Raw genomic sequence first — 72,089 nt, forward strand, 5'->3', positions numbered from 1 at the left:
TGAACTGACTGCAACCCCCATTCCCTCTTCCCCCCTGTGCCGCTTGGGGGGGGGGGAGGTAGTAGAGATAATGTTAAGCTTGGGAAGAGGGAGGGGTGGGGGGAGGTTATCTTGTTCTCTGTCTCATTATCCTGCTGTTTGTAGTAATAAATGAATACTTTTCCCCAAGTCGAGTCTGTTTTGCCCGTGACGGTAACTTTAAGGATTTCTCCCTGTCCTTATCTCAAACCTTGAGCCGTTTCTCCTTATATTTTCTCTCCCTGTTCTCTCGGAAGGTGGGGGGAGTGAGAGAGAGACTGCGTAGTCTGGTCCGATCGGGGCTGAACTACGACACATAGTGATCGAAAAGACTTGCTCACCCTTTAACAATCCCATAAGGTCAGTGAGAAAATCTAGTGGAGAATGGAGACAGTGGACTGCCGTGGCCTGAATGAAGTTACGCCACCACTGAGTGCTTACGTGCCAGACATGCTAGAACTTCAGTATAAACTGGAGTCAAAAGCAGCCAAGTGGTATGCCACCACTGATATCACCAATGCGTTCTTCTCCATCCCTTTGGCAGAAGAATGCAGGCCACAGTTTGCTTTCACTTGGAGAGGTGTCCAGTACACCTGGAATCAACTGCCCCAGAGTGGAAACACAGCCCTACCATTTGCCATGGACTGATCCAGACTGAACTGGAAAAGGGTGAAGCTCCAGAGCACTTGCAGTACATTGATGACATCATCGTATGGGACAACACAGCAGAAGAAGTTTTTGAGAAAGGGGAGAAAATAATCCAAATCCTTCTGAAAGCCTGTTTTGCCATAAAACAAAGCAAAGTCAAAGGGCCTGCACAAGAGATCCAGTTTTTAGGAGTAAAATGGCAAGCTGGACGTCATCACATTCCAATGGATGTGGTCAACAAAATAACAGCTATGGCTCCACCGACTAACAAAAAGGAAACACAAGCCTTCTTAGGCGTTGTGGGTTTCTGGAGAATGCATAACCCAAATTACAGTGTGGTTGTAAGCCCTCTCTATGAAGCAACCGGAAAAAAGAACCATTTTAAATGGGGCCCTGAGCAACGACAAGCCTTCGAACAAATTAAACAGGAGATGGTTCATGCAGTAGCTCTTGGGCCAGTCCGGACAGGACAAGATGCGAAAAACATCCTCTACACTGCAGCCGGGGAGAATGGCCCTACCTGGAGTCTCTGGCAGAGAACATCAGGAGAGACTCAAGGTGGACCCCTAGGATTTTGGAGCCAGGGATACAGAGGATCTGAGGCTTGCTATACTCCAACCAAAGAAGAAATGCTGGCAGCGTACGAAGGAGTTTGAGCTGCCTCAGAAGTGATTGGTACTGAAGCACAGCTCCTCCTGGCACCCCGATTGCCAGTGCTGGGCTGGATGTTCAAAGGGAAGGTCCCCTCTACACATCATTCTTCCCAATTTCTCTCCCCCATCCCACTGGGTAGGGGGAGGGTGAGTGAGAAACTGTGTTGTGACTCGGGCTAAACCACCACAGCAGCAAAGGCGACTAATGCTATCCTGGGCTGCATTAGGATGAGTGTTGCCATCAGGTCAAGGGAGGTGATCCTTCCCCTCTGCGCAGCACTGGTGAGGCCGTACGTGGAGTCCTGTGTCCACTTCTGGGCTACCCAGTACAAGAGAAACATGGACATACTGGAGGGAGTCCAATGAAGGTCCACAAAGATTATGAAAGGACTGGAGCATCTCTTACATGAGGAAAGGCTGAGAGAGCTTGGACTGTTTAGTCTGGAGAAGAGAAGGCTCAGGGGAGATCTCATCGGTGTATATAAATACCTGAAGGGAGAGGGCAAAGAAGACGGATCCAGGCTTTTTTCAGTGGTGCCCAGCGACAGGACCAGAAGCAAAGGGCACAAACTAAAATACAGAAGGTTCTTGTCTGATCATAAGGAAAGGCTTTTTTACTGTGAGGGTGACTGAGCACTGGAACAGGTTACCCAGGAAGGTTGTGGAGTCTCCCTCCTTGGAGATGATCAAAAGCTGTCTGGACATGGTCCTGGGCAACTGGCTTTAGGTAGCCCTGCTTGAGTCTCCAGAGGTCTCTTCCAAACTCAACCATTCTGTGACTCTGTGATAACTTCATCCCAGTCAGACCCAGTACAATTCTTATTAAAGACTAATCTTTCATTAATGATTGGAAGTTCATATAAGCCAGTATCTCATGTATGGCAACATTGCACAATTGAATGAATAAACCATTGGCGTATGATGAGGGAAGGGAAAGAGGGAATTATCTCTTCTGAAATATCAATGATGCAAAATTGTGAGGGCCTTGAATGCCAGGGGGAGTTGTTCTATAATAACAATAGCAAATGCATTTATTTGTCCCCGTTGTCATTTGTTGCACTCACCGAGCAGTAATCATGTTGAAAGATGAAATGGGAGCAATAGTTTAATGTTTGGTAGGTGTCACAAAAGTTGCTGGGAGCTTAAAGCTTAAAATTAGATTATATTGAAAATCTGATCAATCATTTACATTGCATTTGCCAAACTACTGAGCAAAGGTGTTACAAAATTGTGGCTTCTATCAGATACTTCTAGATATTTGTAATATAAAAAGTACTATTTCACTAAAACACTTTTATTGATAAATTGTCTAGCACGTCTTGTTAGCCTTCAGGCCGTGGTAGCAAATCTACATTAGGAAGAAAGAGACACAAAACTGAACTTGGTGTGCATTATAATACTAATTTTCATTTCCAGTCAAGTGCTTTAAATGTTAGAAGTGATTGTTTCAAATACATTTCATAAACATTTTTTAATTAACTTGTTTTGTTTCTAGGACAGGATTTCCCTGGCTTTGTGCACTGCATGATATATTGAAGAGATAAGAGAACTTCTATCTTTAATAAAAAAAAACTTAAGTATTTTCACCATTGCATTCCAAATCTGAAATGCATGCAGTAGTATAATATTCTGCAGCTAGTAAAGCCATTATGTTTTCACTAATCTAAGTTATAATAATTGCTAAGGGTAATCTAATCCCTGAATAATAGTATAAGGAAAAATGCTGCAAATGATAGTTGTTTTTCTACTATCTATAAAAAGATTATTTCAAGGATACCATTCAGTAATAAACCTAACATTAGCTATTTCCAGACAGCATAACCACAGAATATATTGATAATGACTACAATATAATGTTTTCTAAAATATTAGTTTCAGTAAGGTACAGTCCAAAATGATTAGGCATTTGGTAATCATGATTTAATCTCTTTAGAAATGTTGATATTTTTAAATTTAAATCAGCTGACCAATTAGTCATTCAACCTTGAATTTTATTTATTACATATTTCCTAAGTTCAGATAGTCCTACTTCAACTGTTCATACACAAGCAAAGATAATTCAAAGGAAGTTTTTTTGAAACCTGAAAGTAATAGCAAAATATGTAGCTTTAAACTTTAGTATATTATTTTTCACTCTGCTTTAATTTAGTATGTTGTACTAAACACCTAACAAGTCTTCTCTGTAAATAGGAATCAGAAGCAAGTTCCAAAGAGCTCTGGCATGCTCAAAATGCTGAATTTGTGCTATCCATCCTTGGCCACGTCTTTTTAGATTATCTCCAATATTATCTTTCCTCTTGATATTTCAGTAGGGTGGGAGACAGAAGAATAGATTTTATGAGTTTCATGTGTCAGGAATATGCTGAACTGCTGGGACTCAGCCCTTGGGGAAATTTGATTCCTATTCCGAAGTGTCTAGGATTTGAAAGTCAGATAGAGAAAGGGGAAGACTGACTGGCAAGATACCTACTGAAAGCCATGGAAATTGGCACTTGATACAGCTAGCTAGAGCTATGACTCATCCATGTTTCTCTCGTCACAACTACATTTCTGTGATGCTTCATTTCAGCGATGCTTCATTTCAGCTGTTTGTACCTTTAACGCAAATAGAAAGAGAAGTATTACAGCCAGACACTTTCCTTTTAGCCTGCTACACTTGGATCCTGGGATCCATTTTTTGGGGGTAGATGGAAGGGGAAGAAAACCACCTATCCTACATACCATCAGCCACTTATCTCCCACAGTGTATAGGGCTACCTTGCTTACATAAATAATCCTAGAAGTTATTCTACCAAAACTTCATGTCTAGCCCAGTGTGGTGGGTTGATCTTGGCTAGCAGCCAGGTGCCCACCAAGCTGCTCTATCATTCCCCCTCTTCAACAGGACAGGAGGTGAAAATAACATGAAAAAAAGAAAAAAAAAAACAAAAAAACCCCCAAACAAACAAACAAAAAACTTGTGGCTCCATATAAAGACAGGGAGATCACTCACCAATTGCTGTCACGGTTAAAACAGACTTGACTTGAGGAAAATTAATTAAAATTATTGCCAATTAGAAATAGAGTAGGACAGTGAGAAGCAAAAACAAAACTAAAACATCTTCCTCCCACTCCCCTTCTCCCCAGGCTCATTCATTCCCACCTCTTCTATCTCCCCCTCCCCAAGTAGTGCAGGAGGATGGGGAATGGGGGTTGCTGTCAGTTCGTAACACTTCATCTCTGCTGCTCCTTTCTCACACTTTTTCTCCTGCTCCAGTGTGGGGTCCCTCCCATAGCAGACAGTTCGTCACAATTTGCTCCAGCATGGCTTTTTTCCACAGAGTGCAGTCCTTCAAGAACAGACTGCTCCAGCATGGGCTCTCCACGCCATCACAGGTCCTGACAGAAAATCTGCTCTAGCATGGGCTCTCCATGAGGATCACAGCTTCCTTCAAGGCACATCCACCTGCTCTAGCACAAGCTCTCTACAGGCTGCAGTATGGATATTTGCTCCAACATGGTCCACCACAGGCTGCAGGGGGACAACCTGCTTCAGCATTGACTGCAGGGGAATCTCTGCCTTGGCACCTGGAGCACCGCCTCCCTCTCCTTCTCTGACCTTGGTGTCTGCAGGGTGGTTTCTCTTTTTTTCTTTTTTTTTTTTTTTTCTCATTCCTTGTTCTCACAGCTGCTGCACAATTTTTTTTTTCTTTTTTAACCCTTTCTTAAATGTTATCACAGAGGCACCACCAAATTCACTGATGGGTTCATCTTTGGCCAGCAGCAGGTCCATCTTAGAGTCAGCTGAAACTGGTTCTGTCGAACATGTTCTCTTCTCACAGATGCCACCCCTGCAGCTACTACCAAAACCTTGCCCTGTAAACCAAATAGGCCCAGTTTTCTCTGTGTCTCTTGCTCCCACAAAGCTCTCCTTAGTCTGGCTTCACACATGTGCACCAGGTGATCATACCTTGGTGAAGGGTGGGTTAATTTACTGAACAATTTAGCTTGTTTAATTGGAACATGATTGTCGTAGTTCAGCCCCGATCAGGACCAGACTACGCAGTCTCTCTCTCACTCCCCCCACCCTCCGAGAGAATAGGGGGAGATGATATAGGAAAAACGGCTCAAGGTTTGAGATAAGGTCGGGGAGAAATCCTTAAAGTTACCGTCACGGGCAAAACAGACTCGACTTGGGGAAAACTATTCATTTATTTCTAAAATTAGCAGGAGAATGAGACAGAGAACAAGATAACCTCCCCCCACCCCTCCCTCTTCCCGGGCTTAACATTATCTATACTACCTCCCCTCCCGAGCGGCATGGGGGGGGGGAAGGGAATGGGGGTCGCGGTCAGTTCATCACGCATTGTTTTACGCTGCTACTTCATTGTCGGGGGAAGAACTCCTCGCATTCCTCCTCTGCTCCAGCGTGGGGTCCCTCCCACGGGCCACAATCCTTCGTGAAACTGCTCCGGCGTGGGTCATCTCTTCCACGGGGTGCAGTCCCTCTAGAACAGCTGTCCCAGCAGGCCCTCCACGGGCCACAGCCTCCTTCAGGCCTCCACCTGCTCTGGCGTGGGGTCATCCACGGGCTGCAGGTGGATCTCTGCCCCTCCATGGACCTCCATGGGCTGCAGGGGGACAACCCGCTCCACCATGGTCTTCACCACGAGTTGCAGAGGAATCTTGGCCAGGAGCTGCGTTACTCCTCCCCCTCCTTCTTCACTGACCTTGGCATCTGCAGCCGTTCCTCACAACAGGCTGGCAGATGCCTCTCAGGATCCTTTTTACATCTCGTTCACTTCTCATCTCCTCTCCACTTCTTGCAGCCAGGCCAGGCCGAGTTGGGCCCAGTCGGCTGCCCGGCGGGAGGCCAGAGGGTGAGGCCTGCAAGGCCCATGAGGCTCGCGCCTCCCCCTCTCTGCCCCCGGTTCAGCTGCTTCACATCTTCTCTCTTTTTTTTTTCCTGTTTTCCCATTCTTAAATACGTTATCGCAGAGGCGTTATCATGGGACATTCTGCTACCAATTGGCTTGGCCTTGGCCAGCAGCGGGTCCGCCCTAGGCCCGGCCGAGTCCACTAAACAAAGGGGAGCAACTTCTAGCAGTTTCCTACAGAAGCTACCACCTTAGGCCCCCCCTCACTAACAAAACCAGAACACACGGGCAATATCACTGTTACCAATTGGGTCACCCTGGCCAGCAATGGGTCTGCCCCGGAGCTGGCTGGGTCCACTGAACAAAGGAGAAACTTCTAGCAGCTTCTCACAGAAGCTGCAACTGTAGCTCCCCCTGCTACACAAACCCAATACGCTAATATAGAAACTCTCTAAGAGAGAGATTTTAGCAGGAGATGGGCAAGCTTGACTTCACTTTCAAATCACATCCTTACCTGCATTATAAGTTTGATTTAAAGTCTGTCAAAAAAAAAAAAAAAAGATATTTCCCCCCCCTGCTGTCAGTCTAGAAAAATGTCTTAATGAAATAATGCTTATTTTCTTAAGTTAATCAAAACAACTTATTTTTCCACAATATTTAAATGGATTACAATATTAAGAGCTGGTTTATTACTCTTAATCATAGAATGGTTAGAGTTGGAAGGGACCTTCAAAGGTCATCTAGTCCAACCCCCCTGCAAGGAGCAGGGACATCCCTTAATTAATATTTCTATCATGACTGTAAAGGTCACGTAAGATGAAATTTTCAAAAACTATCACCATTGTTTAAACACTTCTCCCTATGAGGTTAAAAGTGCCATTAGTATGAGTCAAAGGGAAGCTATCTGAGCCCAGCCTGCTTTTGAAAATCCCATCAATGTTCACACAGGAATTTAAATTCTCAGTCTTAATTTTCATTCTGTCAAACATGGAGAGAGGCACAGTGATTAAATATTTTACAGGTTTGTAAGAAGCAGTGTATTTCTTTTTCTACAAGTATAAAAGGCAGGAACATGAATTATGAAGTTCTGTTCCTGACACTATGGCTGACTCACTGACAGATCTTGAACAAGTTGTAGCTTCTGTATTTGTGTCCTTGCCAAACTCACCAGGGTACTAAGACTTCATGAACTTTTGTTATATGCACTGAACATCAAGCTGGAAAAAGGAGGAAAAAAAGTGGTGGTGGGGAGACAATATACAAAATACAACTCTCTGGAAAGCTTGGAGATAAAGTGTAAGTGGCATCATATTGGCTTTGAATTAGCATCTTTCACGTGTAAAATGTACCCATCAATGGAATGCAATGGACAGCAAATCAGCCAGTACGAGACTGATGGATATTTCCTATAAAGCATACTATAAGGTCAAGTCAAATTATTTACTTTGAAGATCCTAAGAGTAATTGTAAAAGTAATTATGAAAAAGTAGTGATTATTCTACAGAAACTGCTTGCTATCACTTCCATATCACAGCCTCGTACTCAGTGTAGTGAAAGCTACCTACTCAAACAGAAGGTACTATGAAGGTCTAGTCCCTTGCAGGTTTACTCATTGGCTAAGAATCAAAAGTAATAATAATTTCCTACCCAAATTTTAAGTATTTTAAAAGGCTTTGATCATATAAAACTCAAATCATCAGGAGATTCTATTTTAACTGATTTGTTTGTTTAATACTCTATGTTGCTGTATCTACGAGACTTTGATTCAGAGGCAGAGAGGCCTGCCAACAAAGAGATTTTCTTGAACTTTACCCAGTACAGTGCATCAGCAGTATTTGATCTATTTACTTACTGCTGAAGAGACAAGATTGTTGGATACCTGGAGTACCAGGGGCACTTAGTGAACAATCCAGACCAAATGGAATTGTTATGTTTGTGAGCAGCAGGCCTCAAGGACATCACTGAAGCCACTTGTGAGAAAGTACTGAAGCTGCCTGTAAGAAAGTACTGAAGCCACCTGTGAGAAAATAATGAGGCCGCCTGTGAGAAAGTAATGAAGCTTCCTGTGAGAAAGTAAACAAAGCAACCTTGAGAAGAAGGAAAACAGCTGGCATACGTGACTGGGGGCTGAACGTGTGTCGTAGTTCAGCCCTGATCAGGACCAGACTACGCAGTCTCTCTCTCACTCCCCCCACCTTCCGAGAGAACAGGGAGAGAAAATATAAGGAAAAACGGCTCGAGGTTTGAGATAAGGACAGGGAGAAACCCTTAAAGTTACCGTCACGGGCAAAACAGACTCGACTTGGGGAAAACTATTCATTTATTACTACAAACAGCAGGAGAATGAGACAGAAAACAAGATAACCTCCCCCCACCCCTCCCTCTTCCCAAGCTTAACATTATCTCTACTACCTTCCCCTCCCGAGCGGCACAGGGGGGAAGAGGGAATGGGGGTTGCGGTCAGTTCATCATACGTTGTTTCACGCCGCTTCTTCATGGTCGGGGGAAGAACTCCTCACATTCCTCCCCTGCTCCAGCGTGGGGTCCCTCCCACGGGCCACAGTCCTTCGTGGAACTGCTCCGGCGTGGGTCATCTCTTCCACGGGTGCAGTCCCTCTAGAACAGCTGTCCCAGCGGGCCCTCCACAGGCCACAGCTGCCTTCAGGCATCCACCTCCCCCGGTACGGGGTCCTTCACAGGCTCCAAGTGGATCTCTGCTCCTCCGTGGACCTCCATGTGCTGCAGGGGGACAACCTGCTCCACCATGGTCATCACCACAGGCTGCAGGGGAATCTTGGCCAGGAGCCACATTACTCCTCCCCCTCCTTCTGAACTGTCCTTGGCGTCTGCAGCCGTTCCTCACAACAGGCTGGTAGATGTCTCTCAGGATCTTTTTTTTTACATCTTATTCACTTCTCATCTCCTTTCCACTTCTTGCAGCAGGGCTGGACCGAGTCGGGCCCAGTCAGCTGCCTGGCGAGAGGCCAGAGGGTGAGGCCTGCAAGGCCCATGAGGCCTGCGCTTCCCCCTCTGCGCCTCTGCACCCGGTCAGCTTCTTCACATCTTCTCTTCTCTCTCTTTTTTTTTTCTGTTTTCCCATTCTTAAATATGTTATCGCAGAGGCGTTATCACGAGACATTCTGCTACCAATCGGCTCGGCCTTGGCCAGCAGTGGGTCCGCCCTAGGCCTGGCCAAGTCCCCTGAACAAAGGGGAGCGACTTCTAGCAGTTTCCTACAGAAGCTACCACCTTAGGCCCACCCTCACTAACAAAACCACGACAACGTGAAGCAGGGTGCAGGTGGAGAGAGCCGTGCGCGTGAACATAGAGACTTAACGAATCATATTTTAGCTAGGAGCACGTGCATGATATAGTTAACCAATTAGTAGAGAGCTTGCGCATGATATGGAATTAGAAGGGCTATATTAACCGGGATGTATCAACAATAAATTGGCATTTGCTTGATCATATTGGTCGTCAGCAGTGTCTGTTACTTCCGCGTCAACACAAGATTACCGGACAGCAAAAACTTCTGAGAGGAGAATATAACACAGTTACTCCCTGTAAAATCTGCATGCTTGGCTTTGCCAAGAGTTTTATTAATTTCATTGTATGTAAAAGAAAGCGTGCTCAACACCCTCCTTTATATTCCATTACAAATTTGTTTCATTTCACTTATTAACAATTTTGAGTCAAGGCCAGTAAGTTTAAACCATTTGCAAGCAATGTTTTTTAGAGTAAACTGGCTTTATATTTGTATCAAAAGAAAAGACTGTTCAGATGAAGTGTTGAATGCAACACAGGAATTAAATCAGAATGTTCACAATTACACTGACACCAAAGACCAATAAAAAGCAAACGCTATTCAGTAACACACAGAGGAATGCTTTATTTCACTACTGTCACTTTATCTAAATAGTCTTCAGTATCATATGACCCTTCCTCTCTGTCCTCTGCTTTATACTCCAAGTATTGTTTGCTAATCTTAGCCCAAAGTCCGTAAATAGTTCCAGAGCTAACACTGAAAGGTCAGTAATCTTGAATGCTGGATAATCACCAACTGCAAACACACTGAAATAAGATGCTTAAATACTTTTTAATTCATTTATTACCTGTGCACAAGAGGTAACTACCAATAAAAACTCATAAGATATACAGGGGTTTTTTTATATGAGCTGTCTCCATTGTATATGTTGTGTTTATACTTCATACAAATAAAAGCAAAAATTGTAGATTACTCAAGTAGTATAAATCTTATAGCATTTTGCTAGCAAAAAAATACATGCCAAAATCACCATAAGCAGCACTGGCACCCGCAAATTATAGCCTTCAATTTTTTCCTTTTTAATTTGTATCCTACATAAGGTACTACTGAAGGCTAATGGTTTACTAGTAAATAAATTGGACTGTTGTAAGTCAGACAAAGCCTGCTCAATCAACTGTGAAAGCTGATATTGTTTCAAAAAAAAAAGGAAGAATGAAGAACAAAAGTGATGCATGCAACAACAGAGTGAAAATGCATAAATTCCCCATTTGAAGAAAACTACTGCACTTGACCTTAAAATGCATGACTGATTTTAGTTATAACAAGACAATCCCAAGAATCAGAATGAAATAAAGCAACTATTTTAAAGATTTAAGAGCTGTTATAAAAAAATAAATTACATTTCTTTGAGTTAAAGAAACACTGCTATGAAGGTTGAGAGGCAAGTAGCCTTTCAATAGCTGCACTGATATCTCCTCCTGTTGCTATTAGAGCTTGTAAGTTTGCTTCATGGTTCAAAAAGCCCATTGCACTCAGCTGCTCCAGTTGTTGCCGAAATCTAACTTCTGGATTTTGTACCTGCTAAGAAGAAAAACCTCAAGCTATAAAAGCATAATACACATTTGACAAAAGTACAAGATTTAAACATAATGGGTTCTGAACCACTTCTTGTCTTTACTAAGTTCTGAATGTATCTTTTTTCAAGTTCCCCAAACTAGACTATGACAAATTTCATTCACAATTGATCAAACTTGTCAAATTAGCCTCAAATTTTAAGAGTATCTTCACTTATGTGACATTTTTGAACTACAAGAAGAGCTGCTTGTTTGATTAAAAAGGAACAATTAAATCTGATAAATGTGTCCCAAGAACAGTTTCTTAAAGATATGCATGTAGATTTTTTTTTTTTTTTATGAAAGAGCCTAATCTAGTAATGTGAGACAGCAAGATTTTGAGAATTTCACTGTTGGCAACAGTGAATATGGTAGGTTTTTTTTTCCTTGACATAAAAGTTACCTCTTTAACGCTCCGAGTATTTGTTGACTAAATTTACCAAAATTCTAGTTAGAAAATCTTCAGCCTAAGGCAAAGTGACAGCTGTGCTTTATGAGTAGACCTTGCTCAAATAAACTGCTCATAAATTAATGGCAAAATTCTCAATAATTTCAGTCGTATGATCTTCAACTGAGAGGCAATTTTGAAACAGAACAATTATATGAAAATAATATGCTTTAAGTATACAGGGTCAGAGTAATACTGAGAAGCCACTTTTCAAAATGAGTGAGACAGTTTACATATCAACACAAGATTTTTGCAGGTACTGCTAATTTTCCTTTTATTCTACTTAGTTTCATCCATTGAGAAATTACTACCAGTATTTTAAAACTGCATATACTTCCAAACCAATAAAATCCAAATATACTATCTGAAATTCAAACATTCCTCTCCCTCCTCACATTTGCTTCCCTCAAGCAAAACCAAACAGAATACTGAATTGGTAGCGTAAGATCTGGCCAGATAAAAATATCTACGGGAACATGGTTTCCTACAGCTACGCCTACCACCATGGTTACATAAAATAACATTTTTCTATGAGATCAGCAAGCTGAATTGCTTTATTCTGTGGCAACAGAGAAGATAAGAGCAAGACTGTCCCTTTTACCAGCAGTTTGCCATTACACTGGATACGTACCACAATGTAATGGTGCTGTTTCACATAGCACTCTTGAGATACCTCTCCACTGTTACGGGTGTGCCCCCTTTAAAGCCAGTCTTGCTCACCACCCTACATTTACCTGCAAAGCTGCCACCTTTGTTTGACTTCTGGAGCTCTCCAGGAAGCCTGAATCCCACTTGGTATGTTAACACAATGTACACTCTGCAGTCTGGACCTGCAGGATGTCAGGGAAGCATGCTACAAATGCAGGCCCCCAAATAACCTGAGCGTGGCTATTGTGAAGCATTGAACAGAGGCTGTCACAGCTACAGAGTAACAACCAGCAACACTGATACAAAGTACAGAGATAATGATGTTCAGTACACTTAAGTTCTTTTCTTGTCTGAGCCCACATTTCATTTGCCAGGGAATCAGTCTTCCCTTTAACACTTTAATCTGCTTATTTCCAGGCATTTCAGAAACTCAGGGGTATGAAGATAGTGTACAACAATCAACCACTCAGAGGACACTTTTACTCAAATGTGATGTTTTTACAGCATTTATTTGCACAGCTAGAACATCACTTTTAAGCTTCCTCTGCTCTCCTTTGTCCAGAAGTATTATGTTGGTTTATGCTGGGGATGAAGCCTGGATATTTAAAAATAAACAAACAAAAAAAACCACCAACCACCCAAAACCAACAAATGCTCCCACCCCCCCCACACACTAGAATACAGCGGTCTACTTATCTATTTTACCTGAGCATTTGCACCAGCAAGTGCCTGCAACATTTGTTGGAAAAACTGCTGGTGACCAGGTAGAACAGCCCCTGATGTTGGACTTGTATTTTCACTGGGGACAGAACTAGGTACAGTGGACCCTGTAGGAGCTCCAGTGCTTCCCAATCCACCTAAACTAGGACTGAATCTGCACAAATGACAAAGAGAAATACATCTCTAACATAGAAAATGGTTTAGTTGTAATGTCTCTTCCCATTATATGTAATTACTAAGTAAAAATTCTGTCAAATTGATGACAACTTAAGTAAAGCACCAAAACAAAGACCATAGCCATCGTTGCTTAAAAGTGCGTTGCAGACAAAAGCGTGACAGATTCTAAAACAAGTTTAGTGAAACTAAAAAATACAAGAGAAACAGTCTGTAAAAAATGGATAAACCTCTACGTGTTAAAAAGAAAGACAAAGCTGAAAAAAACTCAAACACAAGAGAAAAGTTCTTGTATAAATTTGTATGACAAATTCTTACCCTGGTATAAGTCCTGGTGCTTCCCTTGCTAATGTCTGCAAGCCCTGCTGAATCTGTAACAAAGCCTGCATTGCTCTAGGGTTTGACATAGCTGATAATGTGTCAGGATTCTGCATCTAAAAATAGGAGAAAAACTCATAATTGAATAATATACAGACATTCAAAATTTATCTTTATCATTATATGTTTTATAGAATCTGATATCCATTCAGAACTTGCTGTTTCTCAACTTTGTATTTGAATGTTTACATTTCTCATGGTTTTGTTAGTGAGGGGGGGCCTAAGGTGGTAGCTTCTGTAGGAAACTGCTAGAAGTCGCTCCCCTTTGTTCAGTGGACTTGGCCAGGCCTAGGGCGGACCCGCTGCTGGCCAAGGCCGAGCCGATTGGTAGCAGAATGTCCCGTGATAACGCCTCTGCGATAACATATTTAAGAATGGGAAAACAGAAAAAAAAAAGAGAGAGAAGAGAAGATGTGAAGAAGCTGAGCGGGGGCAGAGGTGCAGAGGGGGAGGCGCAGGCCTCATGGGCCTTGCAGGCCTCACCCTCTGGCCTCTCGCCAGGCAGCCGACTGGGCCCGACTCGGTCCGGCCTGGCTGTAAGAAGTGGAAAGGAGATGAGAAGTGAATAAGATGTAAAAAAGATCCTGAGAGACATCTACCAGCCTGTTGTGAGGAACAGCTGCAGACATCAAGGTCAGTTCAGAAGTGAGGGGGAGGAGTAATGCGGCTCCTGGCCAAGATTCCCCTGCAGCCTGTGGTGAAGACCATGGTGGAGCAGGTTGTCCCCCTGCAGCCCATGGAGGAGCAGAGATCCACTTGGAGCCCGTGAAGGACCCCGTACCAGGGGAGGTGGATGCCTGAAGGCGGCTGTGGCCCATGGAGGGCCCGCTGGGACAGCTGTTCTGAAGGGACTGAACTCCGTGGAAGAGATGACCCATGCCGGAGCAGTTCCACGAAGGACTGTGGCCCGTGGGAGGGACCCCACAACGGAGCAGGGGAGGAGTGTGAGGCGTTCTTCCCCCGACCATGAAGCAGCGGCGTGAAACAACATGTGATGAACTGACCGCAACCCCCATTCCCTCTTCCCCCCTGTGCCGCTCAGGGAGGGGAAGGTAGTAGAGATAATGTTAAGCTTGAGAAGAGGGAGGGGTGGATGGAGGTTATCTTGTTCTCTGTCTCATTATCCTGCTGTTTGTAGTAATAAATGAATAGTTTTCCCCAAGTCGAGTCTGTTTTGCCCGTGACGGTAACTTTAAGGATTTCTCCCTGTCCTTATCTCAAACCTCGAGCCGTTTTTCCTTATATTTTCTCTCCCTGTTCTCTCGGAAGGTGGGGGGAGTGAGAGAGAGACTGCGTAGTCTGGTCCTGATCAGGGCTGAACTACGACAACATTAAATCCTTCAGATTTTTTTTTGAGAAAACTTTCACAGGAGGTGATCAATCCACAGATAAAAGACATACTTTTGATTTCTGAAATTAAATGTCTAAAAACCGGACTATTTTAGATATAAAACCAAAACTAATGGCTTATGCTCACCTCTGCTTATAGATACCACATGTAAGTGACTAGTTATTTGTTTCAGTTAGAAGTCTTGGTAGCCAGACATGCTTCAAACAGCAGACAGGCTGATTAATCTCAGCAGCCTTCACTTGGTAAACTAGACCAAATTCCTTCTGCTGCAAAAATATTTTTTGATTCAAAGAAGTGCACAAATTAAGGTTAAGCTTCCTCCGGTGCAAAACAGAAGAACAGAATAGGGCACAAATATAAAATGTTCATTCCATCCTGAAATATGGGTGTATAATGAAACTTGAGCACAGCAAGTTTTTAAACACTCTTTATTTGTCTCTTGGATTTGTATCTTTGTGACAGTAAAAGTCAGAGGAGTATAACTAAATGTATAGCTGGTGAAGTTAATCAGGAGGAAAGCATTTCAGATTCACTGAAGTAAGCTGCTGTGGTTACTTTGTTTAAGAAAATAACCTTTAAGCCATGGCTTACCGTCTGATATTTAGAGTTGTTTTTACAGAAAACTGACCCAACGATCCTCTGAGCACTTAGGTGACTTGGATCTCTATTAATGTTTTTAATTCCAGCTGTAGAGTAGCAGCAATACTGGGTAAAACTTATGTATAAGGAGTAGAAAGAGTAGCTAACAGATGTGTTTTCCCAGTTGTGCTGAGCAACTGGTCATTTATTGCAAGTGCTTTCCATTATACAGAGGAACATTTCATAGTTTCCATCATCCGATCCCATAATAGTAACAGATGAGTGAGGAAGTATGGGCTGTGATACTGTCAACATTCTGAGAACACACCCAGGTATTTCTCCAGTTTACTTCATCTGTTAATGTTGCTGATCACCTAACATGACATGGAGAAGAAAGTAGAGAAATAGCTGTGCAGATAAACCCCAAGGTGATATTGATGGAAAGAGATACAAAAGCATTAAGAGCATCCAAGTGAAGATTAGGGGGATGGAAAACAAAGCAGATGTCGTAGTGGGTGTCTACTATTGATTGCCCAGCCAGGATGATAGCACTGATGAGTTATTCTATAGGCAATTGGGAGAAATCTCTGGATCGGTAGCCCTTGTCCTTAAGAGAGATTACAACTTCCCAGATATCAACTGGGAATACCATACTGCTGTGAACAGCAAGTCTGGGAAAATCCTGAAGTTTGTGGAAGATAACTTCTTGACACAAATACTCAGTGAGACAACTAGGAAAGATGCCCTCCTAAACTTGTCGTTTGTGAATAGAGAACGAACTCCCTTGCGTTCCTCAGGGGTTCGTGTTGGGCCCAGCCCTGTTCAACATCTTTATCAGTGACACGGACAGTGGGATAGAGTGCACCCTCAGCAAGTTCGCCAACGACACCAAGCTGTGTGGTGCCATTGACACGCTGGAGGGGAGGGATGCCATCCAGAGGGACCTTGAGAGGCTGGAGAGGTGGGCCAATGCAAACCTCATGAAGATCAACCAGGCCAAATACAAGGTCCTGCACCTGGGTCGTGGCAATCCCAGGCACAAATATAGGCTAGGCGGAGAATGGATCGAGACCAGCCCTGAGGAGAAGGGCTTGGGAGTGCATCCTGGGCTGCATCAAAAGGAGCATGGCCAGCAGGTCGAGGGAGGTAATTCTGCCCCTCTACTCTGCTCTCGTGAGACCCCACCTGGAGTACTGCATCCAGCTCTGGAGCCCCCAACATAAGAAGACATGGACCAGTTGGAGAGGGTCCAGAGGAGGGCCACAAAGATGATAAAAGGGCTGGAGCACCTCTCTTATGAGGACAGGCTGAGAGAGTTGGGGCTGTTCATCCTGGAGAAGAGGATGCTCCGGGAAGACCTGATAGCAGTCTTCCAGTACCTCAAGGGGGCCTACAAGAAAGATGGGGAGAGACTCTTTAGCAGGGCTAAATGTGGCAGGACTAGGGGTAATGGTTTTAAAATAGAGGGAGGTAGATTTAGATTAGATATTAGGGAAAACATTTTTACAATGAGGGTGGTGGAACACTGGAACAGGTTGCCCAGAGAGGTGGTGGATGCCCCATCCCTGGATACGTTCAAGGCCAGGCTGGATGAGGCTCTGAGCAACCTGATCTAGTTGGAGATGTCCCTGCTCCTTGCAGGGGGTTTGGACTAGATGACCCTTGAAGGTCCCTTCCAACCCAAACCATTCTGTGATTCTATGATTCTATGATTCTATGATTCTATGACTCGTGGGAGATGTGATGGTAGGTGGCTGTCTTGGCCACAGTGATCATGAAATGGTCAAGTTTAAAATTTTCAGTGTAATTGAGAAAAAGGTCAGCAGAGTTGCCATCCTGGATTTCAAGAGAGCAAATGTTAAGCTATTCAGGGAGCTACTTAGCAGTGTCCCCTGGGAATCTGTTTTTGAGGGCTTAGGGGTCCACAAGTGCTGGTCAGTTTTTAAGAACCACCTTTTAGAAGTACAGGAGTAGGCAATCCCACTGTGTCATAAGCCAAGCAAGTGGGGCAGAAGACCAGCTTGGCTGAACAGGGAACGCCTCTTGGAACTCAAGAGGAAAAAGAAATTGTATGATCTCTGGAAGCAAGGTCAGGCTTCACAGGAAGATTACAAAGCTGTGGTTCCTATATGCAGGGAGAAGACACGAAAGGCCAAAGCTCAACTAGAGTTGAAACTGGCCAGTATTGTGTCAGATAACAAGAAGGGATTTTTAAGTACGTGTGTTGGTTTTGTTTAGTGAGGGGTGGTTATGGTGGCAGTTTCTGCAAGAAGCTGCTAGAAGTTGTTCCCCTTTGTCCAGTGGACTAGGTCAGGCCTAGGGCAGATCCGCCGCTGGCCAGGGCCAAGCCAATTGGTAGCAGAATATTCCCTGATAACATCTCTGTGATAACAAATTTAAGAAGGGGAAAAGTAAAAAAAAAAAAAAAAAAAAGATGATGTGAAGAAGCTGAAACAGGGACAGAGAGGGGGAGGTGCAAGCCTTGTGGGCCTTGCAGTCCTCACCCTCTGGGGCCTCCTGCCAGGCAGCCCTCTGGGCCCAATTTGGCCCAGCCTGGCTGCAAGAAGATGTGAAAAGAACCTGAGAGGTGTCTGTCTGAGCCGATAGTGAAGAATCTCTTGTGAGAGGAACGGCTGCAGATGCCAAGGTCAGTGAAGAAGGAGGGGGAGGAGTAATGCTGCTCCTGGCCAAAATTCCCCTGCAGCCCGTGGTGAAGACCATGGTGAAGCAGGTTGTCCCCCTGCAGCCCATGGAGGCCCACAGAGGAGCAGAGATCCACCTGCAGCCTGTGGAGGACCCCACACTGGGGCAGGTGGATGCCTGAAGGAGGCTGTGGCCCATGGAGGACCCACACTGGGGCAGCCGTTCCAGAGGGACTGCACCCAGTGGAAAAATGACCCATGACGGAGCAGTTCATCAAGGACTGTAGCCTGTGGGAGGGACCCCATGCTGGAGCAGGGGAGGAATGTGAGGAGTTCTTCCCCCGAGGAAGAAGGAGTGGCATAAAGCGACAAGTGATGAACTGACCGTAACCCCCATTCCATCTTCCCCCCTGTGCCGCTCTGGGAGGGGAAGGAGGTAGAGATAATTGAACATAAAGTTAAGCCTGGGAAGAGGGAGGGGTGGGGGGAGATTATCTTGTTCTCTGTCTCATTATCCAGCTTTGTTTTTTAGTAATAAATGAATAGTTTTCCCCAGGTCGAGTCTGTTTTGCCCATAACGGTAACTTTAAGGATCTCTCCCTGTTCTTATCTCAAACCTCGAGACTTTTTTCTTATATTATCTCTCCCTATTCCCTCGGAGGGTGGGGGGAGTGAGAGAGAGTCTGCGTAGCTTGGTCCCGAGCAGGGCTAAACTACGACAGTATGTTAAGAGCAAGATGAGGTCCAAGGAAAACATTGGACCGATACTTGTTGAAGATGGTCATCTGACTAATAGGGATGAAGATAAAGCAGAGGCATTCAATGGGGTTTTTATTGCCTCAGTCTTTCATAATACCGATAGATCTTGGGTTGCCTGGTCCTCTGAGTTGGAGGACCACGACTGCGGGAACAGTAACTTTCCATTTGCAGACACTGAAATTGTAAGGCATCAGCTGTAGCAGCTGAATGTTCCTAAGTCCATGGGGCCTGATGGGATTCATCCCAGAGTACTGAAGGAGCTAGCAGATGTTACGGCAGGATCCCTCTCAATCATCTACCAAGGACAGGAAGGGGAGACAAGGAGGGGGTGTCGCTCTCTACGTCAGCAACCGGCTGGAGTGCATGGAGCTCCGCCTGGGGATGGAGGAGGAGCTGACAGAGAGCTTATGGGTCAAGATTAGAGGATGGGGACGGACAGGGGACATTACGGTGGGGGTCTGTTACAGGCCGCCTGGCCAGGAAGACAGAGCAGACGAAGCGCTCTATAGGCAGATAGGAGCAGCCTCACGGTCACAGGCCCTGGTCCTCATGGGGGACTTCAACCACCCCAACATCGGTTGGAGAGACAACATGGCAGGGCACAGGCAGTCCAGGAGGTTCCTGGAATGTGTGGATGACAACTTCCTCCTGCAGGCGATAGAGGAGCCAACAAGGAGGGGTGCCATGCTCGACCTTGTTCTCAACAACAGGGAGGGACTGGTGGGGGATGTGAAACTGAAAGACAGCCTTGGCTGCTGCAACAACGACACGGTGGAGTTCAAGATCCACGGGGCAGCAAGGAAATTACATGGCAAGCTCTCTGCCCTAGACTTCAAGAGGGCGGACTTCAGCCTCTTCAGGGACCTGATGGGCAAAGTGCCATGGGAGGCAGCCCTGGAGGGAAGAGGGGCCCAGGAAAGTTGGTCCGTATTCAAGGATCACCTCCTCCAAGCTCAGCAGAGGTGCATCCCGACGAAGAACAAGTCGGGCAAAAAGGCCAGGAGGCCGGCGTGGATGAGCAAGGAGCTCCTGGACCAACTGAAAGTAAAAAAGGAAGCCTATAGAGGGTGGAAGTGCAGACAGGGAGCCTGGGAGGACTACAAAGAGGCTGTGCGAGTGGCCAGGGATCAGGTGAGGAAGGCCAAAGCCCTGGCAGAACTGAATCTGGCCAGGGATATAAAATGCAACAAGAAGAGCTTCTATAGGTATGTAGGGGACAAAAGAAAGTCCAAGGAAAATGTAGGCCCCCTCCGGAAGGGAACTGGTGTCCTGGTTACCCAGGACATGGAAAAGGATGAGGTACTCAATGACTTTTTTGCCTCAGTCTTCACCCATAAGAGTTCTTGTCCTGCCACCCAAGCTGTAGAAGGCACAAGCAGGGACTGTGAGGATGAAGAACCGCCCACTGTACTCGAAGAGCAGGTTCGGGATCATCTGAGGAACTTAAAGGTGCACAAGTCCATGGGACCTGATGAGATCCATCCACGGGTCCTGAGGGAACTGGCGGATGAAGTTGCCAAGCCACTGGCCATCGTATTTGAGAAATCGTGGCGGTCTGGTGAGGTCCCCAATGACTGGAAGAGAGGGAACATAACCCCAATTTTTAAAAAGGGGAACAAGGAAGACCCGGGCAACTACAGGCCAGTCAGCCTCACCTCTGTGCCTGGCAAGGTCATGGAGCAGATTCTCCTGGAAACCATGCTAAGGCACATGGAGAGCAAGGAGGTGGTTGGTGACAGCCAACATGGCTTCACCAAGGGCAGATCGTGCCTGACCAATTTGGTGGCCTTCTATGATGGGGTAACAGTATTGGTGGACAAGGGACGAGCAACAGACATCATCTACCTGGACTTGTGCAAAGCTTTTGACACTGTCCCGCACGACATCCTTCTCTCTAAACTAGAGAGACATGGGTTTGATGGACGGACCACTTGGTGGATAAGGAGTTGGCTGGATGGCCGCACTCAGAGAGTGGTGGTCAACGGCTCAATGTCCATGTGGAGACCGGTCACGAGTGGCGTCCCACAGGGGTCTGTGTTGGGCCCAGCCCTGTTCAACATCTTTGTCGGCGACATGGACAGTGGGATAGAGTGCACCCTCAGCAAGTTCGCCGATGACACCAAGTTGTGTGGTGCCATTGATATGCTGGAAGGGAGGGATGCCATCCAGAGGGACTTTGACAGGCTGGAGAGGTGGGCCCATGCCAACCTCATGGAGTTCAACCAGGCCAAGTGCAAGGTCCTGCACCTGGGTCATGGCAATCCCAGGCACAAATACAGGCTAGGCGGAGAACGGATTGAGAGCAGCCCTGAGGAGAAGGACTTGGGAGTGCTGGCGGACGAGAAGCTCAACATGAGCAGGCAATTTGCCCTTGCGGCCCAGAAGGCCAACTGCATCCTGGGTTGCATCCAGAGAAGTGTGGCCAGCAGGTCGAGGGAGGTGATTCTCCCCCTCTATTCTGCCCTGGTGAAACCCCACCTGGAGTACTGTGTCCCATTCTGGAGCCCCCAACACAAGAAGGACATGGACCAGTTGGAGAAGGTCCAGAGGAGGGCCACGAAGATGATAAAAGGGCTGGAGCACCTCTCTTATGAGGACAGGCTGAGAGAGTAGGGGCTGTTCAGCCTGGAGAAGAGAAGGCTCTGGGGAGACCTGATAGTGGTCTTCCAGTACCTCAAGGGGGCCTACAAGAAAGATGGGGAGAGGCTGTTCAGCAGGGCCTGTTGCAATAGGACAAGGGGTAATGGTTTTAAAATAGAGGGGGGTAGATTTAGATTGGATATTAGGAAAAAAATTTTTACAATGTGAGTTATAGAACACTGGAACAGGTTGCCCAGAAAGGTGGTGGAAGCCCCATCCTTGGAAATGTTCAAGGCCAGGCTGGATGAGGCTCTGAGCAACCTGATCTAGTTGGAGTTGTCCCTGCTCCTTGCAGGGGGGTTGGACTAGATGATCTTTGAAGGTCCCTTCCAACCCTAACCATTCTATGATTCTATGATTTTGAGAGTCTGCGGAGGTCCCTGTTGACTGGAAGCTAGCCAACGTTACTCCAAGTTATAAGAAGGGTGTGAGGGAAGACCCATGAAGCTACAGACCTGTTAGTCTGACCTCAGTACCTGGGAAAATTATGGAGAAGATCATACTAGGTGCTACTGAAAGACATTTAAAGAACAAAGCAATCATCAGGCACAATCAACATGGGTTCACAAAGGGAAAGTCCTGTCTAACTAATTTGATATTCTTCTACGATAAGGTCACCCACCTAGTGGATGAAGGGAAGGCAGTGGATGTAGTTTTTCCTGAATTTTAGGAAGGCTTTTGATACTGTCCCTTCACAGCATCCTTCTGGGCATGTTGTCCAACTGTGGGATGAGCAGGTACACGGTGTGCTGGGTGAAGAAATGGCTGAAGGGCAGGGCTCAAAGGGTTGTAGTGAATGGGGCTACAGCTGGCTGGTGACCAGTCACTAGTGGTGTTCCTCAGGGCTCAATTCTAGGGCCAGTTCTGTTCAATATTTTTATCAATGATCTGGATGCAGGAGTTGAATGCACCATTCGCAAGTTTGCTGATGATACTAAACTGGGAGGTGCTGATGACTCTCTTGAGGGCCAAGAGGCCTTGCAGAGGAATCTAGATAGATTGGGCCATTGGGTAATCATCAATGGCATGAAATTCATGTTATTATTTATTTTCCTCATAACACTACCTACATGCAATGAGATCCTAGCAACACACATTTACTTTGATTTGCAAGGACTGTCTAATGATGGAACTCATGCACTGGATTAAATTTTTAATTCCTATAAATTTTGCTTAGTCCTATTTAAAGGACAGAGTCCTAGTATACACTGTGACAGCTAAGATAAAGCAAATACCAAGGCTGCAACCACAATGGTGTAAGAGGGAAAGATGCTAGTAAGGCAGTCTTTACAGGTAAATATCTTCAGAACTCACTCCACTTCTTTTGAATTATCTTATGACTTGCCTCTTTCAAGGCATGCTGTAAGGTCTCTTTATCCCAAATAATCAGGGCAGACTTGAGGAGGTATGAGAAAAGTACCGTAAAAGTTTATCTTAGTAGTGGGAAGAGTAATAACCTTTTTTTCTTTAATTTGCAAAAGAATTCATGTAGGAAACAAGGTTTTCTCTGGCAAGTCATTTCTTCTAAGCAAAGACATAACAGCAAATCAAAGCAGTTGTGCTAGTCACAGACAAAAACATCCACTAAAAGCCAGATTTAACTTTTGAAAGGGATGGAGAGATAAATCAAGCATTTAATTATCAAGGGACAATGCAACTCTGTTTCTAAAGCTAATGAGAATACATGTAACAGAATCTAGCTTTAAGTGAAATTAAGGAAAGGCATCAGTTTATTTCAAAAATTGTCCACTGAATTTCAGATATTTATTAACAACACTTAGTATCTCATCTTACTTGTTGAAGGAAAGTAGGCAGCTGCTGTCTCATTTGCTCCTGAAGTTGAGGATTTCCAGACAATAAAGGATTATTCAACATCACCTATGGGACAAAAATATTTAACATCATAGATCAAGCACTAGATCAAAAAGTAAATACCAGAGTGGATTTTAAGACAACTATTTACCACATATGAATCAGAGAACTATTATAGATAATAGTCTATGATAACTTCAGAGTAATTTCCTACTTCTCCTTTGGCCAAAACTTGTTCCGAAACAATGAATCACCAGTATTAGAATTGACTGAAATAATTGGTGGTGTGGAGTTGGTTTTTTTGTTTGTTTGTTTGGTATTTTTGAGTGTTTTTTTTGTTGGGGGGGGGGGTTGGTGGAATTGGAGGAGATGTTAAACTTCTGAAGTGAATCTTTGCCAGATCCTTGTCAAAGCAATCTCATTTATGTAACAAGAAAAGTCTTTCCTGGTCAGCCTCCACTACAGATGTGATGGTTTCCCTGTAAACATCGTCTGCAGAAAACTTGGGATATTTTCCAATTAAGTGTTTAATATATTAAAGATAATACTATTATCTCAGTTCAACATTTGACTTTGGATATTATTGCTGTAAGTAAAATTGGAAAGCACTTCTACAATACCATTCATAAAACAGCAGTAAGTATTAGCACTTTTATTGTGAGCAAGGATCACAGATGAGAAATGAATACCAGAGTAAGAGCTAGATATGGCACCAACTCCTTCCCCTCCACTTCTGTCCTCCTAAGTTAGGGTGAGTATTTATTTACTAGCAGTTCTACCTTAATTTATAATCAAAGCATTTGCTTTCATTAACTGGTTCTTATGCTAGGCCACAAAAGTTTAGGGCTGTATGAAACATATACAAACTTGCAAGTTGTTACAAGAGAATGCCTGACATGATGTCCAACTACAAATTGAAGAAACTTACTGTAACAGATGGCTAAATGTAACTAGGTAATAATTTCAATAAGTCAGATATTAACATACTTTATAAACTGGATCATTTACAACAGACAAGTTATTGTTGAGAAGTTGGCACAATTACTCTAGTGAAAATATAACTATCATAAATTCAATTCCTTTTTTCACCTCAGTGCACACAACACATTGCTACACCAAAAGCATTTACCTGTACTGCAAGATCAGGATTCTGACTCAATGACTGCATCATGCTTCTCATATAGGGTGCGGACAACATATTTTGCATAAGTTGTGGATTTTCTGTTATCTGCTGTAACAAGCTCTGCATTCCTGGTGTGTTGAACATACCAACTTAAAAAAAAAAAAAGTAAAAGGCCACTTCAGTAAAAATCTTTACTATAATAAAATTAATTAGACTGACTAGAACTGGGATACAACACTGTGGGTTTTGTTTGTTAGTTTGTTTTTTTAAATGAGCTTTAGCCCCTTAAATACCAATGTGGTTCTGCTTATACAGATGCATTTTTCCTAGAAACGAGTTAAGCCAGAGGTCGTATCCAACGAGCAGTCCCACTAAGTATCTACATTATTGGCTGTTTTCCTGTTTGTCTCCAAACAGAAAAAAAAATTATCAATCATCTACAGATTCTCTACTTTTGTTATTTTAAGGCAGTATACAAATATTGTTAGTACTCTTGGTTTACTTTTCATGTTTGTTTTTCTACAGAGGACTTTGATACTAGTCAAATGTTCTATGGAAATAAACAGCAATACAAACTTTGAATCACAGAATCAAAATATCTCTTTCTAATAACAGAATCATTTCAGCAAACTCCTGAATATTTGCAAATATATACAACTGCAATAACAGACACACCTCCTAGTCCCAAATTTGGTATAGTTGAGCTCTGTCCCATACTGGCAGAGGTGCTATTTCCGACATTCCTACTGCCACTGCTCTCACCACTGGTGCTGGTACTTGTGGAACTCTGAGAGCTGGATTGAGGAGCCCAGGGATTTGGTAAAGGATCTCTATTTTCTGTACGAGATGGCTGACTGTCCCCTCCTGTTGATGCATTGCTTACTAAGGAAGCAAATGGGTTGCCTCCAAACTACAGAAGGAAAAACAAACACATATCATCTATTAGTCAACTATTTTTAAGTCTACTATAAATGGCAAGTTATCTTTCCAAAATTACACATGAAGATAAATGTTGATGGCTCTTAATCAATTATAATCCTAAAATAAGCCATTGCAAATATTCCAAAAAGATACCAATATTGAAAGAGATTTTAAACACAGCATTTGCTACTACACTAGTACTTTGATCACAGTAAGATTATATCTTGCACAGTGGTTTCCAACTTAGAAAAATTTCAAAGCCTTTTTTCTTCCCACCTTAGGTTCCAAGTTACTAAACACACTCTCAATTTTTCCTGAACCTCAAGAATTTTATAAATCCAAGAATTAAAAATAAATAAATTTAGACTATATATAACAGAAATTTATTAACATTAAAATAGCTTATCAAACTCACAAAACAATCTTTATTCCTTCAAGTTTAAAGGGCATAGGAACAAGCCACCCATTGCTTCAAGCTTCAAGAAATTAAGTTTTGTCAAGTACGCATTTGAAAAGTTACATTATTTATCTTCTTTCATTTTTGAAAAAAAAAAAGCCAAGAAAAACCCCCAGAAATCCTCAAACAGAAGAAAAAAACATTTACTTTCAATATCCCCTATAATCATTTCTCACCTGTTCCTGTGCTGCATTCAACATTGGCTCCTGAATATCTGTGTACATACGTCGCAAGGCATTGTAGCCACCTGGTATACTTTCAAGGTTGCTCAAGGCTCGGTCTTGGTTTCGCATCATTTCCTGCATCATTGCAGGGTTTCTAGCAAGTTCTAGTGTCTAATGAAGTAGAACATTTAATTTGTATTAATAAAATATCCATTCTAAAATGAAAACGTCAGCATTTAACAGTATCTCAGTTACCAATGTCTAACTCCATTTGAAATTAGGATTAAAGCCAAATCAAGATGTCAGCTTAGTGGGAGAGGAGTCACTAGAATTTGATATTTAGTCAACATTGTGCAACAACTGTCAGTATGCTGGTTGAGCCAGAAAGCATTGACTAAACAGAAGAAAAAACCCTTGAATGTACCATCCTGTTCTTTTTTGTCTCTTCTCAACACAATATATTTCTACCATTTCTAACATCAGTACAGCATGCAGCTTTTAACAGGAAAAAGAAATATCTAAATTTTCCAAAGCCTCCATTTGTTTCTTGATGCCCTCTGCCACATAAGGCATACCTTACATAACACATAACTTTAGAAGCAATCAGAAGTACCCACAGTTACATAAACTGGAAATAAGCAGTATTTTGGATAATTATTACTTTATAGTAAACTTACTGTTGACTATACAACAGAAGATTTCAAGTGGCATCCAAGTCTAAACTCGGAAGATATGATTACACAGTCTTCAGCATCTTTCAAAACTATGCTGCTCTTTTTTTTTTTTTTTTTAAATTATCAGCTTCTTTCAGATACCAGCAGCTAGAAATAAAAACATCAGTTTCCTATAGTGATCTTTTACAGATTGTCTAATAAGCCTAAATTCCTCAACACTATTTTGGCACTCATCTAAGCATGTAAAATTCTTGCTCTTTTGTTCACAGTTACAGTATAATCAAAGATCATGAATTTAAGATCTTTCTACATACCTGTCTCATTATATCTGGATTATTCAGCATGTGACTGATTTCTGGATTTCTCTGTATCAGTTGCTGCATTTGAGGGTTAGCCATAATTAACTGTCTCATCAGGTCAGGATTTGAAAGCATGCTCTGAACAAATGGATTTTCCATTATCTGAACCATCATTTCTGGGTTGGACATAAGTTGTCGTTGCATCTGACTTTGTAACTCCGAAAAGTTTGATGCATTTAAGCCCAGGCTACTCAGGCCTGTCAAACCTCCAAGGCCATCTTTAAAAGGAAAGAAAAAATAAAAAATGAAACTTTCAGCCTCTAGTATATTTCTAAACAAATCCAAGTTCTTTTTAAGTACAAAATCCATAAACATAACCCACACTTCAAAATAATTAAACTCAATGGAAATTCTATCTTTGCAAGGCTGTTAAGGAGTCATCCACTAAGAGTTTGCTTCTTTACATAATGAGACACCTAGAAATCAAAATCATATCTGAAATATAACTTGTTACAATTCTAACAGCTTCTCTTCTACTTTACTATAGCTGAGGTACAAAGGATTTTTGAGTTTTGGGGCCTCAGGTTAATTCCCAACACCTTCCGGCACATTTGTAATAATAATTTATAGACAGATCACCACCATGAGGCAGATAGATCAGTGCCACATGGAATCTCTTAATATGATGCATACTCTCTATTCTAAACAAAAAGGAGAGCCCTTCTTTTTGCTGATTCAACAAGAACTAAAAATGCTTTAAATTCTCCTCCTTTGCAGAGTTCAGCAAACACAAAAGTTTCACATTTTTAGAAGGTACTAGTCAGTCTGGAGAACTGTTTACAACTACAAAATGTAATTGCTTAACAGTTTTTCTGGGTTTTTTGTTTTGTTTTTTAAAAAGAAAGTAAACAATGAAAGAGCATGAATAACAAAATCCAGTAACTATGGAGAGAGATAATATTTTTAAATCAATAGACTTCTGTCTCTATTCCTGAAAGAGAAGACTGATAATGCAATCAGACTCAAAACCTGAGAAATACTGGTTTGTAGGACAGGAGTAACTTTGTTATTTCTGTTACAAATCTTAATTTGTTGTTATGGGTCCAACTTCAACGCTCTTCAGGGCAATTCAAATGCACTGTTAAGGAGGAGGAGGAGACTGAAAGGAGTTTAATTACGTATAGTGCCAAAATACGAGATCAGTGGCCCCTTACTACAGAAGATGAAACAGCACAAGCCTGAAGTTCTGTACATAAAAATTAAGGAAACAACTTACCTCTGATAATTTAATGATCAGAAACTTATTACAATCAATACCACAGATTTTTGTAATCAGTAATTTTATATAGTTTTAAGTCCATTTACATTAGAATAAAACTCCAGGGATATTTACCTGAAACCAAGATAATCACCATGTTACCTAATAAATATTCTTACCCAAGCCAAAAGAGTTGCTATTTGTTGAAGTTGGTGTTGAGGTATTACTGCTTGATATTGATGTGGTAGTAATACTGCTAGTGGTGTGTGTTTGTTGACCTGGATGGTCTTGAGATCTATAAAAAGCAAGTTTAAAAAAATTACAAGTTGAACAAGGTGTGGTAGGTTGACCTCAGCCAGTTAAATCCCCACCCAGTCACAAGCTCATTTCCCTCCCCACCTCAGGCAGGATAGGGGAAAGAATCATAAGGGTAAAAGTGAAAAAAAAACTCATGGGTTGAGATAAAGACAGTTTAATAAGCAAAGAAAAAAAAAAAACAAACCACAAACAAAAAAATCCCAGAAAACTGATGCAAAGGCAATCACTCACCACCTCCCACCAGCAGACCAGCGTTCAGCCAGTCTCCAAGCTACTTTGGAAAAGTTCCCCCCTAGTTTTATTGCTTAGCATGACATTATATGGTATGCAATATCTTTGGTCAGCTTGGTTCAATTGTCCCAGCTGTGTCCCCTTCCCAACTCTAGCCTACCCACTGGGTGAGGGGAGCAGGCACAGAGTGAGAAAGAGAGAAGGCCCTGATGCTGTGTGAGCACTGTTCAACAATAGTTAAAACATCAGTGTGTTAACACTGTTAGGTCAAAAATCCAAAACACCATACCATACAGGCTGCTATGAAAAAAAGTAAAACTCCATTTGAGTCAGACTCGGTACACAAGGTCTGCCATTTAATATAATGTAATAATGACACTTAATAAAGGAACAGTATCATACTTGAGAATCTTAATTTACATTTTTATTATTTCTAATAAATAAATAAATGAATTAATAAACCTTGACAGGCTGGAGAGGTGGGCCCGTGCCAACCTCATGAAGTTCAACCAGGCCAAGTGCAAGGTCCTGCACCTGGGTCAGGGCAATCCCAGGCACAAATACAGGCTGGGCGGGGAATGGATTGAGAGCAGCCCTGAGGAGAAGGACTTGGGAGTGCTGGTGGATGAGAAGCTCAACATGAGCTGGCAATGCACACTTGCAGCCCAGAAAGCCAACCGCATCCTATTATTCTATTATCTCTAGATGTCTTCCTGGCCAAACTCAGACGGAAGTATACAGACAGTAGAAGCAAGGACAGGAAACGTGGGAAGAATACAAAAACATTGTCTGAGACTCTCTTTCTTAGATTAAGGAAAGACAAAGTCCGAATGGAATTGAATTTGGCAAGGGAGGTCACAGACAAGAAGAAGAGTTTCTATAAGTACACAGGTGACAAATAGAAGACTAGGGAAAATGTAAGACTGCTGCTTAATGAGACAGGGGACGTGGTTACACAGGACATAGAATCATAGAATCATAGAATGGTTTGGGTTGGAAGGGACCTTCAAAGAACATCTAGTCCAACCCCCCTGCAAGGAGCAGGGACATCCTCAACTAGATCAGGTTGCTCAGAGCCTCAGGGATGTTTCCAGGGATGGGGCATCCACCACCTCTCTGGGCAACCTGTTCCAGTGTTCTACCATCCTCACTGTAAAAATTTTTTTCCTGATATCTAATCTAAATCTACCTCCCACTATTTTGAAACCGTTACCCCTAGACCTTTCACAACAGGCCCTACTGAAGAGTTTCTCCTTGTCTTTCCTGTAGGCCCCCTTGAGGTACTGGAAGACCGCTATCAGGTCTCCCTGGAGCCTCCTCTTCTCCAGGCTGAACAGCCCCAACTCTCTCAGCTTGTCCTCATAGGAGAGGTGCTCCAGCCCTCTGATCATCTTTGTGGCCCTCCTCTGGACCTTCTCCAACTGGTCCATGTCCTTCTTATGTTGAGGGCTCCAGAACTGAACACAGTACTCCAGGTGGGGTCTCACAAAAGCAGAGGTAGAGGGGCAGAACCACCTCCCTCGACCTGCTGGCCATGCTCCCCTTGATGCAGCCCAGGATGCAGTTGGCCCTCTGGGCCACAAGGGCACATTGCCTGCTCGTGTTGAGCTTCTCGTCCACCAGCACTCCCAAGTCCTTCTCCTCAGGGCTGGTCTCTATCCATTCTCCACCCAGCCTGTCCCTGTCACCGACAAAGATGTTGAACAGGGCCAGGCCCAACACGGACCCCTGAGGGACGCCACTCGTCACCAGTCTCCACTTGGACATTGAGCCATTGACCACCACTCTCTGAGTGTGGCCATCCAGCCAGTTCCCTATCCACCAAGTGGTCCGTCTGTCAAACCCATGCATCTCCAGTTTAGAGAGAAGGATGTCATGTGGGACAGTGTCAAATGCCTTGCACAAGTCCAGGTAGATGATATCCATTGCTTGTCCGTTGTCCACTGATGCCGTCACCCCGTCATAGAAGGCCACCAAATTGGTCAGGCACGATCTGCCCTTGGTGAAGCCATGTTGGCTGTCACCAACCACCTCCTTGCTCTCCATGTGCCTTAGCATGGTTTCCAGGAGAATCTGCTCCATGACCTTGCCAGGCACAGAGGTGAGGCTGACTGGCCTGTAGTTGCCTGGGTCTTCCTTGTTCCCCTTTTTAAAAATGGGGGTTATGTTCCCTCTCTTCCAGTCATCGGAGACTTCACCAGACCGCCACGACTTCTCAAATACATGGAAAAGGCTGAGATACTGAATGCCTCCTTCGCCTTAGTCTTTACTAGCAAGACTGATCTTCAGGAATACCAGGTCCCAGAGACCCGGGGAAAAGGCTGGAGCAAGGAAGACGTACCCTAGGTGGAAGAGGATCAGATCAGGGAATACTTAAGCAAACTGGACATACGTAAGTCCATGGGCCCTGGTGGGATGCACCCATGAGGGCTGAGGGAGCCAACAGATGTTATTGCAAGGCCACTCTCAATAATCTTTGATCCATCATGGTGACTGGGAAAAGTGCACGAGGACTGAAGGAAAGCAAATGTCACTCCTATCTTCAAGAAGGGCAAGGACAAAGACCTGGGGAACTACAGGCCAGTCAGCCTCACCTTGATCCCTGGGAAGGTGATGGAATGCTGGAAACCATTTTCAGGCACAGGAAGGACAAGAAAGCCATCAGGAATAGTCAGCATGGATTCACCAAGGGGAAGTCATGCTTGACCAACTTGATAGCCTTCTGTGATGCAATGACTGTCCCCGTAGATGAGGGGAGAGCAGTGGATATAGTCTACCTGGACTTCAGGAAGGCTTTCAACAGCGTCTCCCATAGCATCCTCATAGAGAAGCTGATGAGTTCAGGCCTGGATGAGGAGAATGGAAATCTACCTGAGCGGCCAGATTCAGAGGGTGGTGATCAGTGGAAGAAAGTCTAGTTGATGGCCAGGAGCTAGCAGTGTACCCCAGGGGTCAATACTGGGTCAAATCCTGTTTAACATATTCATTAATGATCTGGATGATGGGGCAGAGTATACCCTCAGTAAGCTTGCTGATAACTCAGAACTGGGAGGAGTAGCTGATATGCCAGAGGGCCAGGCTGCCATCCAGATGGAACTTGACAGGCTTCAGAAATGGGCTGACAGGAACCTCATGAAGTTCAACAAGGGGAAGTGGTGCAAAGTCCTGTACCTGGGAAGGAACAATCCCAGGCACCAATATAGGATGGAAGCCACCCAGCTGGAAAGCAGCTTGGCAGAAAAGGCCCTGGGGATCCTGGCGGACACCAAGTTAAACATGAGCCAGCAATGTACCCTTGCAACAAAGAAGGCTAATGCTGGGCTGCATTAGGAGGAGTGTTGCCAGCAGGTCGAGAGCTACCCAGTACAAGAGAAACATGGACATACTGGAGGGAGTCCAATGAAGGGCCACAAAGATTATGAAAGGACTGGAGCTGGGACTGTTTAGCCTGGAGAAGAGAAGGCTCAGGGGAGATCTCATCGGTGTATATAAATACCTGAAGGGAGAGGGCAAAGAAGACGGATCCAGGCTTTTTTCAGTGGTGCCCAGCGACAGGACCAGAAGCAAAGGGCACAAACTAAAATACAGAAGGTTCTTGTCTGATCATAAGGAAAGGCTTTTTTACTGTGAGGGTGACTGAGCACTGGAACAGGTTACCCAGGAAGGTTGTGGAGTCTCCCTCCTTGGAGATGATCAAAAGCCGTCTGGACATGGTCCTGGGCAACTGGCTCTAGGTGGCCTCTTTTAATCCTATCCCTGGGATGCCTGTTAATGAATTGCTTTCTCAATCCCTACCTTGCTTTAGGGATCCTGATGTACTCCTATCCCCTCAAATAGTACGAATTCCATGTTCGGGGCTTAAAGAAGAGAAGGCTAGCAAGATCTATAATATAGGATTTATTCCATACCACACCTTTAGTAGGATGCCCCAGTGTATGTCAAATTAAGTCTTATTTCATCACAAGACTAATATCAGAATTTCAATATTCTTTAAGACTGTAAGAGTATGGTAACAATGTAGTTATACAAAGTTAATGTCATCATAAACTAGCACAAGCACTAAAGGCTGCTTGCCCAATTCATATGCTCACCACACCTGTCTACTCCAGGGGTAGTGACCACCATAAGCATGGGTGCTACCATGCAGTGAAACAGATCAAGGACTGTTCAGATTGTCTTCAGACTTATTCTGCACAAACTGTAACTAAGGAGCTTATTCAAGTGATTTAATAGTAATGGCTCAGTTTAGAAGATAACATTAACTTTGAAAAGGCATACGTAGAATATCTAGGGACACAACCTTACATAATTTGGGTTGCTTCTCTTGTTCGGTAGCAGGATTATTTGTACTGCTTTTGAATGTATTTTAGTCAAACCTAGGTTTACCCAACAGAAAGCTATCACACTAGGAATTAAGAATATTTTTACTACTTAGAGGTAAAAAGAAGATCCCTCATCAGTCAGGTTACCTGTTTTGCGTTTTGATGACCAGGTGAACAGTGAGTCCATCATGAATCCCATGCTGAATCAAGGTATCTTGATCTTTTAAAATTTTTCCAGCAAATATCAAAACAAGCTGATCAGTGTGGGACTTGAAATGCTTGGAGATTTCTTCCTTGAACTAAACAGAAGTTAATATTATATAGTTATGCAATTGAATACTGAACTATTAATTTTTTAATAATTTAAGGAAGAACTATTTTGCTCACATTTATTATATTAATCCACTTGCACGATATGTTTTGCTTTATACAACCTAGAAACACTTCACTAAGTTATCTCAATTTTCTTTTTATCCAAAGGAAGATGAGAAATCAAGTCATTGTTTTTCTGTACAATTAAAGTCAAGTGTTTCATATCTAGATCGCTAATTATATAGCTGGCAATAACAAAAATTGGCTTCCACTTAAAGAGTACACTGTCATTTCAGTCAGGCATGTACCCATGACACAATAAATACACATGCAACTGAAACCATGCATTGTTGACATGCTGAGGATGCAACAACATGTTATGTTAATTCACTCAACATTTGTGCAGGAAATGAAAGGAGCAGTATCCTTTCTTCTTGGACATATTACTGCTACCTTTTATATGTCAAAACTAGTAATCCTTTCCATAAAGTCAAAAATTATTTCTTAGGCTCTGCTCTCTCATTCAACTCATGACAGCTACATGAAATGTGCTTCCAGCTCAGGGCATGGTGAATAGTCACATATATCAGCTGGGGGGTTGGACTAGATGACCTTTGAAGGTCCCTTCCAACCCTAACTATTCTATGATTCTATGACCATGAAATCATACCTTCATTAAAACAACTGAACCTGGAAAAGCAATTATATTTCTTCCTGTCTTCTTAACCAATAACAACTGTGTTATGCTTTTACTTACTTCTGACTGAGATTCATTATTCTATAGAAAGGTACTCTCGCAAAAAAAAAAAAACAATTAGTTCACAAAATGTAAAATGGCAAATATAAGAAAACCAAATAAATGTATTCAACATGACTTAGTCAGTAGACTAAATGTTTCTGAAAGGACCTTAGGCAGTTAGGAAGCCCTCCAGAAGTTCACAATATTTAACATTTTTCAAATAGTATGGTGCCATGGTTTTGGCTAGGATGGAATTAATTTTCCTCTCAGTAGCCAAGTTTGGAATTTCGGATGTGAAGAATATTGATAAACACACTGATGTTATGAGTTGTTCCTAAAGAGACCAAGGACACTGTCCAGCTTCCCAGGTTTCGCTAATGTGCAGGAAGTCGGGAGGGATATAGCCAGAACAGTTGACCCAAAATGGCCAAAGAGAATATTCCATACCATAAACATCATGCTCAGTATTTAAATGGGGGTGGGTCAGCGACCTGCCTCATTTTTCTCTTGCTGTTTGGAATCGTTCTGGGATCATTTGCAGGGTTTTTTTCATTCCATGACTGTTACTCAGGACAAGCTATATCAGTCATCGGGTGGTGAGAAGTTGTGTATAATTTGTTCTGTATTTTTTTCTTTTTTTTTTAATTGTTATTCCTATTATTATTATTATCATTTTTACATATATATAATTATATTTTCCTTTGCTATCCTAGTAAACTGTCTAGTGTCATAGTAAACTGAAAAGTTTCATTTTCTTCCCGATTCATTCCCCAACCCCTGGGGAGGGTGATTGAGTGGCTGTGTGGTACTCGAGTGCTGACTTTTGTTAAACCACAACAGTTCTTTTTTGCGCCCAATATGGAGCATGAAGGGTTGAAATAATGACAGATTTGACCAGAGTGTGTTAAATTTGTTACAAGTGCTCATTATTTTTATTTAAGAGTCCCTGTTCACAATGTTGTACTACGTGTTCGTATGTTTGTGTTATGTAAATCCTCAGTTGCAGCACATATTTCCTGTGGTGCTGTTTATCACTACCCGGAAATGCATTGCTGGCATCTCTGTACCTCGAGTGTTGTTTCTCAGGAATTATTAATAATCGCACTTTTTACTTTTTCTCCCCGGAGAATCAATCTATGGGGAAGTCAGGGGAGGATACTTTCCACTACTCTCTTACCTTCCCTTTTTCTTTCAAGCTAGTCACATCAGCTTTCGAGAATTTTGAATATCCTAGGGATGTTCAAGCCAGCATACTCCTATTGCTCTGTGTCCTGAATGGGTTTCAGATTTTGTTTAGGATTAAACAGCTATTTAAAAAAATCACCCAGAGATCTGCCTTGAGGTCAGAGGGGCAGGGGTGGCATGGCATGTGGGAGAATATGGGCAAGTACCTAGAGAGCTTCTCACCTCCAATGGTCTGGAACTTCACTCCTGAGCAACTACAGAATCCTGATGAAGTGATTGAATATTTGAAAGGAAAATGCCATGGCTATTCCAAAGACGCACAACTTATCGCTCTGTGTTGGGCACTGGCTAGTATCTACCAAACACTGCTCAGCGTTATGCAGTACCCTCAGGAAGAAGGGAGAGAAAATCAACCAACAGATACTGCCGCTACTCCAATTCCCACAACAGACAGTGCAGCTACTCCAACCCCAGCTACCGGCACTGCGGCTACTCCAGCCTCCACAACAGGCACTGCAGCTAGCCCAAGCCCCGTGATACACACTGCAGCACTGCAGAGAATCAACCTGTCTTGGTATTGGTCACCCCTATACAGAAGTAGTAGTCTTGGAAGGGAAAGTCAACTCGTTTAGTAAGGGATGAGGAAAGACCAGGACCATCACGAGCAGAGAAGGAGGAAGAGGAACTCCTAAATGAGACTGAAACCACCCGATCCCTATCCCTGAGTGAGGTGTAAGATATGCAAAAAGATTTCAGCTGTCGTCCAGGCGAGCACCTTGTCACCTGGCTGCTCCGATGCTGGGATAGTGGGGCCAGCAGTCTGGAATCAGAGGGTAAGGAAGCCAAACAGCTGGGATCCCTTTCTAGGGAAGCAGGCATTGACAAAGTGATTGGAAGAGGGTGCACAAGCTCTCAGCCTCTGGAGGCGACTCCTGTAAAGTATGAAGGAAAGATATCCCTTCAAGGAAGATGTTACATATCACCCAGGCAAGTGGGCCATCATAGAGAGAGGTATCCAGTACCTAAGGGAATTAGCCGTGCTGGAAATCATTTATAGTGACCTAGACCTTGAGGAGTCACCCAAAGATCCAGATGAAGTCCAGTGCACATGGCTCACGTGGCAGAATTTTCTACGGAGTGTACCATCATCATATGCCAATTCATTGGCAGTACTGAGTTGGAAAGATGTGGGAACAGAGAGTGCAGCACAGCTGTCTGATATTGAAGAATTTGAGCTATGTCCTTGAACACCACTTGCTCAATAACAAAAAACAGCAATTAGAACAAGATAAGTAAATACCAAAGGCAAAAATAGTAAAGACAACTAAAAATCTATAACCAATCCAAATTAAGTTTAAGGCGCGTGAACAGTATATTGCTACCAATTGAATTAGATGACTAAGCGCGTGCATTCCGCGTGTAACTGAGAAAAGATATAAAAGACTTAGGCGGACGGACAATAGAGGTCTCTGGTACACCATCCACGGAGTCCGTGTCTTTATTGCAACAGAAAGATGGAGAGAGAGCAACTATGGATGAATTGGCTAATCAGCTCCAGCAATATAAAGAAAGTCTCTCTTCCTCCCTCATCTCGGCTGTGGAGAAACTGTCTCGGGAGTTCCAGCAATTAAAAGAGGATAGGTCGTACTCCCCATCTGTATGGACCAGTATCTCAGCTATTAGGAGTAAATGTTCCTCTGCTCAAGAGAGGCGATACATGCAACACGGTACTCTGTGGTTTACCTTGCGTGACCAAGGAGAGAATATGAGAAAGTGGGATGGGAAACCTACCTTGGCCCTAGGACTAGAGGGAACCTGCTTCCAGCAAGGCGGAGGAGAGGGACAATCGGGTTTACAGGACTGTTTGGATTAAATGGCCTGGCACATCAGACCCACAAGAGTATAGACACTGGTGCACAGTGTACCTTAATGCCATCAAGCTATAAAGGGACAGAACGCATTTGTATTTCTGGAGTGATAGGGAGATCCCAACAGCTAACTGCACTGGAGGCAAAAGAGAGTCGAACTGGGAATGAGTGGCAAAAGCATCCCATAGTGACTGGCCCAGATGCTCCGTGCATCCTTGGCATAGACTACCTCAAGAGAGGGTATTTCAAGGACCCAAAAGGGTACCAGTAGGCTTTTGGTATAGCCACTGTGGAGATGGAGAAAAATAAACAGCTGGCCACCTTACCCAATCTCTCAGAGGACCCTTCCATTGTAGGGATGCTGAAGATTGAAGAACAACTGGTACCGATTGCTATCACCATGGTGCACCGGCAGCAATATTGCACCAACCGCTATGCCCTGATCCCCATTCATAAGCTGATTCGTCAATTAAAAAAACAAGGAGTGATCAGAAAGACTCGCTCACCCTTTAAGAGTCCCATATGGCCAGTGAGAAAATCCAGTTAGGAGTAGAGGTTAACAGTGGACTATAGTGGCCTGAATGAAGTTACGCCACCACTAAGTGCTGCCATACCAGACATGCTAGAACTTCAGTATGAACTGGAGTCCAAGGCAGCCAAGCGGTACGTCACCATTGACATCACCAATGCATTCTTCTCCATCCCTTTGGCACCAGAATGCAGGCCACAGTTTGCTTTCACTTGGAGGGGTGTCCAGTACACATGGAATCGACTGCCCCAGGGGTGGGAAAACGGCCCCACCATTTGCCATGGATTGATCCAGACTGTACTAGAAAAGGGTGAAGCTCTGGAACACCTGCAGTATATTGATGACATCATTGTATGGGGCAACACAGCAGCAGAAACTTTTGAGAAAGGGGAGAAAATAATCCAGATCCTCCTGAAAGCTGAGTTTGCCATAAAACAAAGCAAAGTTAAGGGGCCTGCACAAGAGATACAGTTTTTAGGAGTAAAATGGCAAGATGGACGTCGTCACATTCCAATAGATGTAGTCAACAAAATAACAGCCATGTCTCCACCAACTAACAAACCTTCCTGGGTGCTGTGGGTTTCTGGAGAATGCATATTCCCAAATTACAGTCTGATTGTAAGCCCTCTCTATCAAGTGACCCGAAAGAGGAATGATTTTTAAATGCGACCCTGAACAACAATAAGTCTGTGAACAAATTAAACAGGAGATTGTTCATGCAACCCTTGGGCCAGTCCGGACAGGACAAGATGTAAAAAATATGCTGTACAGTGCAACCAGGGAGAATGGCCCTACCTGGAGTCTCTGGCAGAAAACACCAGGGGAGACTCAAGGTCAACCTTGGGTTTTGGAGATGGGGATACAGAGGATCTGAGGCTCACTATACTCCAACTGAGAACTAAATCCTAGCAGCATATGAAGGAGTTCGAGCTGCTTCAGAAGCAATTGGTACAGAAACACAGCTTCTCCTGGCACCCTGACTGCCAGTGCTGGGCTGGATGTTCAAAGGGAGGGTCCCCTCTACACATCATGCCACTGATGCTACATGGAGTAAGTGGGTCGCACTGCTCACACAGCGAGCGTGAATAGGAAACCCCAATCACCCAGGAATCTTGGAAGTAATCACAGACTGGGCAGAAGGCAAAGATTTTGGAATATCATCAGAGGAAGAGGTGACGTGCTGAAGAAGCCCCATCACATAACAATCTACGAGAAAATGAGAAGCAATATGCCCTTTTTACTGATGGATCCTGTTACACTGTAGGAAAACATCAAAAGTGTAAAGCTGCTGTGTGGAGTCCTACACGACAAATTGCAGAAGTACATCACATAGATACCCACATATCCAAGAGTCAAGCCACGGAAGAACATCAAAACAACCAGCGAGTGGATCAAGCTGCTAAGATTAAAGTTTCCCAAGTGGACCTTGTGATGGTTTAGTCCGAATTACCACACAGTTTCTCGCTCACCCTCCCCCTCCCCAGGGGGATGGGGGAGAGAATTGGGAAGGAAGGAGAACTCGTGGGTTGAGATGAAGACAATTTACTAAAATAACAAGGGAAAACTACAATAACAACAGAATATAAGGATATTCAAATATACAAAGTGAACAATATATGTTTTCTCACCACCCGATGTCCCAATGACCGATACAGCCCGTCCCGAGCAGCGATCACGGAAACAAAACCGAATGGCAAGCAAAGGAGCAAAAGGGAGCCAGCAAGGTAGAGGGAACGATGCCAGCAAACGAGAGAAAGATGGATGCCGGGAAGGCAGATATCTGCCCTGGCCAACCCCCCCTTATATACTGAGCATGACGTTTATGGCATGGAATACTCTCTTTGGCCAGTTTGGGTCAATTATTCTGTCTGTCTTTCTCCCAGCTTCCCACATCTGCATGTTAACGAGACTTGGAAAGCAGGACAGTGTCCTTGGTCTCATTCATAACAACTCATATCATCAGAGTATTTTATCAACATTCTTTACACACGAATTCCAAAACACACTGGCTACTGAGAGGAAAATTAACTCCATCCCTGCCAAAACCAGGACAACCTATATTGGCAACACAGAGGTGAACTATTTTTAGCTCGATGGGCCCATGACACCTCGAGGAATAGATGCAACATACAGATGGGCTCATGATCAAGGGGTGGACTTGACCATAAACACTATTGCACAGGTTATCCATGAACGTGAAACGTGCTGCAACTAAGCAAGCTAAGTGGTTAAAGCCTCTTTGGTATGGAGGACAATATCTGAAATATAAATATGAAGAGACCTGGCAAATTTATTATATATATTATATATTATATTTATTATATCACACTCCCACAAACCTGCCAAGGCAAGTGCCATGTACTTACAATGGTGGAAGCAACCACCGGATGGCTGTACCCCATGTCACCACCCGAAACACTGTCCTGGGCCTTGAGAAGCAAGTTCTGCGGCGACATGGCACTCTAGCAAAAACTGAATTGGACAATGGAACCCATTTCTGAAACAACTTCATAGGCACCTGGGCCAAAGAGCACAGCATTGAGTGGGTATATCACATCCCCTATCATGCACCGGCCTCTGAAAAAATTGAACGGTACAATGGACTGCTGAAAACTACACTGAAAGCAATGGGTGGTGGGAACTTCAAAAATGGGGATAAACATTTAGCAAAAGCCACCTGGTCAGTCAACACTCAGGGATCCATCAATCAAGCTGGCCCTGCCCAATCAGAACTTTTACATACTGTAGAAGGTGATAAAGTCCCTGTGGTGCATGTGAGGAATATGTTGGGGAAGACAGTCTGGGTTATTACTCCCCTGGGCAAAGGCAAACCCATGCATGGGATTGCTTTTGCTCAAGGACCTGGGGGTGATGCGGGAGGAGGGGGAAGTTCGATATGTACCTCAAGGAGATCTGATTTTAGGTGAAAATAGCCAGTAATTTGAACTGTATGATGTTAACTACTATGTAATACTGTATGTCATCATTTCTATAGTAGTTATATTTTGTATCAAAGGTACTGCCACAAAAATCATCCTGATCAGAGAAGAACGAACTTTGATGAAACCAAGTGAGATGCAGTGGTGATGAAACCAGAACTGGCACCCAACAACTTCCTCGAGATCAACATCTTCAACTTGCAGATAGTGGATATGATACACCTGTCCACCAGATGTACCACCTGTGAGCTTGTTTTACCTCAGAGCAGGATCAGCAGAAAAGGTTCAAATACCAAAATATTCCACCAAATTAAGTTTCACCTGATTTATTCAAATAGAGAAGGTAATAAAGGATTAGTAGTGATTATCAACAGATTAACAGCAATAGCATTTAAAGGTACTGCATCTAATCACTACTACATGAAAATAAGCATAGTGATTAAGAAAGATACATCACCAATTGCCCTATTAATACATTACCATCATCCAGATCTGCAGTTGCTGGGGAGCCCCGGTTGCAGCGAGGATTTGGAGAGCCTGTCCCAGCAATTGGGAGGTCCTATGCAGTGCGTCCACTCGTAGGTGAGGTCTCCAAAGTCACTGCAAGAGGGTCCAGCCTTTTATAGTGCTAAATAAACAACTTACTTTCATTATTCTAAAATGCAGAACCATCTGTTTCAGTTACCCCGTTGGCCCCCCCTCTAGAGCTTGACCAGAGCTCAAAAGAGGAAACAAGGGAGTTGCTGTGATGTAACGCTTCTCTCTTGCATATCTTCTGTTTTGTCATACACAAGGCCAAAGAGTTGTTATCCATTCTTATGATGTACTTTCTCACACTCTGTGTATATTGAAGAAGTTATAATTAAAACAACACAATCCTGCTGAACATAGCAATGAAATACGGATCATCCATGGGTCAACTCTGGCTCAGGCCTGTTAATGAGGCCCGGTCACTTCAGAGCTCCAGATGTAGCATGCAACAATCCAACACCACATACCATCCCTCCTGCCCTGAAAGACTGTTATGACAGATGGAGCCCAAAGTCATGGACTAAATTAACTCAATAGACTTTGGAGGAATGGCCCATAGACTGAGGGAATGATATTTGTGTGTATATATCAAAGTATGACATAGATGGTATGGAATAAGGGGTGGATACTGTTCTGGTTTCAGCAGGGATGGAGTTCATTTTCCCATTTCATATATGAAGAATATTGATAAACACACTGATGTTATGAGACCAAGGACACTGTCTGGCCTTCCAGGTTTTGCTAATATGCAGGCACAGGAAGCTGGGAGGGATATAGCCAGAACAGTTGACCCAAATTGGCCAAAGAGAGTATTCCATGCCATAAACGTCACAATCAGTACTTAAGTGGGGGGTGGGCTGGTGAGCTGTCTCATTTTTCTCTCACTGTTTAGAATCATTCCAGGATCATTGACAGATTTGGGGTTTTTTTGTTACATGATTTTTGCTCCAGAGGCTATATCGGTCATGTGTCGTCAGGTAGTGAGAAGTTGCGTATCATTTGTTTTGGAGGGTTTTTTTTGTTTTTAAATATCATTATTCCTATTGTTACTCTTATTTATATATATATAAAATTATCTTTTCCTTTGCTATCCTAGTAAACTGCCTTTATCTCAAGCCACGAGTTTCCTTTTCTTCCCAATTCTCTCCTGGGGAGGGAGAGTGAGCAGCTGCGTGGTACTCGATTGCTGACTGTGGTTAAACCACAACATATGATGAACCTGATTTTTAAAAGAATACTATTCCAAGCATCTTTGTGAACTCTCATACAGGAACCACAAATATTAATCTTGCTATGATTTATTATTAAATAATTATATTTTATAAGAGGCAGGGCTAAAAAAAGAAAACCCCCACTGTATACTCTGAAGGCAAGTCTCTAACTGAAAAGGTTTACAGTATAGGAAGAGATAAAACAGATCCCCAAAAAGTGAGCCTAGAGACACAATAGAGGTAAGAAATCTCTGTGCTTGGATAGCAGGTAGTGTTTGGTGTCTGCATAGTTGTTTCTCTCACATATTCTCACTCCTCTCTCTTCTGGCTGCTGCTATGCAGCAGCTTTTACCCTTTCTTCAATACGTTATCACAGAGGCACTTCCACCGTCACTAATCAGCTCAGCTTTGGCCAGCAGCGGGTCCATCTTGGAGCTGACTGGAACTGGCTCTATCAGACACAGGGGAAGCTTCTGGTATCTTCTCACAGAAGCCACTCCTGCAGCCTTCCCACTACCAAATTCTTGCCGCAGATATGTTTATCCATTCTGTTCTCGGAGGTCCCCAGTGACAGAGACTCCATAGCTTTCTTCTAAGAAATTTATTTCAGTGCTTCACTATCATGTTTGTCATCGTCCTGTCCACCATGGACATGGCAAACAGATTGATGTTTTCCTCAGAATAAAGGGTTGCAGTACAGCTAACCTTTCCTTGAGTGTTGTGTTTTCTAATCTAATTATTCCCATCACACTCTGGATTTTCAAATCAAACCATATCTTTCTGTAAGCACAGGGCTCAAAATCGGCCACAATATTCCATATGAATTCTTATCCATACTTAGAACAAAAGGATAAATTTCCCATCTTGCAAGCTATATTCTCATTTATAATTTAGAAAATTCATATGGGAAAAATATCAGTTTAACAGTGCTGACTCATTTAACAGCTATAACCTCTAGACCCTTAGCTGCAGAGGAATTTGTTGCTTCCCGCTCTGCATTTTTCTGGTTAATGATTCTTAAGAATACTGTCACGGTTTAACTCCAGACAGCAGCTAAGCCCCACACAGCTGCTCACTCACTCTCCCACAGTGGGATGGGGGAGATAATCAGAAGGGTAAAAGTGAGAAAACTCCTGGGTTGAAAAAAAGATAGTTTAATAGGTAAAGTTGTACACACAAGCAAAGCAAAACAAGGAATTCATTCACTACTTCCCATTGTCAGGCAGGTGTTTAGCCATTTCCAGGAAAGCAGGGCTCCATCACATGTAACAGTTACTTGGGAAGACAAACACCATAACTCCAAACGTCCCCCCTTCCTTCCCACAGCTTTTATTGCTGAGCACGACATCATATGGTATGGGATATCCCTTTGATCAGTTTTGGTCAATTGTCCCAGCTGTATCCCCTCCCAACTTCTTGTGAAGAAGTGTGAGAAGCAGAAAAGGCCTTGACACTGTGTAGGCACTGTTCAGCAACAGCTAAAACATCCCTGTGTTATCAGCACTGGTTTGTATTTGTGATGAAAACATAGTCACATACAAACTTAACTCTATTCCAGCCAAAACCAGTACAAATACACATTCCATTGCAACATAAAACCAGAGGAAATCCTCATAATAATTTGATACAAAGTAAATGCATAAGAATAAAGAACTACCATACTGTGCCAGACCAGAGAGTAATGACATTTATTCAAACTCGTTTACTATCGTATTTTCCACAATATGTTGTTACAGTGAATTTCACAACTTAATTGTCTTCAGAATGCTGATGCAGTAGTATAATCAACATTGTTTACTTTATCCTAAACCTTGTTACACATTTTTAGAAGCAGCTATTTATCCATGCGGTTAAGGAAACAAGACACTTACAGAGCTTAACCACACAGTATCATATACTGCCAGTATGCACATATCAAAACATATACACTTCCCTTCCTCTACTAACATGCAGCTGTGGTAATTAGATGATCTGTAAAAACAGCACTATAGTAAGAAATTAATACAACATCTTGTGTACAAGGACCATAAAAGAACTCCTACAATAATGAATGTGGATGATCCACATGTGCAAGGGATCTCTTTCTAGTCAGCATAAGACGACTATTATGAATATCGAGCCACACTTTTGTTTAACTGAATCATATCTACATTAAAATCCCAGAAGAGCTCCAAAAGAGTGTCAGGTCTCTTCATCAGCATCACTTGCGTTCAGTACAACCTTAAGACTTCTGAATGAGAAGGTATGAACAGAATCAGACCTTCTGTTTGATGTTTCATCCACAGCAGAAGACCATACAAAACTTTGGTTACCATCCAAGATATTTTGCAAATGAGTCTCCTGATTACTGTTAACAAAGATACCATCAATAACGGATTAGCACATCTACAGCACACTTTACTTTTTACTGAGGCAGAGGTTAGAGAATCATTTACGTATCTGTCAAAAAAAATCCTGAAAACCATTTTCAATACAAGTGTGGGTTTTTTGTTTAAAATTGTCAGTATCCAATATTTTGCTTCTGAAAAAAAAGAAAATATCAAAAGATTAATGCAATTCAGTATTCAGCATCACTCAATCTCTGCCAATACTGGAAGATGATCAAACCTAGGCTGAAGTTTGACACAAATCACTACTGGTTGTATTGCAAACTAAAGTTGGGGAGGGTGGAAGAGTGGACTTTTTACCATCTTCTGCGGGCAAAGATTCCTCTTCATTATTCTTCATCTCTCACTGTTAACCATAACTAAACTGCAAGACCATTCCCCCATAGCAAATGCCAAAAAAAAAAAAAAAAGTTTCTTTAAATTCAAACAGTGAAAGGACAAGAGTAATGACTAGCAACTGTATTCCTATTCTCACAGGTCTTATTTATCTGTGTAGCTTTCATAGGACTCCACTATTCTTACTGGCAACAAAGAGTTCAGGGAATGAGGTGCTCCAGTGTCATGGTAATGAAAACAGCATAAACTCTAGAAACTGTTAGATGTGAGCAGTGACAACTAGCTCAATTTTCTTTACCCCAAACAGAATGTTAAGTGTCAATCCAGTACACATCATCTCAGTGTCTCAAATTAAACCTATGCAATTGACAGCAAATGCAGGAATGGAAAGGAGACAACAATGGCAATTCATACATATTAAGGCAGTTGTAAGAAAAGAATCTTCAATTTGTACAACTGAACTAGATAACGCTATCAGTAAATTAGACATAATGCTTTATAATAGTTTGGCACTTAAGGAAACCAGAAGCAGGAAAAGTTCAAAGTCTTGCCAGCTGGCTAGGAATTATGAACATTTCCTTCCAATTCTCCTACTACACTAACTCTTCCATTTTTGTTAATATGTAGATACTATAAACAATGGTTTTAGTCAATTTCATTAACTGTTCAAAAATTCAAGCTTGACTTCATTGCAATAGTACTAGCCATTACAATATCATAAAATTGTTCAATTTTATCTAAACAGAAAAGAGCTTGAAGTTGTAGATAAGTAATGTTTCTCCATACCTAGCACCTAACATGTCCACAGAAACTAGTTGATTGTACTGCTCTAGTAACTGAATACAATAACAATAATTTTAGATGTAATAGTTAGGGGCATCAGTGGTAAGAATACATGGGGGCATTAAGACAGAAAGACAAGATTATCATGTAGACAGAGGTCTAGTTTCCCTAAGAAAAAGGAAAAAAAAAAAAGAAAAAAGCATTATCTAAAGTGAATTAATTCAAGGTCATAGCCTCCTAAAAGCATAAAAACTTGTCAATTTGACATGAATTAGAGCAGATCCGAAGCTAGTCTTGAAGTGCCTTGCCTGTATTACCATTTCACTTTAAGTTAACTTTTATTAAGAACCTCTCCCCCCTTTTTGGGGGGAGGGAGTTTGATGATTTTTTTTTTTTTTTTTGAAGAACAGGAACAGTATAGGTTTTCTTACCCTGAGAATGTTTTTAAGCAGCATTGTACCACTTCTTGTTTACACTCTCAATGATTTCCATATCAAATATTCTCAAATTCACATGATCTTAAAACCCAAGACCCTTAACAACAGAACTCTACTCTTCTGTTCCACAGTAACAAAAGAGAACAGGCTCCACGAGTCATGTTAGAACTTATTACAGCTGCTCAACTTGATTGCCTCTGAAGGTTTTTGACATGCATAGGTGATACAGTCTGTTGATGCACAGTTTGGGGGGGGGGGGGGGGGAAGCAAAGAAAATCCAACTTGCACTCCTAGCTGAGCTAATTCTAGTAAATATTTTGTCACTGAAAAAAACGCATGTCTTTGTATACACATGAAGTAGAACAGATAACTAAAAAGGAGACACTTCTGTACAGTCACTTTGCAGAGTAGATCCATACTTTAACATTAGAATAGAATAGTTCAGTTGGAAGGGACCTACAACAATCAGTCCAACTGCCTGACTTCAGGGCTGACCAAAAGTGAATTAAGGGCATTGTCCAAATGCCTCTTAAACACTGATAGGCATGGGACATGGACCACCTCTCTAGGAAGCCTGTTCCAGTGTTTGACCATCCTCTTGGTAAAGAAATGCTTCCTAATGTCAAGTCTGAACCTCCTCTGAGGCAGATTTGAGCTATTCCCACGTGTCCTGTCACTGGATACCAGGGAGAAGAGAACACCTCCATCTGCACTTCCTCTCCTCAGGAAGCTGTAGAGACCAATGAGGTCACCCCTCAGCCTCCTTTTCCCCAAACTAGACAAACCCAGAGTCCTCAGCCTCTCCTCAAACTAGACAAACCCAGAGTCCTCAGCCTCTCCTCATAGGACGTGCCTTCCAGTTAGTTAACATTTACTTATTAACACCTGATAGGTTGGTCCAGGAAGCTCCTGTTTAAAAAAAAAAAGCAAAGCAATTATAGTAGCATTAATGCCCATTCACATTACAAAGTGCTATGAAGAAAACAAGAGAGATACTTTCCCAATTCCTCTCAACCTTGGTTTCACATAAGACACATAAACAAAAAAAAAAAAAACAAAAAAAAAAAAAACCAAACAAACAAAAAAAAAAAACACCCCCACATTAACAGGCCTAAAGAGGCCTCAAGGAATTAAACATCCAACTCCCACTGAAAACCAATGTAAAACAGGCTCTTAAAACTATGACTGCTTTGAAAATATTATCTAGATGACAATAAAAAAAAAAAAGAAAAATCAACAAAATTGTTGACTCTTTCCAAACAAAACTCTGTTTTGAACACAGGATAGGACTTTTGACACTGCCTGTGGTTTACAGCAGATGAAGCATAGCTAAAAAGTTCACCCAAATAAGGCTTCTATAGAAGTCTTTTCAGTCTTTCATGACTTGTTAGAGTTACTATCTTCCTGTGCCTAGAAGTTAGCCCTTGCCAATTATGCATACTAGTTACACAACCAAATTGTTTTCTTTTCTGGATTATCTAGTGGAAAGAGGACTCCAGCCAGTTCTATTCTTTGCAAAATAGAACAGCAAACCACTCCCGTCCTCTATACTTTGACTTGGAAGGATTAGCAACACTTCCTTTCCTTGTAAAAGCACTTCACGAGCTACAGATAGAAAAAGAGCAAGTCTGATCTGGAAATCTGGAACAATTAACTTAGATTATGCATAAACAGTGACTCTTGCAGTACAGCTGTGTTTTGATAACCTACTGTATTGGGTTTGTGTGGCAAGGTTTTGGGGGGGGGGGGGGGGGGGGGGGTTGGCGCTGCAAGGATCGCTTCCCCCATGTCCAATAGAGCCACTCCAAGACTGACTCGCCTCTGGCCAAAGCTGGTGGTAGCACCTCTGTGATGTGATGGAAACAACTATACAGACACCGAGGTCGGTGAAAAAGGAGGAGGAGGAGATGCTCCAGGTGCTAGAGCAGAGATTCCCCTGCAGCCCATGGAAAAGGCCATGGTGATGCAGGTTGTCCCCCTGCAACCCATGGAGGTACATGGTGGAACAGACATCCACCTGCAGTCCATGGAGGACCCCATGTCAGAGCAGGTGGATGCGCCCTGAAGGAAGCCATGACCCCAGGGAAAGCCTGTGCTGGAACAGGCTCCTAGCAGGACCTGTGACCCCACAGGGAACCCACACTGGAGCAGTCTGTTCCTGAAGGACTGCACGCCATGGAAAAGGTCTACATTGGAGCAGTTTGTGAAGACGGGGTGACGACATCGGTGGACAAGGGACGAGCAACTGACATCATCTACCTGGACTTGTGCAAAGCTTTTGACACTGTCCCGCATGACATCCTTCTCTCTAAACTAGAGAGACATGGGTTTGATGGACGGACCACTCGGTGGATAAGGAGTTGGCTGGATGGCCGCACTCAGAGAGTGGTGGTCAACGGCTCAATGTCCATGTGGAGACTGGTCACGAGTGGCGTCCCTCAGGGGTCCGTGCTGGGCCCGGCCCTGTTCAACATCTTTGTCGGCGACATGGACAGTGGGATAGAGTGCACCCTCAGCAAGTTCGCCGACAACACCAAGTTGTGTGGTGCCGTCGACACGCTGGAAGGGAGGGATGCCATCCAGAGGGCCCTTGACAGGCTGGAGAGGTGGGCCCGTGCCAACCTGATGAAGTTCCACCAGGCCAAGTGCAAGGTCCTGCACCTGGGTCATGGCAATCCCAGGCACAAATACAGGCTAGGCGGGGAATGGATTGAGAGCAGCCCTGAGGAGAAGGACTTGGGAGTGCTGGTGGATGAGAAGCTTAACACAAGCAGGCAATGCACCCTTGCGGCCCAGAAGGCCAACCGCATCCTGGGCTGCATCAAGAGAAGCGTGGCCAGCAGGTCAAGGGAGGTGATTCTCCCCCTCTACTCTGCCCTGGTGAGACCCCACCTGGAGTACTGTGTCCAGTTCTGGAGCCCCCAGCACAAGAAGGACGTGGACCAGTTGGAGAAGGTCCAGAGGAGGGCCACGAAGATGATAAAAGGGCTGGAGCACCTCTCTTATGAGGACAGGCTGAGAGAGTTGGGGCTGTTCAGCCTGGAGAAGAGGAGGTTCCGGGGAGACCTGATAGCGGTCTTCCAGTACCTCAAGGGGGCCTACAAGAAAGATGGGGAAAGGCTGTTTAGTAGGGCCTGTTGCGATAGGACGAGAGGTAATGGTTTTAAAATAGAGGGGGGTAGATTTAGATTAGAAATTAGGAAAAAATTTTTTATGATGCGAGTTATAGAACACTGGAACAGGTTGCCCAGAAAGGTGGTGGAGGCCCCATCTCTGGAAACGTTCAAGGCCAGGCTGGATGAGGCTCTGAGCAACCTGACCTAGTCAGGGATGTCCCTGCTCCTTGCAGGGGGGTTGGACTAGATGACCTTTGAAGGTCCCTTCCAACCCTAACCATTCTATGATTCTAAGAACTGCAACCCGTGGGATGGATCCACGTTGGAAAAATTCATGGAGGACTGTCTCCTGTAGGTGGGACCTCACACTGGAGCAGGGGAAGAGGGTGAGGACGCAGGAGTGGCAGAGACAATGTGCGATAAACTGACCACGATCCCCATTCCTCATCCCTCTGTGCCACTCAGTGGGAGGAGGTAGAGAATTTGGGAGGGAAGTTCAGCCTGGGAAGAAGGGAGGGGTGAGGGGAAGGTGTTTTAAGATTTGGTTTTACTTCTCATTAGCCTACTCTGATTTGATTTGTAATTAATTAGTTTCCCCATGTCGACTCTGTGAGATGTTCCACTATCAAATCACCCAAGACTCCCCTTAACACGTACACGAGATCTTTATCTGCCTATGTTGGTTTTGTTTAGTGAGAGGGGGCTACGGTGGCAGCTTCTGGAAGAAGCTGCTAGAAATTTCCCCTTTGTCCAGTGGACTCGGCCAGGTCTAGGGTGGATCCGCTGCTGTCCAGGGCCAAGCCAATTGGTGGAAAAATGTTCCCTCTTAACACCTCTATGATAATGTATTTAAGGAGGGGAAAAATAAAATAAATTTTTAAAAAGGAAAGAAGACATGAAGAAGCTGAAGCAAGGGCAGAGAGGGGGAGGCGCGAGCCTTGTGGGCCTTGCAGGCCTCACCCTCTGGCCTCCTGCTAGGCAGCTCTCTGGGCTCGACTCGGCCCAGCCTGGCTGCAAGAAGTGGAGAGGAGATGTGAAGGGAACCTGAGAGGCATCTGCCTGCTGATTGTGAAGAATCTCTTGTGAGAGGAACAGCTGCAGATGCCAAGGTCAGTGAAGAAGGAGGGGGAGGAGTAATGCGGCTCCTGGCAGAGATTCCCCTGCAGCCTGTGGTGAAGACCATGGTGGAGCAGGTTGTCCCCCTGCAGCCCATGGAGGTCCATGGAGGAGCAGAGATCCACCTGCAGCCTGTGGAGGACCCCACACTGGGGCAGGTGGATGCCTGAAGGCAGCTGTGGCCTGTGGAGGGCCCACACTAGGACAGCCATTCCAGAGGGACTGCACCCTGTGGAAAAACGACCCACACTGGAGCAGTTCATGAAGGACTGTAGCCTGTGAGAGGGATCCCACACTGGAGCAGGGGAGGAATGTGAAGAGTTCTTCCCCCGAGGAAGAAGGAGTGGCATAAAGCAACAAGTGATGAACTGACCATAAACCCCCATTCCCTCTTCCCCTCCCTGTGCCACTCTGGGAGGGGGAAGGAGGTAGAGATAATTGAACATAAAGTTAAGCCTGGGAAGAGGGAGGGGTGGGGGGAGATTATCTTGTTCTCTGTCTCATTATCCAGTTTTTTTTTTTTTTTTTTTAAATAATAAATAAATAGTTTTCCCCAGGTCGAGTCTGTTTTCCCATAATGGTAACTTTAAGGATCTCTCCCTGTCCTTATCTCAAACCTCGAGCCTTTTTTCTTATATTATCTCTCCCTATTCCCGCAGAGGGTGGGGGGGAGTGAAAGAGAGACTGCATAGCTTGGTCCTGAGCAGGGCTATGACAATGCCAAACACGGACAACTTGTGATTGTGAAAACCAGGCACAAATCTGAAACACTGGATTTATTGATTTAAAGTTTCAACAGTAATATCTATTCAAATTTTAAACAGAGAATACAACTCTAACCATATCTCCACTTGTCAATGAACAGAGTCCCAACACAACATATACATTTACATATGTAGTTCAGTAGGTGAGTTTGTTTATAATTCAGTGTAGTACAGAAAGTACAGTTTTCAGGTATATAATTAGTTTTAAAATATACTACATGCTGATAATAATAATCTACTACTACTGAAAACTATATTCCTCACTGAAGAAAGGTTGATGTGAAATAAAATAGAGAAAAAAACGTAACTTAAACTGGTTTCTATGGTTATGTGAACTAAACTTGATTTCACTAACTTTACCAAACAGACATTACCCTGAAATTTTCAGATAATCATAGGACTGACAATAATTCTCTGCAAGAACTGCAAGCTTTTAAAATTAATAGCACACATTTACTATATACAAACTCTGTTAGCCTAATAATTTAAAATATAAAGCAATTTAGGTTATTCTCTAAGAGTTATAGTATTCACAAAATGTATAATTTGATATCTTAAAGTCTGCATACATGCTGGTGGATAGTAACTCCAAATCAATTACAATAACATCTTGAACTTTGTCCATGTTGCTGTGTTAGCATTACAAGAATACCTACAGGGTAAACAGACTAAATGAAGGAAGTAAAATTGCTTTTAATATAACCGGTTCCAACACCTCATTACTCAAAGAATTCAAGTCATTCACTAAGAAGAGACAGTAACACACAAGCAGTCTGCAATATGACTGCTCACTCTCACTGTGTATATGAATTTTACCAAAACACACTGTTAAGTCAAGCTCACAGAACCTACAAAATAAAACAAAGGAAAAAAAAATTAAAGACAAACAGAGCTAAAGTCTCCTGTGTATTGGCATTTCAAGTCAGCAAACTTATAGGTATTCATCTTTGAATGAATATGAATAGAAGTCTTTATACAGAGCAGTGTATGGGCCTGCAAGTTCAGTATCATACCAAGTCAAGAAAGCAAATATTTGGTCCTTGTCCTAATAGTGAGCCAAGCTGTGCTCAGCATAATCAAATAAGTTCTATGGAAAATAAAGACAGATGGGTGACAATCAACTGACCTCCCAGAGCAGTTTGGTACTTGAGGGTTTATTTTCCATTCTAACCTACATACTGCCTGTTCTAGAGGCACAACATAGGATGAGCAATAACAAATCCTATGTTACTGAAGTCTTCTAACATAGGAAAATCTTCCTCAACTCCGAACATTTTCAAACCTGACTTACATCAATGGAGCAATATAAAATACAATTTGTGTAGCCCTAAATTTAGCCCAAATAACCCAAAATATTTAGATAAAAGTCTTAGGGTTTTGTTTTGGCTGTATTCTGAAGCAACTGTAAACAAAAACAAGTCACTAAGTCATAATATTAGCTATAGGAACACACAGCAAAATAAAAGCTATTCAGTTGTATAAGTTTAGCGCCCCCCCCCCCCCCCCAGGGCAGGCATTGCCAGCTTGCCTATACCAAAAGAACAATCCACTTGCTAGCCCCAGATGCATTTGAACAGATGCTCAATTTGTTTATTTGAGGGTAACCTATCTTCAAGGCTGGCTCTAGAAATATCACATCTATTGTTATTATGCTAATATATTGTTATTATGCTATATAATGCTTATCATAAACTGTCGAAATAAGTTGTTGTTAAAGAAAAACAGCCAATACTATGCAAGACTGTAGTGTGACTAATTTTTGGTGCTAGCTGTAACTTTGTCCAGGAATCAAAGCAAATGGCAGACCCACAGGGGCAGTAGCAGTCTTACTTCACAGGAAGATTCAATTGCAAATCTAATCTCTTAATATCAGCTCAAAGGGATACCAAGACAATATTTAAAGTTTAAGATACCTATAGACAATTAAGACATTTTAAAGCAATATGTTCTATTGATCACTTAAGTTTTTATGATTGTTTTCAGTAAAAATTTATGAATTTGTTAGCTTGTATAACTATTTCCATTTTTAAGACAACAGTCTACTAGAAAAAACTGATATTCTCATTGGTACTAACATTTGAAACCATGCTGTTAAAGTTATATATCTTACAAATTCGCATCTTAAATAAGTTTGTTTATAATTCCTGAAGCCCCCAATATTATTGCAATCAAATTGCTTTTCAGGACAAATATGATCCTTAAATTAGAATCAACATGTTTTATAAAAAACAAGACGTAGCTACAAAGAATTTTACGACTAGGTGGCGCAAGAGCCTGTAAAATGTATAGAGCCAGCACCCTGGCTAGAAGATCACTCAGAGCTTTTTAACTCACATTTTGCATTTCCCCCTCTGAAAACAACATGTCTTCTGACTCACCAGCAACTAATGATTTAAAGCTCCATTCCTATACATCGGTTGCACTCTTACATACGTAACCCGTTTTTTTTTGTGAGGTTTGTAGTTACCAACTGCACAAAAAAAAAAAAAAAAAAAAAAAAAAAAAAAACCACCATGCTGTCAAGTTGCATACATTGAATTTCAGAGAAATTTGATAGAAAATGAAGTAAGCGCTGAATCTCCTTCAGGGAGCTTCATCTTTTTAAGTATTTTAACATAGCAATATCTACATCCCTCACGAGTAGGGGAGACTGGCTTTATAGATATCTGCCTTATGCTTTGAACCACATCTTTCCCATGATTTGTAGCCTCCTAACCTAAACAAATTAAAGTCCTGGTAAATACTCACATGGAAGGCCTCCAAAAAACGGAAGTGCTGCGGTAAAACAGTGTTAATGATTCAGTAGGTGCCACTGTTTGTCTTGAACCAAAGGCACAACGAGATAATAACTTTCAGAAAAACTTAGAACAAAGACCCTAACAATTCAGTTATCAGACATCAGTACAATGAAGCACAGCAGAAGCTGTGCTTTATCTGTAGTGGAAGTTTTATACAGTCTGAAGACGTGGCTTTTCTAAAATTAAGAGCTCTTTGCCATAGCCTACCCACTGTTTCTAAAGCCAATTTTAGATCAAGATGATTATTAGCACTATAGCACTGCCACACAGATGATTGCATGTTTTCTACAGTTGTACTAGTTAGCCAGTGAGCTTCCTACTGCCCGACTGAGTCAGCTCGGTAGAACAACTCAGAATTATGAAACCAGCTACGTCCACCTCCCGGGCCAGCTCTCAGCATTGCAACAAGGAGGAACCGTGCAGGAGACGATGCAGAAGATTTCTTCACCACTCCCGACAGCCTCAGTTAGCAGCGGCCCCCCCACAAGTACTCGCCCAACAGTACCGAAAACAGCTCGGATAAGCAGAAGTTGCTTTGTCACCGCGAAGAGCCCTCACTCTCGAGCGTGGGAGGCGGAAACCACAGGCCAGGGCTCTTCCCTCTGGCTGCGCTCTCCACCCACCACCCCCAACCCCTCACCTGCTGGATGCTGCTAGTCTCGGGTACAGCGAATTCTTCCTTCTCCTTGGGAGTCTTCACTGTGATTTTGATGATCCGCGGCTCAGCAGCAGCGAAGCCCTGAGCAGAGGACTCAGAGGATCTGTGAGCCCCCGCGGAGCTCTCCGCGCCCTCCGACATGGCAGATAAGGCCTGACTCGCTCCAACCGCACAGTTCCAAGCGAGTCCACGCAACAGCCTCACTCCCAAAACAGCGGACAGAAACAACTCGGCTGAGCCGCGACACGCAACAGCCTCGCTTCCAAAACAGCGAACAGAAACAAGTCAGCTGAGCCGCGGCGCGCACTGATGACGCCCTAAACAGGGGAAGTTACTAAAAAGGGGGAGCTGTCTCCCCGGGCGTGGGTTCGCCTTGGGCGCGTTTGCGCGCTAGGGGCGTTAGTTTGAAGATTTTAAATCTTAAAAAGAGACAGTGACAAATAGTTCCTTCAACTGTTGTACTTCAGTACTCTGAAGTTCCAAGTAAATACATTAAAAATATTATTATGAGTTTTACAATATTTAAGTGTTGATGTCCTACATATAATCACACTATTACTTGCATATGATATAATGCACAATGATATTGAATGAAGTAACAAAGCCGTGCCATGATCTGTATGACTTTCATGTTAAAAAGAATCATAGAATCGTTAGGGTTGGAAGGGACCTTTAAAGGCCATCTAGGCCAACCCTCCTGCACAGCTTCTGAACCTATGCAAAGAAAGATCATAACCTCGCCTTTTGCTTCTAGATTACTTGTTTAGCATCAGTTTAAGGGTAAAACTTAATATCTCAAATAACAACCTTTTACTACTTTAAAAATAGAATTACTATGGAAGCATTCCATAGCTGGGAATCAGATTTTCCTCAAACTTGGAGAAAAAAAGACACAAAAACCCACCCATTCCACCACCCCCCCACCCTTAATCCATACTTAAATTTAGTATCACCAAATTAGGTCCTTTCCCAAAACATTAGTGATTTTCCTATCCATCAGATAGGAAATTACAAATTCCTATCCCTGTTTTAGTATCAAATATATGGATGGCTTCAAATTCTAGAGTCAAATGTCCTTTCTCCCTTATCCTTAAGTTATCCTGGAATTACCTTTTCCTACAATAGACTGATTCATCAAGTGATTTGTTGGCTTGGTCTACTATTGGGATAATTTCTCAGAAACTATTTAAATTGGTGCAGTAAATTTTTACTAAACCAATTAAAAACCTGTTAAAAGGTTTTATAACCAGAATAGCGAAAAATGTCAAAGCCTATCTCAAGTTTTGTCTGTCCTAGAGCTTCAATTTGTTACAGTAAAAATTATTTCAGACATATTTAACCACTGAGCCTTTCCTTGGTCATGCTGTTTCCTTTTCCACACATTAGAACTTGACCCAACAAAGTGTTGAATTCTGATCTGCAAGCGACGGAGGAACGTACGACAAATGACTCAATATGAGTAATAAGCGTCGTTCCATTTATTAGTCCCGGATGCCCATATTTATATTGCTAAGATAAAATATGCCTACTAGTCATTGTGTGATTGGCTTAAGCTCTAATGGTTACATTTGCATATCCCTCCTACTTGCAGTTAGTTAACCTGGAAAGTCCGTTAACCTGGAAAGTCCCGTACTTTTCATGTTTTCACTTTCTCAAAGTTGTTTGTGATCTTCTTCAAGGTTGCTTCGTTTACTTTCTCACAGGAAGCTTCATTACTTTCTCACAGGCGGCCTCATTATTTTCTCACAGGTGGCTTCAGTACTTTCTTACAGGCAGCTTCAGTACTTTCTCACAAGTGGCTTCAGTGATGTCCTTGAGGCCTGCTGCTCACAAACATAACAATTCCATTTGGTCTGGATTGTTCACTAAGTGTCCCTGATACTCCAGGTATCCAACAAATCCCCCTTTTTGTTTTGAACAATCCAGACCCACTTATGCGCTAATAACAAAAAATCAATGGCTGATAGATTCTGCAAAAATATCATGATGCATACTATCCATGTCTTCTAATAATCCTGATAACATGCTAGAGGTTAAATTCATTTGCTTTTGTGCCCAACAAGCTAATTTATTTAAGTTAGCTAAAGTTTTTGCAATTGCTGCCCAAGGAACAAATAAAGATAATGTTATCCGCTCAGCTGTACCCAACAGGGTTAAATTGCTGTCACAATGAGGAGTCAATACTTTTAGCAATCTTCTTGCTCGAGTATGATTCCATAATGGAGCAAACATTATCAATTTTCCAAAATAACATGGTCCTCCTATGGCCCTTCTTGGTATTCCTGACCTTATTTTACTACAATATCAACTAGGTTCATGTAGGCCTCTACTGAATCTCCTTTTTTTTTTTTTTTTTATGAGCCAGATTGTCTGTATTGAGTTGTCAATCATTTTTTGCAAGCATGGTATGTTATGCCTAGTATCACAATTCCGATTTTAACCAAGGACAGCAACCACCCAGTTATGCCACACACAAGCTTAGTTAATAAAATTACTGATCACACGTTATACATATTCATTATTACGAAGCAAAGCTAAGTTTCACTACCTTCTAGTAATTTTCTACTATGACATTCTTCTACTATTATAGATATAACAACTCCAGTAACTTTCTTATCTATAAGAGCAATGACTAGTTTTCTGCAGGCCTCTGTTGAAACAAGCCATAAATTCTGCTAACAATGCTTTGTATCTTAAAGCTTCCCTTCTCATTCCATGGCTTTCTTCCTGAGAGCATGATTGCATTCCTCCCCCAAGGTCGGTGTGCTTCCACCGATACCATACTGGCTCAGCGAAACACCACATCTCCCCCTTCTTTGTTTATGAGAAGAGGCTTGTTTCAACGCTTTATCTATTAAAGTCTGCACACATTTTAAGACACAGAATATAGATCAAAATACATATATAAAAGGAATGAATAAGCATCCTACAGCTATTAGTAACAAGCTTATATCAAGTCACCAAAAGATTTCTGAATATATCAAAACCATCACTTTGTTGCTGTTTTTGTACTCCTTTTTGCAAGTTTTGAATACTTTTGTGAATAGATTCCGAATGATCAGACAGATTCATGCAGCAAAGCCCATCAAAATCCTGACAACCATGATTTTGTGCTAATAATAAAAAAAAAAAATCTATTGCTGATCTATTCTGTTACTAACCCAACTACGCCAAAGACACCGCTGAGCAAGAGGATGATTATCAGCCGGGTCAGAGCAGAGAAGGGAGGCAGGCGCAGCACCTTCAGGGCGTCCCCTGTTGTAAATAAAGTGTGCTCTGGGTCCGTCCTCTCCCCCCCAGCTCCGAGCCACCTCTGTTTATACCCTCAGCAGATTCAGTGAAAGAGTACTGACTAGACGTTGCTGCATGCGTGGCCAGTGCATACAACAAGGCCTGACTAGACGTTGCTGCATGCGTGGCCAGCACATGCAACAAGGCCTGTCAAAATATGTGCTCTGCAGGCTAACAGCGGTTCTGTTTTGTAAAGTAGCATAGTATATAGAATCTACATCAGTTAACAGCGTTAATAGTGCCGATGCAGTTGTATTTATTTGCTTAGCAAGCCAACAGTCCAATTTATTTAGCATAGCTAACACCTGGGCACTTGCCACACCAGGTGTAAAGACTGAAGCAGCAATAATTTTACTTAGTTTCCAAAACTCTGTATTATCTTGGCAACCAGATTCAATGCTATGTATGCTTCGTTTAGGTCTTTTATGCTGTCTGGATTTTGATATGTGCTCGCATGATTACGTCATGCTGTGTCGTTGCAATGTATAGATCTTAAAGCATTTATAATCATTACCCCTCTAGAAACATTAGCTCTTGAATAGTTAAAGAAAATAGGCAGAAGTCCATCTTTACTGATCCCAAAAAGTTCCATCTTTTGTAGTTTTAGCACTCAGCACTCGTGGCTGCTGCTGTTTTACACAGAGTTGCCGTCCTACCGGTATCTGGCAGGTCAACCAAACATGTTCTGAAAGGCTTACCCGCAGATGATACAGACAGGGATCCACTTGTTTACTGCTCCTGTAAAGACATAAGCGTATCCCTTCCCCCATGTTATAAGAGGGAACGGTCCTTCCACTTATACAAAGCTCGACTCAGACAGGAGTATCTGTTAACCATGTCAGGGGCAGGGGGGTGGGGGCGCCTGGCGGCGGCTGTGGCCCCGGACATATAAGAGGAAAGAAAACTAAAACTCGAGGTTTAAGACAAGAATAGGGAGGGATCCTTAAAGCCACCGCTACAAGCAAAACAGACCATCACTAAAACCAAAGCAGGATAAGGAAAAAAGGAACAAGACAACCTCCCCCCACCCCTCCCTCTTCCCAGGCTCAACACCATCTCCACCTCCCTCCCCTGCCCCCTGAGCGGGACAGGGATGGGGGGCGGGGGGGCGGGAAGAGGGAATGGGGGTTACAGACAGTTGATCACGCACCGCTTTATTGATATCAACGGTTTAACTGCTGCACCTACAGCAGCAGCCATGACTGTAGCCTTTTCTTGTTCTAACATTCGCTCGGCAGCTTCCAGCAGTTGCCCTGTACTAGATCCTTTTGGCAGCACACTAAGGGCTCTCTTAGTTTTTTTTCATTAGCATTATTAAAGGCAAGCATATCTAAGAACTTTGCTTTCATGTCATCATCCAGATCAGGGTGAGCCATAACTGCAGTGTGCAACCGATCAATAAATGTCCCATATGGTTCTGTGGGACCTTGCCTTACTGACGTAAAGGCAGGTCCGGACTTTTCATCCTGCACCCTAGCAAGCGCTCTATAAGCCAAATCTTGGGCCAGTTGTAACACTTCGGTAGCAAATTGCGCTTGCCAATCAGATCGTGTGTAGGGTCCCGCTCCCATCAGCATTTGAGTTTGCACCCCGAATAATGGATCACCCTGTTGTCGAGGCGATGCAGCTGCCCCATCACAAGCAGCCTGCCAGTACTGAAAGAACTGCAGCTGCTGTGACGGTAGCAAAAGCATTGGGACAATCATTCTAATATCATAAGGAGTTAACAACTGTGACAAAAAAATATGCTGCAACACAGATTGAGTATATGATGATTTTAGCCCATACTGAGTAACTGCGCTTTTAGCTTCCTTCAATATTTTCCAGTCTAATGTTTTCCACACACTTCTCCCAGTATTATCAGTCACAACTGGAAATGCCATGGGAAAAGGCTGTCCTTCTATCACGGCATCTCAAATCACCCCTTTCCACTGCGCTGTTGGATTTGGATCCCCGGTCCCCCCCGCCGGCATCCCTTGCAAAGGTGCAAAAAGACTGATCTCACCCGATGCTCCGTTCGGAACGAATAGTTTGGACGCTGGCAGGTCTCAATGTGGCACAGGCGAAGGAGTTGATGAATTTTCCAGTGACGCTTCTAGGCGAACCTCTAGGGCTTCCAGCCTTTTTAGCATCTCTTGCAGCTGTGCGTCCTTCAAGCCGGATGAATGTTCATCCCTCTCTTCCTCACGCCGTGGTGGCGGGGAAGAAGGTGGTAATGGGGGATAAACTGGAGCTGTTGGCGCCGGCGAAAAGGCTCGTGCACTGGCGCAGCGTGGCGGGGTGCCTGGCGGTGGTACATCTGATGGTGGTGAAAAGTCTGGCAGTTTTTCCCTCTGGTGCCCACATATCTATAGTTATAGGGGCTGTGGCTGCATTTCCTGGAGTCCTTGCTGGGGCTCGAACCCCCCCACCCTCAGCACAAGCCGGGGTGGCGGCAGGGCTCGTTAAACCCGAGAACAGCATGCTAGTAGCGGAGGTGGACCCATCGGCTGGAGTTAAGGCCAAAAAGCAGATGCAGCAACTGAACGCTTGGCTTTCATGCTTATCAATGTTTCGTTAATTAGCTTCCACACGGTGGAGATCCCTTACTTATTTCATCCCACAGCTTTTTTCTTATCTTTTCCCATGTCGAGAGTTCAAAAGGATCATCAACTGTGGGGATTAATTCCCTTTTCTTTGCCCACTGCAGCAAAGCTTCTAGGACGGCCAAGTCATAACTCAGTCCTCTCATAGAGAGCATAATAATTCTAGGGCTACCTCCTTTTCCATTATTGCCGGCAGTTTCACAATTGGCGCTCCCTGATTAAGGCACCCCTTTTATTCCCTGATTACGTGCTCACAATTGGTGCTCCCTGATTAAGGCACCCCTTTTTCCCTGATTACGTGCTCACAATTGGTGCTCCCTGATTAAGGCACTCCTTTTTCCCTGATTAAGTACTCACGATTGGTGCTCCCTGATTAAGGCACCCCTTTTTTGCAGCTTGTCCTGTAGCCCTGGCAGACAGCGAATCCCTGTTTCAATGGTTCAGGCTCCGGATCGTCGCATCTGAAGGACAAATGAGTAGTCGATCTTGCCCCCCAGTCGCTGCTCCTGGTGCTTCTCTGCCTCCGCCGCTCCGATAGCAGTGTCTTCTAGTAGTCCCTGTTCGGGCGCCATTTGCGAGCGACGGAGGAACGTACGACAAACGACTCAATATGAGTAATAAGCGTAGTTCCGTTTATTAGTCCCGGATGCCCATATTTATATTGCTAAGATAAAATATGCCTACTAGTCATTGCGTGATTGGCTTAAGCTCTAATGGTTACATTTGCATATCCCTCCTACTTGCAGTTAGTTAACCTGGAAAGTCCGTTAACCTGGAAAGTCCTGTACTTTTCATGTTTTCACTTTCTCAAAGTTGTTTGCAATCTTCTTCAAGGTTGCTTCGTTTACTTTCTCACAGGAAGCTTCATTATTTTCTCACAGGCAGCCTCATTATTTTCTCACAGGTGGCTTCAGTACTTTCTTACAGGCAGCTTCAGTACTTTCTCACAAGTGGCTTCAGTGATGTCCTTGAGGCCTGCTGCTCACAAACATAACAATTCCATTCGGTCTGGATTGTTCACTAAGTGTCCCTGATACTCCAGGTATCCAACACTGATCCAACAGAGCACTTTGACACATGCTAGTGATACATTTTCCTATTGACTGGCAGAATGAGGGCCATTACAAAATAACATTTTGCACTGCAGTCAAGTAGTGATTTCAAGCAGAAATCAAACAGATCAAAGGACAAGGAGATGTTCCTCATTCATGGCTCTTAGTTTATATGCTAGCTTATTTTGACTATATAATTTTGCACTGCTGTATGGTATTATTACTTGGAGTACAGTTGTCACCAAAATCGGGAATCAAACTCCTTAACATCAATGTAGTATTAAGAAGCAGGCATTCTTTATTGCGGCACCGGATGCATGGGGGATCCTTCCATGCGTGCATGCTGGTCTGGAAATCTGGACAGAATATATTTAGTGATTTCATGCATAACCATTAATAATTCTCGGAACACTAATACATAATCATCAGTTTTCCTAGTAATCATTATAATATTCCCCACCCACTTGCACATGCTCAGTCCCGAGGGGTCGTCAGAGCGCCCCCTCCTCGAATTCGCTGGTCGAACCCCTCCTTAAAATCTCCATATATGGTCTTGGGAACAGGTTGCGTTGCTCCTTGATTTTCTGGCTCCAAAGTGATGGCTCAGGGCCTATCTTCACAGCTGGTGTTTGAGGCCTACCTTTGTTCTACCACTTTTCTTAATTACCCCAGACATGCTAGGCTAACTTCTAACAAACGAGATGTTGTAACAGTTCTAAGACTCCCTGTTCCCTCTAAGGATAAATAGATTTCATATAAAATTTAACCTATGTGACTACAGTTCTATAGTTAGCAAGAATCACCTCATATTTAATTTTCAAAAATCATATTATTCTAAATTTTATTGATTAAGCATTTTATGTCATATAACACAGTTTGTACTGAAATAGCACAAATGCTACCCGCTTTAACTTAGCGGAGATTTACAAGTTTTAATGTTTACAAGTCAAATGAGAAGATTAATCACCTGTGTTATTTACTGAGAATAGCTGAAGGACAAAGAATACAAATTCATATAAAAGAATAACTTGCAAATCATTAAAAGCCCTTAATTAAGCAAAGAGGAAGTTTTAATGGTAGCTTCATCATCTTAATTTTGGTACAGATAAAATGGAAAAGGGAGTTTATTTGTGTATACTGAAAGTGTCAAGGTAGAAAACACCCTGAAACATGACAATACGCTTGTGTGATCAAATTGAGATAGTTCAGAATATAGCTTATACACAATGCATAGGAAATGAAAATGATCCAGCAAAGGATTTTGAGTTCTTATTCCTCCATAGGCTGTTTTTATTTTGAACAAGATCTTTTAACTTTTCATTTCTTTACTCTTGGCTGAGGTCACTTGGTTTGTTCAGTTTGGAGAAGAGAAGGCTGAGGGGTGACCTCATCAAAGCCTACAACTTCCTCAAGGGGGGGCAGTGCAGGGGGAGGCACTGATCTCCTCTGGTGACTAGCGATAGGACACAAGGAAATGGAATGAAGCTGCATCAGGGGAAGTTCAGATTGGACATTAGGAAAAGGTTCTTCACTGAGAGGGTGGTCAGTCACTGGAACAGGCTCCCCAGGGAAATGGTCACAGCACTAAGCCTGTCAGAGTTCAAGGGGTGTCTGGACAATGCTTTTAGTCATATGGTTTAGTTTTAGGTAGTCTTGCAAGGAGCAGGGAGTTGGATTTGATGATCCTTATGGGTCCCTTCCAACTTGAGACATTCTATGATTCTATGATCTGTACAACTTTTTTGCATCAATTTTTGTTCCTAAATAATAGAAAAAAAAAGAAAGAAAACCCACACAAGATATGTATTAAGTTTCCCTTCCCATTTCTGAGTTGAGGTTAGGACTCTTGTTTTAGAGTCATTTAAAAAGGTTAAATTAAAAACTCTGCATGATGAAGTGTAACTGGATAGACGACAGCTATCTTCTACTGTTGTTATGGGGCTCACTTTGTGAATACCCTGCCTTTAATATAGCAAACCCCAGGAATAATGCTTTGCTAGAATCAGAGTACAATATCCTTTTAGTTCATCAATAATTCCACTAAATGAAATGCTGTTATCTCACTTTGAATTAGATTTGTCTTTACTCTCTATAAGACATTAAAGAGCTCCATAAAAGTAGCATTAGACAGGAATAGAGCCCTGAGCTTCTGAACTATGACTGCTAGTTCTTAGCTGGAATCAGTTTCCTATTGGACTCTACTATCTAAGCATTATCCCTACTTATTTTTGTTGTTTTATTCACACTGTTATCTCAGTAAATAGGAGTCTTTCTCTTCCTTCCCTCTATTCAGAATTTCTGTCACCTCACCTTTGGTCTTGAAATTCTGGTAATTTTTATTTTATTTTTTTAAAAGGCATAATCTTTATTTGATGAGTGTTGCTATATATGTTGCTACATACACAAATTACAGCTTATTTCAAAGCAACTAGGACAAATACATTGAAGATTTGTACCAGAAATCAGAAGTGTGACAAATCTGGCTATCAGTAAGTTATATACACTCACAATCTAAAATGACTCAGATTATGAGAAAATAGCAAGAGAATTGCTAAATTTTCAGAAGAAAGCATACTAGGAGTGTGTGTATGTCTCTTGAATTTATAGTATTCCAACATAAACAGCATGTTACAACTTGAAACAAGAGTTCTTGTTTCTACAGGGCTATCTGAAAAGTTTACATTATAAACTATAGGCTCTCCTTTTAACCTATGCAAAATGTCTCAGTCAAAGAAAAATACAAAGGTGTGTTAAATAAGCCATGCACAAGGATAAATCCTTATTCTCATGGGACCAAATAACTACACTCTCAGTCCTCAGAAGTTTAAGCAACATACTATTTATATGAAAGTTAACTGAAATTCACTAACATTAGATGCATTCACAGCCAAGTTGAACAAAAGAGCATATGCACAATCAACAAGACACTGATCTTATCACTCACATTTCAATAGAATTTGCTCTGAATCTCCTACAAAGACTTGACTATATACAGAAATAAGATACAGAATACATGAAAGAGTACGTGAAAGAACACATGGCAAAAAAAAGCCATGAAGTCTAAGTTAGTCTAGGTACACACAGTTAGACGAAGTATGTAAGGAATTTGTTGCTTTTGCTGTTTATTTAAGAGCATAGTTCAAGTTTCAAAACACAAAATGGGCAAAATTCTACTTGCCAAAACTGTGCTTTAGTTTTGCGAGTGCTTTTTCCCTACAATATGAATCACTACATATTTTTTTTTTTAAACTTGAAAAAAATAGAGCTAACAGGTCAGTTCAAAGCACATTATGTGATGCAACTGAGACCATCTTGAAAAACAGGTAAACTTACATCTACAGAAAATAAGAATACCTTATATTTTATTAATTCTGCCTGCAATAGTTTTGCTTTGGATCTTTCTTGCTCTAATGCAGCATGAAGTGTAGTTACCTAAAAACATATAGAATGTTAATTTTAAAATGTGCTTTACATCGACAAGTTTACCAAATGAAAATAGTTCTCAGATAGTATCATGTTGGACAAAAAGACAATAAACATTGACTTCAAGAAAGATTAATGCTATAATTGTGCATGAACTGAAAGTACAAGTAAAATATTGCATTGTCCTGGTTTTGTCAGGGATGGAGTTAACTTTTCCTCTCAGTAGCCAGTGTGTTTTGGAATTCATGTGTGAAGAACATTGATAAAACACTCTGATGATATGAGTTGTTATGAATGAGACCAAGGACACTGTCCTGCTTTCCAAGTCTCACTAATTTGCAGATGCAGGAAGCTGGGAAAAAGACAGACAGAATAATCGACCCAAACTGGCCAAAGAGAGTATTCCATGCCATAAACGTCATGCTCAGTATATAAGGGGGGGTTGGCCAGGGCAGATATCTGCCTTCCTGGCATCATTCCCTCTACCTTGCTGGCTCCCTTTTGCTCCTTTGCTTGCCGTTCGGTTTTGTTTCCGTGATTGCTGCTCAGGACAGGCTGTATCGGTCATTGGGACATCGGGTGGTGAGAAATCATGCATTGTTCATTTTGTATATTTTAATATCCTTATATTCTGTTATTATTGTAGCTTTCCCTTGTTATTTTAATAAATTGTCTTCATCTCAACCCATGAGTTCTCCTTCCTTCCCAATTCTCTCCCCCATCCCACCAGGGAGAGAGAGGGCGAGCAAGAAACTGTGTGGTAATTCGGGCTAAACCATCACATGCATAATGACTATTATTTCCCAAGCAACATTCATTGGTTTACCTCTATAATGTTTACGAAAGCTACAAAGTTAGAAAGTCTTCCAAGTTTTAGACTCTGCATTAATTCCTGCCATAAAACACTTAATCTGTATTGCATACTATTATATTAGTTATCTTAATACATCATCCTATCATAGCTTAGCCCTGCTTGGGACCAAACTACATAGTCTCTCTCTCACTCCCCTCACCCTCTAATGGGACAGAAGGAAGAATCGGTAAACAAAAAGCAGCAAAAACACATGAGTTAAGATGAAATAAAAAATAAACTTAAGAAAAACAACAGAAGAAAACAAAACAGGGATAGAAAACAAATACAGTACAATGCCTTACAACAAATCTCCACACCCAGTTTCTTCCTATATAGCAAGAAACTTCCCTTACCACCCTCCTCACTTATATACTGAGCATCATGTCAGATGGGATGGAATAGCCCTTTGGCTAATTTGGGTCAACTTACTCCAGCTGTTGGCTAATTAGTAACCTATCCCAACTGGGTGCCTCAGCCATAGGGGCCACCAGCTCCAGTTCTCCTTCCAGCTCAGGTGAATATTAACTCTATCCTAGCCAGAACCAGGACATTATCCACCCCTTACTTCATACCATCTACATCATGCCCAGATCCTACACTTTCCAATTAATCATGAACTTTTTTCTTTCTTTGATCTACTTATATACATACACACAGATATAATCCCCTTAGTCTATGGCCCATCCCTCCAAAATGTCTGTTGAGTTTATCCAGTCCATAACTTTGGGCTCCATCTGGCATAATAGTCTCTCAGCATAGGACAGACAATGCAGTGTTTGCTCAGGTAGTGTATCTGGTGCGACTGATTTAGCATGTTGTCCTGGTTCTGGCTAGGATAGAGTTAATATTCACCTGAGCTGGGTGGAGAACTGAAGCTGGTAGCCCCTATGGCTGGGGCACCCAGCTGGGATAGTTAACTAATTAGCTAACAGCTGGGGTTAATTTACCCAAATTAGCCAAAGGGCTCTTCCATCCCATCTGACATCATGCTCAGTATATAAGTGAGGAGGGTGCTAAAGGGAGCCTCCTGCTACTTGGAAGAAACTGGGTGTGGAGATTTGTTGTAAGCCATTATACTGTATTTGTATTCCATGATTGTTTTGCTTTCTTCTGTCATTACTGTTAAATTTACTTTTTGTGCAATCTCAACCCATGTTTTTTTTTTTTCTTGGTTTTCTTTTGGTTACCAATTTTCCCCCTGTTCCCTTGGGGGGTGGGGGGGAGTGAGAGGGAGAGACTGTAGTCTGGTCTTGATTGGGGCTAAACTACAACACGTGTTCATGGTCTGCAGACTGAAGATCTGTTGCTGGGTGCTAGTTGCTAGAGCCAGTTCTGGTTCCATCACTGCTGCATTTTTGTCTGTTTCATCAAAGTTCATTGTTTGTTGATCTAGGTAATTTTTACTATAATACTTTCGATACAACATAAGTCTCTCAGGGTGGGGAGCAGGAGGAAGTAAAGAGGAACATATAACAGCTAGATAGGTAATGACATACAGTACTATATAGTAATTTACATCAAGCAGTTCAAATTATTGGCTATTTTCACCTAAAATCAGATCTCCTTGAGGTACACATCGTACTTCCCCATCCTCCCACATCACCCACCAGGTCCTTGAGCAAAAGCAGTCCCACAGATGGGTTTGCCTTTGCCCAAGGGAGGAATAACCCAGGCTGTCTTCCCCAAAATATTCCTTAGATGCACCACAGGGACTTTATCCCCTTCTACAGTACATAGAAGTCTGGAGTGGGCAGGGCTAGCTTGATTCCTGGATCCCCAAATGTTGACTAACCAAGTGTTCTGGGCAGTGGCATGGGGCACAGGATATGTTTCCAGCCATCCGGTGGTTGCTTCCACTGTTGTAAGCACACAGCGTTTGCCTTGGCGAGTTTGTGGGAGTGTGATGTAATCAATCTGCCAGGACTCTCCATATTTATACTTCAGCCATCATCCTCCATACCACAGAGGTTTTAATCGCTTGGCTTGCTTAATCATAGCGCATGTTTCACATTCATGGATAACCTGTGCAATGGTGTCCATGGTTAAATCCACCCCTCGATCACGAGCCCATTTGTATGTTGCATCTCTTCCTTGATGGCCTGAGGTATCATGGGCCCACTGAGCTAAAAACAGTTCACCCCTGTGTTGCCAGTCTAGGTCCACTTGGGAAACTTTAATCTTAGCAGCCTGATCCACCCGTTGGTGATTTTAGTGTTTTTCTGTGGCTCGACTCTTGGGTATTTGGTTATCTACGTGACGTACTTTTACAACCAGATTCTCTAACCGGGAAGCAATATCTTGCCACAATGTGTCAGCCCAGATGGGCTTGCCTCTGCACTGCCAGTTGCTCTGCTTCCATTGCTTTAACCACTCCCACAGAGCATTTGCCACCATCCATGAGTCAGTGTAGACATAGAGCTTTGGCCATTTTTCCCTTTCAGCAATGTCTAAAGCCAGCTGGATGGCTTTCATCTCTGCAAACTGACTTGATTCACCTTAGCCTTCAGTGACTTATGCAACTCATCTTGCAGGACTCCACACAGCAGCTTTCTACTTCCGATGTTTTCCTACAATACGACAGGACCCATCAGTGAACAGGGCGTATCTCTTCTCATCTTCTGGTAAATTATTATATGGTGGGGCTTCTTCAGCACGTGTCACCTCTTTCTCTGGTGGCATTCCAAAATCTTTGCCTTCTAGCCAGTCTGTGATTACTTCTAAGATTCCTGGGCGATTGGGGTTTCCTATTCGGGCTCGCTGTGTGATCAGTGCAACCCATTTACTCCATGTAGCATCAGTGGCATGATGTGTAGAGGGGACCTTCCCTTTGAACATCCAGCCCAGCACTGGCAGTCAGGGTGCCAGGAGGAGCTGTGCTTCAGTACCAATCACTTCTGAAGCAGCTCAAACACCTTCGTATGCTGCCAGCATTTCTTCTTTGGTTGGAATATAGCAAGCCTCAGATCCTCTATATCCCTGGCTCCAAAACCCTAGGGGTCGACCTCGAGTCTCCCCTGGTGTTTTCTGCCAAAGACTCCAGGTAGGGCCATTCTCCCCAGCTGCAGTGTAGAGCAAGTTTTTCACATCTTGTCCTGTCTGGACTGGCCCAAGGGCTACTACATGAACAATCTCCTGCTTAATTTGTTCAAAGGCTTGCTGTTGTTCAGGGTCCCATTTAAAAACATTCCTCTTTCAAGTCACTTCATAGAGAGGGATTACAATCAGACTGTAATTTGGAATATGCATCCTCCAGAAACCCACAACATCCAGGAAAGCTTGCATTTCCTTTTTGTCAGTCAGCGCAGCCATAGCTGTTATTCTGTTGGCTACATCTATTGGAATCTGACAACATCCAACTTGCCATTTTATCCCTAAAAACTGGGTCTCTTGTGCAGGTCCTTTGACCTTACTTCGTTTTATGACAAACCCAGCTTTCAGGAGGATTTTAAATTTTTTTCTCCCCTTTTTGAAAAGCTTCTGATGCTGTATTGCCCCACAGAATTATATCATCAATGTACTGCAAGTGTTCTGGAGCTCCACCCTTTTCTAGTGCAGTCTGGATCAGCCCATGGCAGATGGTGGGGCTGTGTTTCCACCCCTGGGGCAGTCAATTTCAGAGGTACTGGACCCCCCTCCAAGTGAAAGCAAACTGCGGCCTGCATTCTGCTGCCATAGGGACTGAAAAAAACATTGGCCATATCAATGTTGGCATACCACTTGGCTGCCTTTGACTCCAGTTCATACTGAAGTTCTAATATGTCCAGCACAGCAGCACTCAGTGGTGGCATAAGCTCATTCAGGCCACGATAGTCCACTGTTAACCTGCACTCTCCACTGGATTTTCTCACTGGCCATATGGGACTGGTAAAGGGTGAGCAAGTCTTGCTCATCACTCCCTGGCTCTCCAGTTGACGAATCAGCTTATGGATGGGAATTAGGGAGTCTCAGTTGGTGCAATATTGTCACCAGTGCACAGTTGTGGTAGCAACTGGCACCTGTTGTTGTTTAACCCTCAGTAGCCCCACAACAGAAGGATCCTCCAAGAGACCAGGCAAGGTGGACAACTGTACAATTCCCTCCATCTCCAAAGCACCTATGTTGACGCGGAAGTCACGGACACTGCTGACTACCAATATGATCAAGCAAATGCCAATTTATTGTTGATAGATCCCGGTTAATATAGCCCTTCTAATTCCATATCATGTGCAAGCTCTCTACTAATTGGTTAACTATATCATGCACATGCTCCTAGCTAAAATATGATTCGTTAAGTCTCTGTGTTCACACACATGGCTCTCTCCACCTGCACCCTGCTTCATGTTCAGCCCCCCCAGTCACGTATGCCAGCTGTTTTCCTTCTTCTCAAGGTTGCTTCATTTACTTTCTCACAGGCAGCCTCATTATTTTCTCACAGGTGGCTTCAGTACTTTCTTACAGGCAGCTTCAGTACTTTCTCACAAGCAGCTTCAGTGATGTCCTTGAGGCCTGCTGCTCACAAACATAACAATTCCATTCGGTCTGGATTGTTCACTAAGTGCCCCTGGTACTCCAGGTATCCAACAAATCCCCCTTTTTGTTTTGAACAATCCAGACCCACTTTCATCATACGTTCCTGTCGTAGTTCAGCCCTGATCAGGACCAGACTACGCAGTCTCTCTCCCGCTCCCCCCACCCTCCGAGAGAACAGGGGGAGATGATATAAGAAAAACGGCTCAAGGTTTGAGATAAGGACGGGGAGAAATCCTTAAAGTTACCGTCACGGGCAAAACAGACTCGACTTGGGGAAAAATATTCATTTATTTTCTAAAATTAGCAGGAGAATGAGACAGGGAACAAGATAACCTCCCCCCACCCCTCCCTCTTCCCGGGCTTAACATTATCTCTACTACCTTCCCCTCCCGAGCGGCACGGGGGGGGAAAAGGGAATGGGGGTCGCGGTCAGTTCATCACGCGTTGTTTTACGCCGCTGTATCATTGTCAGGGGAAGAACTCCTCGCATTCCTCCTCTGCTCCAGCGTGGGGTCCCTCCCACGGGCCACAGTCCTCCGTGAAACTGCTCCGGCGTGGGTCATCTCTTCCACGGGGTGCAGTCCCTCTAGAACAGCTGTCCCAGCGGGCCCTCCACGGGCCACAGCCTCCTTCAGGCCTCCACCTGCTCTGGCGTGGGGTCCTCCACGGGCTGCAGGTGGATCTCTGCCCCTCCGTGGACCTCCATGGGCTGCAGGGGGACAACCCGCTCCACCATGGTCTTCACCACGAGTTGCAGAGGAATCTTGGCCAGGAGCCATATTACTCCTCCCCCTCCTTCTGAACTGACCTTGGCGTCTGCAGCCGTTCCTCACAACAGGCTGGCAGACGCCTCTCAGGATCCTTTTTACATCTTATTCACTTCTCATCTCCTCTCCACTTCTTGCAGCCAGGCCGGGCCGAGTTGGGCCCAGTCGGCTGCCCGGCGGGAGGCCAGAGGGTGAGGCCTGCAAGGCCCATGAGGCTCGCGCCTCCCCCTCTCTGCCCCCCGCTCAGCTGCTTCACATCTTCTCCTCCTCTTTTTCCTGTTTTCCCCTACTTAAATACGTTATCGCAGAGGCGTTATCACGGGACATTCTGCTACCAATTGGCTCGGCCTTGGCCAGCAGCGGGTCCGCCCTAGGCCCGGCCGAGTCCACTGAACAAAGGGGAGCGACTTCTAGCAGTTTCCTACAGAAGCTACCACCTTAGGCCCCCCCTCACTAACAAAACCAGAACAGTTCCATAGCTTTCACAAAGCATTTTAAAATATACCCCAAAATCGTCAGTGTCAACAGCAAACCCGTCAATAATACCAACCCATGTACTATCAAATCTTTTAGCCAGCCTGTGACCCCCAAGGATTTCAACCAGTCTGTTAACCTGCTTTCCACTTGTATTGCATGCATGTTGCATCATAACTCTGCCAACTGATAGCGTATTGATTTAGAGTGATCAGAAATGTTCATGCAACACATACCTTCAAAATCTTCACATCCATGTCCATGCACTAATAACAAAAAATCAATGACTGCTAGATTCTGCAAAAATATCATGACACATGCTATCCATGTCTTCTAATAATCCTGATAACATGCTAGAGGTTAAATTCATTTGCTTTTGTGCCCAACAAGCTAATTTATTTAAGTTAGCTAAAGTTTTTGCAATTGCTGCCCAAGGAACAAATAAAGATCATGCT

At 43.1% G+C, this 72,089-nt stretch overlaps 1 protein-coding gene across 2 annotated transcripts; it reads right to left on the reverse strand.

Annotated features, from left to right (window-relative positions):
* Positions 1-10,342: 10,342 nt before the first annotated feature.
* On the reverse strand, positions 10,343-54,821 carry LOC104474303 (ubiquilin-1). Of its 2 annotated transcripts, none has more exons than XM_086769604.1 (11): positions 54,663-54,821; positions 33,119-33,270; positions 28,280-28,395; positions 26,858-27,120; positions 25,882-26,040; positions 25,003-25,237; positions 24,334-24,476; positions 23,187-23,270; positions 13,362-13,477; positions 12,855-13,023; positions 10,343-11,018 (listed from the first exon to the last, which is right to left on the reverse strand). In XM_086769604.1, exons 1-11 carry the CDS (start codon positions 54,819-54,821, stop codon positions 10,866-10,868), a joined length of 1,749 nt encoding a protein of 582 aa, XP_086625730.1. In that variant the 3' UTR covers positions 10,343-10,865. The 2 variants fall into 2 exon arrangements, with proteins under 2 accessions (XP_086625730.1, XP_086625729.1); XM_086769603.1 differs by having other exon boundaries at positions 10,343-11,021.
* Positions 54,822-72,089: the final 17,268 nt, after the last annotated feature.

This window comes from Chlamydotis macqueenii, chromosome W, assembly GCF_036417535.1.
Source record: "Chlamydotis macqueenii isolate bChlMac1 chromosome W, bChlMac1.mat, whole genome shotgun sequence".
NCBI classification, from domain to species: Eukaryota; Metazoa; Chordata; class Aves; order Otidiformes; family Otididae; genus Chlamydotis; species Chlamydotis macqueenii.

Coding starts and splice junctions, on each gene's coding strand:
- LOC104474303 (XM_086769603.1), bottom strand. CDS start 54,821: ATGTCGGAGGGCGCGGAGAGCTCCGCGGGGGCTCACAGATCCTCTGAG. Junction 33,271..54,662: donor AGACTAGCAGCATCCAGCAG/GTGAGGGGTTGG, acceptor ACTTCTGTTTAG/TTCAAGGAAGAAATCTCCAA. Junction 27,121..28,279: donor TAGCAACTCTTTTGGCTTGG/GTAAGAATATTT, acceptor TTCCTTTTAAAG/ATGGCCTTGGAGGTTTGACA.